The 67,145-nt window shown below is 48.1% G+C and overlaps 3 protein-coding genes across 9 annotated transcripts; 2 read left to right on the forward strand and 1 right to left on the reverse strand.

The window, feature by feature from the left end:
• The first annotated feature begins 4,929 nt into the window (after positions 1–4,929).
• On the forward strand, positions 4,930–12,840 carry SET (SET nuclear proto-oncogene). 2 transcript variants are annotated; one of them, XM_044269122.1, is made up of 8 exons: positions 4,930–5,335; positions 7,165–7,222; positions 7,517–7,659; positions 8,288–8,391; positions 8,490–8,603; positions 10,026–10,196; positions 10,282–10,441; positions 11,863–12,840. In XM_044269122.1, coding segments are annotated over exons 1-8 (825 nt in total). In that variant the 5' UTR covers positions 4,930–5,262; the 3' UTR covers positions 11,865–12,840. The 2 variants fall into 2 exon arrangements, with proteins under 2 accessions (XP_044125057.1, XP_044125056.1); XM_044269121.1 differs by having other exon boundaries at positions 10,282–10,437.
• Positions 12,841–18,502: 5,662 nt separating this feature from the next.
• Positions 18,503–38,795, forward strand: PKN3 (protein kinase N3). Of its 5 annotated transcripts, none has more exons than XM_044269120.1 (21): positions 18,503–18,592; positions 23,151–23,458; positions 23,764–23,918; positions 25,833–26,099; positions 26,288–26,498; positions 26,591–26,773; positions 27,223–27,332; positions 27,407–27,550; positions 27,712–27,787; positions 27,872–28,022; positions 28,462–28,600; positions 29,052–29,119; positions 29,442–29,508; positions 29,953–30,044; positions 30,480–30,656; positions 33,496–33,558; positions 33,788–33,864; positions 33,947–34,089; positions 34,292–34,399; positions 35,800–35,880; positions 36,817–38,795. In XM_044269120.1, the coding sequence occupies exons 2-21, from the start codon at positions 23,395–23,397 to the stop codon at positions 37,033–37,035; spliced, it is 2,595 nt and encodes an 864-aa protein (XP_044125055.1). In that variant the 5' UTR covers positions 18,503–18,592; positions 23,151–23,394; the 3' UTR covers positions 37,036–38,795. The 5 variants fall into 5 exon arrangements, with proteins under 5 accessions (XP_044125055.1, XP_044125050.1, XP_044125054.1 ...); XM_044269115.1 differs by having other exon boundaries at positions 23,151–23,433; XM_044269119.1 differs by lacking the exon at positions 18,503–18,592 and adding an exon at positions 22,599–22,643 and having other exon boundaries at positions 23,151–23,433.
• A 1,169-nt stretch (positions 38,796–39,964) lies between these two features.
• Positions 39,965–47,425, reverse strand: ZDHHC12 (zinc finger DHHC-type palmitoyltransferase 12). Of its 2 annotated transcripts, none has more exons than XM_044305983.1 (5): positions 47,221–47,425; positions 44,732–44,868; positions 44,410–44,502; positions 42,157–42,320; positions 39,965–40,771 (listed from the first exon to the last, which is right to left on the reverse strand). In XM_044305983.1, exons 1-5 carry the CDS (start codon positions 47,315–47,317, stop codon positions 40,456–40,458), a joined length of 807 nt encoding a protein of 268 aa, XP_044161918.1. In that variant the 5' UTR covers positions 47,318–47,425; the 3' UTR covers positions 39,965–40,455. The 2 variants fall into 2 exon arrangements, with proteins under 2 accessions (XP_044161918.1, XP_044161917.1); XM_044305982.1 differs by having other exon boundaries at positions 42,157–42,323; positions 47,221–47,411.
• Positions 47,426–67,145: the final 19,720 nt, after the last annotated feature.

Consider the following 67,145-nt stretch of genomic DNA (forward strand, 5'->3'; position numbering starts at 1 on the left):
TGACTAACATCGGTTAGGCTCCACCCACCTGCCAAATTTGTGACAAATTCTAGTAGGGCAGCGCCGGGGCCTGTTGCTCCAGGCCTGGAGTGCTTATGATGGAGGTGAGTGGAGCGCTCTGACGGCCCTGTTACGTGTGAGCACAGCGAGCCCCTCCCCTCGTCGGGCGCGGTCATACCCTCTGCGACCGCGATCGTTACGCTGCTGCCTATAAAAGATGGAATGGCCGCTCCGGTTAAGGGCTCATTCACACAGCCGTGTTTTTCTAGTGCAGCGTAATTTTTTGCATGCGCCCTGGATCCACTCGAACGGGTCCGCGCAGTTTCCTAGCAGCAGCCTCACCGAACGAAGCTCGCATGTGCCAGCTGTCTGCGCACTTTACTTGGTGAGGCTGCTGCCAGGACACCGCGTGGACCCGGACGAGTGGATCCAGGGCGCATGCGCGAGATTATGGCGCTCTAGAAAAAAAAAAGAGTCAGAAAGGAGTGAATAATTAACAGCGGTGCGGTGCTGGGCTCTGAGATAATACCTCTCCAAGGGACTTTCATTTTATTAGCAGTATAATAACGGTTACGTTTTTTCGGTGGCCGTTCTGTGAGAAACCACAAAGTAAGGTGCCCTGCACAGTAAGGGCTGCAAAAGATGCAGACAGCCCACCGTCAGTTGTCCGCATCCGTACTTCCCTAGAACATGTCCTAGTCTTATTACTGTCTGCAAAATAGACAAGGATAGGACACTTGTATAGAGGTCTGGCCATTCCGTTCCGCAAAATGCGGAGCGCACGTGCCCGTTATCCGTGTTTTGCAGATCCAGGGGTGCACCTCCAATGAGGCCAGGTGAGGCGATTGCTTCAGGCAGTGAGACCTAGAGACAGGTGGGGGTAGTGGGAAATCTCTCTCTATTCACCGGTATCATAATATGCCTTTAACAGTATGGCTGGAGGGGGAGCGCCGTTTCAATTTTCGCCTCAGGCAAAAAGGCTACGTGCACCCATGTGCGGATCAACAATTTACGGACTGCAAAACAACAATGGTCATGTGCATTAATAACATTAATAACAACTTTTGTGCCTACAACAAAATAAAGCCTCATGCACACGACCGTTGTTGTGTTCCGTTCCGCAAAATGGGGTTCCGTTGTTCCGTGATCCGTTTTTGTTTTCGTGTGTCGTCCTTTATTTTTGGAGGATCACCAGACATGAAGGAAAGTAAAAAAAAAGTCTAAGTCAAGTTTGCCATGCAAATGATAGGAAAAAAAACACGGACGCGGATGACAATCTTGTGTGCCTCCGCGTTTTTTTCACAGACCCATTGACTTGAATGGGTCCGCGAACCGTTTTCCGTGAAAAAAATAGGACAGGTTATATTTTTTTTGAAGGACTGGAACCACGGATCACGGACGGCAAACAGTGCATTTGCCGAGTTTTCAACGGACTCATTGAAAGTCAATGGGTCTGCAGAAAATCACGAAAAACGGACACGGAATGAAACAACAGTTGTGTGCATGAGGCCTAACCCATAACACCCAACAGTAATAGTGCCCTCTATGCTCTACTGTGCCCCAACACAGTAACATAGTATGGTCTTTTTGCCCCCCCACAAAGTAATTATGCCTTTTTGCACAACAGTATTAGTGCTCCCCCCACCGTACAAATTAACCCATGGTGTCCTTACAAAATGATACCCACTGTCACCCCATAGTAACAATCCCCTTAAAGTAATCATCCACCATTGTGACCACTGTAATAGTGCTCATTTGTGCCCCTCTAAAGTAATTATATCACCTCTGTGCCCCACAGTATTAGTACCCTGATTTATGCCCCCCGAGTAATGTTACCTACTGAGTCACCCCAGGGTAACAACCCCCATAATTGAATCACCCACCTTTGTGCTCACTGTAAAGTAATAGAGCCCCTTTGTGCCACCCTTAATAACACCCCCCAATGTGCACCACAGTAAGGCCTCATGCACACGACCGTATGTATTTTGCTTTCCGCAAAAAATACGGATGACGTGCGTGTGCATTCCGTATTTTGCGGAAGGGAACAGCTGGCCCCTAATAGAACAGTCCTATCCTTGTCCGTAATGCGGACAATAATAGGATATGTTCAATTTTTTTATGAAACGGAAATATGGACATACGGAAACGGAATGCACACGGAGTAACTTCCGTTTTTTTGCGGACACAGAAAAAAAATAAGTTTGTGTGCATGAGCCCTAATAATGCCCTTGTTTATGCCCCCACAGTAATGTTACCCACTGTGTAAAACCCATGGTAACAATCCCACCTTTGTGCTCACTGTAAAGTAAAAGTGCCCCTTTGTGCCACCCTAAATAATAATACCCCCTTGTGCCCCACTATAATAGTAACAAGTTTGGGACCCCCATATTAATGACCAAACCCAGTTAGAAAGGGGGGGGGGACCCCACATGGGACCTCCGACCCTTAGTAGTAACCCACTAACAATAGGTGAGTCTTCTGCTGTTCCACACTATACTGCCATCCGGTGTCGGACTAATGGATGCCGGATTAAAGGAATTTCTTATGATTATTGCTATTTTTTATACATGGATCTTAGTGAAATCATCGTTAAATCATTGATTGGGCTGAGGAGTTCACTGTCGACCGCAAACTATATAACACCCCCCTTATAGTAAGGGTCTCGCCTTAACAATAGGCGCACTGCTGAATGGCATGAGGTGGGGGCCGGAGCAGAATATAGGGGGGGGGGGGGGGGGACGTGTGAAGCCTTTTCAGAGGCCACCAGTGTCTTCAGAGCTGTCAAATAAATTATGCAAAAAGACCTCAGCGATGAAGAGACCTCCATAGTCTTCTCCGCAGCCGCCCCGCCATGGTGGAGCCCCTAACCCCACCCCTCCAAAACAACATCCCCCCCTAACGGCTGCCGTTACCAGGGCTCGGCCATTCAGGGTTTTTAGAAAATTTGGAAGGCAACTTGTAATGGAGGCCATGTCGGTTGTCAGAGCTCACCTAGAAACAAACAAGTGATAGAAGTTGTCAGAAGATTGTTTAACCCTTCCTTAGCTATACCCGGGCATGCGAAAGCTAGAAAACAGTCGTCGTGGGTTCCCAACTTTCAGATTGTCCCCCCTTTATCACCTGTGCCCAGGATAGGTGATGAGAAATGGGGGGTTGTGACCGTTGGTACCCCCACTGATCACAGGAACGGGTGTCCGGAGCTCCTCGTGGGCACATGGGAGACCGCCGCTCCATTCACGTCTATGGGACGGATGACCTATGGACAGTGAGAGAAGGGGTGGCGATGCACGTGCAATACCACGCTATTCACAAAGGGCCCCCCATTCTTTGGATCAGAGGGGGCCCCAGCAGTCAAGCCACCAGAATATATACAAATGCATCCTATCCCCTTGAGGGTGCCTGCACACGCAGCAGATTCCGTCGCCCAAATTTCTGCCACTCAGAATCTGTTCATCTGAATGGGGACCTCAAGACTGGTCTCTGATCGGGGCGGGGGTCCAACTCACAGCACCCCCGACTGATCAGCTCTTGCAGCTTTCCAAGCACAGCGCTGTCCATTGCGTAGTGGCTGTGCTTGGTATTGCAGCTCAGCCCCATTGGCTTCAATGGGATTGAGCCGCGCTCAGGTCACGTGACCGATGAATGTGACGTCGCGCCAGTGCCTCTTCCTAGGCCATGTGACATCACCGTATAACGCCAGCTGTTGAGAAACTACAACTCCCAGAATCCTCCTTTCACTTCTATAGGAGTTACATGAACAGCCGAGAGAATGTGCATGCTGAGAGTTGTAGTTTTACAGCGGCTGGATTTCCGGAGGTTGCTGATTCCTGTCCTAGGTGAATGGGGCTGAACTGTCACTGCAATACCAAGCACTGCCACTACACAATTGATGGCGCTGTGCTTGCGAAGCTCAGAGGAGCACCCCCGACTTCTTTGGGGGGTGCCAGGAGTCGGACCCCCACCGATCAGATATTCACGCCCTGTTCTTAGCCTAGGCCATCAGTACTGTACTCCCGGCAAAACCCCTTTAAATGTTGCACGTGGGCATTTTTGGAGGGGGGGGGGTTTAGGTGGTACAACCGATTCTACACGACTTTTCGGTCCAGGCCCGTTTCACTCCTGTGTCCTGGTCATATTTGATGGGAATTATTGCCCTAGGGGGCAGTTCTGAAGGGGAGGACAGTGGAGCGCGCGATATTACGCATCCACAGACCCCATTATAAGCCAACGTCGGTAGTGTGAACACAGCCGTACGCGTAGAGCACTTTAATGGAGCCCAATGGGGTCTGAGGGGAGTGGTCCGTCACGTGGTAAAGCATTGTGGCCCCCATTATAGAAAACCCCTCTGCCTCATGTCTAGGGGCTGTCAGACCATGTGCTCTACTACAAAAAAAAAAAAAAAAGCCACAGGTTACTTTGTTGAAATGATGACATTAAATACCTCGGAGTTTCCATGGCAACCGACAACACCGTGCGTTATACCCCCCCGAAAAAAAATAATCATATAATAAGACAACGGCTACTAGCAGCCGGCAGTGAAAGGGTTGCAGGCCACGGGTGCGGGCTCCTCACACCCCCACCCCATTAACTCCTCCCCCCCACACCCCCCTTCCTTCCTCCACAGCGTGCGGCGGGAACTTAAAGCGCATTCACAGGGCTGAGTCTCTTCCCGCCCTCCGCGCCACGTGACCCAGCGACGCGTTCTCTCCCACTCGCTCCCGACCAATGGGACCCGGGCAGTGTCCCTGACGTCCCACCCCCTCCTACCTCAGACGCGCCCAAGTTGTCGGGTCGCCCCACCCTCCGAGGAAAGCGAAGGGGGGATATGGGCGGAGCCGCCGCGTCCAGAACAGTTGTACGTCCCGCCCCTTGGTTTAGCTACCACCCCTTCGCTGGGAGGTGGTACTGTCTAGAGCGGGAGCGAGTGTTGGTGCCGAGCGCAGTTGGTCCCTCCTCCTCCTTTCTCTCTCACACACACATTGGTCGGGAGCGAGATTTACCTCACGCAGCAGCGGCCATTGCGCTCCCCTCTCTCGCTCTCCCGCTCTAGGTCGTCGCTCTTCTCCTCACAGCTGCCGCCAGAAGGAGAGGGGGACCCTACCGCGGTGTTTCGTTCCCCACCCTCCCTTTCCAGGAGCGGTCCCTGCACCGCCTGACCGAGGAGCTTCCTCCCGCCTCCTCCCAGCCTGCCAGGCCGGAGCCTGCACCCCCTCCCTTCTCCGCTCTCTTCGCCGCTCTTTATCTCGTCCCCCTCTTTCCAACATGTCGGCGCCGACGGCCAAACTTAGTAAAAAGGAGGTGAACTCCAACCACGACGGAGCGGATGAGACCTCAGGTAAGGGATGCGGCAGCTGTGTGTGTGCGGGGAGGAGGGGGCAGGGCGGCCATTTTCCGCGGCGGAAGGCGGGCTCGCCGGGGCACAGCGGAGAAGGCACTGGGGACCCCCGCGTGGCGGTCCTCGGCGTGCATGAGCGTTGGGCGCCGCGGCGGTCTTTAGGACCCGTGGCGGCTCTGCGCTGTGCAGCCCGCGTTGCGCAGGAAGGAGCCCGCGGCTTCATTGTCCTCCGCCATGATGCTTCCGTCCCGATCCGCATGGCGCAGGCCGTGGGTGGAGGAGGAGGGGTTCCCCAGGGGCCGTTACACCGTAGAACACCGTGGCTCTGTTGCTTTTATCATCTTAGCCGTCCGCGGTGGGGTTCCGCCGTGGGCCGCGGCCTAGCGCCGCCGCCTCCACGTGGTTCCCAGCGGCCTCTGGGTTTTGTCCTTCCCGCTGTATTGAGCAGGCCGCTTCCGCTCCCCCCCCTCCTCCCATGTGATGCGTTTCTTGTCCCCCATTCCTGCCTCTGGCGCCGCCATGGTTGTGATCCCACGTGTGTGAACGATGTTTACTACCGTCCCACAGCCAGGTGCTCCTAGCCCTAGTGTAATCTACAGGTGACCCCACCTGAGTTATCCCCCCACCACCACCTCAAGTCCATTGTGTTTATCAACCAACTTTTATCAGTCTTAGAAATTGATAAATGATCTTAAAGGGTAATAGTCTTGTTGGGTACGTTTTCTTCCATTTAATATCCTGGTGGGGGGCGATGGTGCCTGTTAGGCTGGTCATGTAGCCCTGTAATTAAGTTAACTTTAAAAAATGTAACCCAGGCCATTAAAACCCATTAAAAAATATAATTTTTTTGGGGGGTGTGGCTTCATTTTTTGATTTGCAGTGGGAATGAATGGACTAGCCCCCCCCCTAAATAAATAAATAAATAAAATGTATGCTTCTCACATACTTTAATCACAGGTGCTATTAAGAGGGGCCCCCACACACACACTAGTCCAGTGATGGCTAACCTCCGGCACACCAGCTGTGATGAAACTACGACTCCCAGCATGCTCCATTCATTCCTATGGAGTTCAGAGAATAGCCAAGCAAGTGTGCATCTTTGGAGCTGTAGTTATACCACAGCTGGTTAGCCATCCTAGCATTAGTGGGTCTGTTTCGGACTCTCCACCCCATCCTATAGATGATTTTTGGGGTAGAGAAGTGGTGGGTTAAGGGAATATTTTCGCCCAATCCTTTTTGTTCTCTCCTAAGATAAGCCACCAACAGAAGTGTCTGGCAGTGGCTTTCTCCCCATTGAATACATATGCAAGTTTGGCAGAGCCGAACGTGTCTATGGAGGGGTATTCTTTAGGACTGTCCTTAAGGTGCAGATGCCAAAAACCATGTGTGCGTGTGTGCAAGCCTGTAGTTTTCGTAGTAAACTGTTGGGAAAAAAAAATCAACAATCTGCAAAAACGCGTGCCCGTTATCCGTCCAGAGCTATAAGTGGAGGGAGTGGTTTTTGACCATTGTGCAGTACCATATCCCTACAAGCCCAGCCATTATCTGAGGATAGGCGCTGCAGGTGCCTTACTATGGCATTGGCAATGACAATGTGTTTGTATTCTATTAGGGAGCCGATCTTTAACTTAAGGGGGTATGTTATATATCCTGATAGGCATACAGACAATGAGTGGCTTGATGAGACGCTCGACCTAAAGTTTGCTGTCTCTTATTGACTGACAACTTGTGACTTGTTTTCTGCAGTTGGATATGGGGCAGTAAATTAGTCTGCAGCTTTAATAGACACCGGCAAGTCGCTGAAATAATGTTACCTTTTTATTTTTCAGAAAAGGAGCAGCAGGAAGCAATTGAGCATATTGATGAAGTACAGAATGAAATAGACAGGTATGTCATCGCCTTAAAAGTGGTAGCACAAGTGGAGTAAGTGTTAAACTATTTCAATGGAGCGACACACAGGCATGTCCACCGATCCTTTCAACTCTATGGGACTGCTGGAGGAGCTGAGTGCTGGACTTCACAAGACCCACAGAGTTGAATGGTGCAGCAGACGCCCATGCGTGCGAAACCATTTTTGTCAGGTCTTCTCTGATCGTGTGGTTAAGATAAACCCTTTTACCTAAACATCCGTTGCTCTGTTATGTTGGTTCATTATTAATCCAAATGTCCTTCCCTGTGTAGACTGAATGAACAAGCCAGCGAGGAAATCTTGAAAGTAGAACAGAAATACAACAAACTCCGCCAGCCATTCTTTCAGAAGAGGTCAGAGTTGATCGCCAAAATCCCCAATTTTTGGGTTACAACATTCGTCAACCACCCACAAGGTAAGTTCATATAGTGAGTGCATGCCTGTGATGTGGTAGCAATTCTCATGGGAATTCACATGGTGTTGCTGCCTGCGCATACTACAGATCCCCCTCCATAAGGGTCTCCTCTGCTTAAAGAGGAGTTGGTAATACTCCATGTATAGCAAGGTTGTTAGGGCTCATGCACGCAAACGTATTTTGTTTCCGTGTTTGTTTGTTTTTGCATCCCGTATGTGGAACCGTTCACTTCAACGGGGCCACACAAAAAAACAAAAATGACTGTGCATTCAGTTTCCGTATGTCCGTTCCTCAAAAAGCATAGAATATGTCCTATTGGCCGCATTACAGGCAAGGATAGGACTGTTCTATTGGGGGGCCAGCTGTTCCGTTCCACAATATATGAAATGCACATGGACGTCCATATTTTTTTTGCGGACCTCAAAATATATACGTTTATGCGCATGAGCCCTTAGACTTTTGGCGGGAAATGGGGACACTGTACAATGAATTGAATGACTGCTTCTGCATTTATTTTCTGTGGGACTGCCAAGGTATTGTGCAACCTCATGGCATTTGTTCCAGTCCTTATGTGCTCTGTTTGCTGGGGTCCTTAAATGTCTAATGTATATGCTGGGTTCATTTGCAGTCTCTGCGCTCTTGGGTGAAGAGGATGAAGAAGCTCTTCACTATCTGACCAGGGTGGAAGTGACAGAGTTTGAAGACATAAAATCAGGCTACAGAATAGATTTTGTAAGTCACTGGATATATATAAGATGCATATAATTTCATTATATAAAGTGTTTGCTGCTATTACCTGTTGCTATGATTGTCTGTTTTGTCTTCTGCAGAATTTTGATGAAAACCCTTACTTCGAAAACAAAGTCCTCTCTAAAGAGTTCCACTTAAACGAAAGTGGAGACCCTTCCTCAAAGTCCACAGAGATTAAATGGAAAGCTGGAAAGGTATGTGTTCTTGTCCCTGTTCATACTGTGGTAACACCACCTGGGCTTTATTAGATCTATATTGGTTCAGTAACGGAGTGTGAAACTACTGATATTCTGTTATCAGCTGTTTCAGGCTTTTAACAGGTCAACTGTAGTGTTTAAAAAGTCTGGTGGCCCACTCATCACTACCTAATGGGGTTTTCCATCATTAGGATAGGTCATCCATATCAAATTGTCAGGCGTGCTGCAATCATCTGTTTAAAGACCTTGGCACTCTGTTTCCTGCAGCCTTTTCCTAGGCACAGCTCGGTCCTGTTCAGATGAATGAGGCTGAGCTGCAATACAAAGTACAGCTGCTATCAAATAGACAGTGGTGATTTGCATAAGTAACTGCTCAAACAGCTGATTGGCAAGGGTCCCAGGTGTCATACCCCACCTATCTGATATTGATGACCTTTCCTTTTAAACAGTATTTGTTCGTATTAGCGTCAAGTCTTATTCTCCATGTTGGAGTCCGACACCCATGACCCCTGCTGATCAGCTGTTTGAGAAGGCAGCGCCGCGGCCTTCTCACTGTTTACCGCTGGCCCACTGACGTTATGACCAGTATCAACTAGCGTGGGCGGGGCTAAGCTCTGTTCACTTGAATAGAGCTTGGCCCCGCTCACACTAGTTGATACTAGTCGAGACGTTAGTGGGCCGGCAGTAAACAGTGAGAAGGTTGCGGCGCTGCTGCCTTCTCAAACAGCTGATCGGCAGGGGTCCTGAGTGTTGGACCCCTGCCGATCAGAAGCTGATTTATCCATAGGATAGATCATCAGTTAAATGAAATTGCAGAACCCCTTTAAGTAATAAGATTAGAAGGCAAATTTTGTTATTGCTGTGGATGCAAAGTGCAGTTGTATTGCCTCAACTATAGGTACAGGCCTTCTAGTCATTGTGTAGCAAATGGAGGGGACCTATGGTATTGTGGGTCTTTTTGAAAAAGTTCCCCACACCTAGAAAAGGGGTTGTATGAGCAGAATTTATTTCCCCCCCCCCTCCTATCTGGATAGTGACACTCTTCTCCACAGGCTGTCTCTTATTGCGGCAGAATCCCATTTACTTAAATGGGCAGTGGTACTAGACCAAGACCATGGAGACGTGCAAGTTTCTCTTGATACTTTATTTTTTATTTCAAATGGGATCATTGGTAACTTAGAAATTGCTCAGAATATACAACTTTGGGTGCATGGATATCCTGTTGTATGTGACTTGGGCCCTGCCCATTAACACCCAAGTAAACAGATGTTCTTTAGATACTGTGTACCACTCTTAACTGTGGGTGTTCACAGTGCAGATTGTGATTGCGGCTGGCATGTCTGGTACAAAACTTATTGTCTTGTCTGATGTTTTAGGTTTTCAAATTTCTTCTTACCTTTCTGCTGATTTTTATTTTAGGATTTGACAAAACGTTCCAGCCAAACACAGAACAAAGCCAGCAGAAAGAGGCAGCACGAAGAGCCTGAAAGCTTCTTCACTTGGTTCACAGATCATTCGGATGCTGGCGCTGATGAGCTAGGAGAGGTCATAAAGGATGACATCTGGCCTAATCCATTACAATACTACCTGGTGAGTAGCTATACATGGCCCGTATAGACGGCTCCAAGTAGGTTTAGGCTCTATCATGCTAAATGGTTTACTTTGCCTCTTGAAGGTTCCTGATATGGAGGATGAAGAAGGCGAAGGGGAGGAGGAAGATGATGACGATGAAGAGGAAGAAGGATTAGAAGATATTGATGAGGAAGGGGATGAAGATGAGGTTGAAGGAGAAGAGGATGATGATGAAGACGAAGAGGGAGAAGAAGCGGAGGTATGTACGTAAAATCTTCTCACTTATTATGCATGCAAATGAGTTGTAGCATTGCTTGATTGACTTTGTTGTAATAGTGTAAGTTGGGGGTTTGCTGTTGCAGCTGCTTTGCCATTGGAACTCAAACAGCTGGCAGGGGAGTCTGCTAAATCAGTGACTCCGCTGCTAAGACCATATTCATACAACCTTGTGATGGCTGTACCTGTGTTGCCGACCGCAAATCTGCAGAATGTGGGCACTAACAAAGTGCACCATGCATCTACTTGCAAACCTACTGACTTCAATGGGTCTGCAAGATGAAGCAAAAAATAGAACCTGTCCCATCTTTTGCAACGTGAAGGCACCTGAAAACACAAAGCTGTTCTGGGTCCATGCCTCCACCACAAAAGACGTGTCTGTGGTCTGCCGCATGGGTACAGCCATTACACGTTGGTTTAAATGTATCCTAAGGGATAGATTCACATCTTAGGGCATTGCTGTGTTCATAGGAATTGCCTCTAAATATTCAGCTGCCTTTTTAAAGGGGTTGCTCTGAACCCAGACATATCCTCCATTTTCACCCAGGTAGCCCCCTGTTGAGAATCGGTGCATTTCATGCTCAGATGCTCTCCATTGCCCTGCACTTTTAGATTTTTTTTTTATTTTATTTTTTTTACACTGCTAGGCGGAGGTTTTCTCCTAGCAGTGTTGCCAGTGGCATCACCGACTCTGATGGGCAGGATTTGGTGCTGCCATAGCCATTTTACAGGCTAGGGCAGCGCTAAAGCCTGCCTACTAGTGCTGGTGACATCACTGGGCTCACTGCTAGGCGGAAGCCTCTACCTATCTTTACCCATGGAGAGCCCGGTACGTCTCCAGAAAAAGCCTCTTCTCTGTGCAATTCATATCCTCATACACACACAGCCCCCCTGATATGTCTGGGTTAAGCTCAAACCCTGGACAACCCCTGTCACTTGCCCTTCTATTGTGTTATGTATAATTTTAGCAGGAAGTGTTGCAGCTTGTGACAAATGGCTACCGCTTAGCGCACAGCTTAAAGTTGGGGAACTGGCACATGCATCCACATCGCAGAACAGCAGTTGCCCAAGAAACAATACAATTGTATGTAGAATGTGTACAGTGCAGGCGTAGCGGAGACTTGCCATGGAGGCTGTACATTCAGTCATAAAAATTAGTTTTATGGCAGACTAGAACCAGCTCCTCTGCTGAGCCTCCTGGTGGGGACTGCTGGGTGTGTCTAGCGAGTGACTTCTGGTTCTTTTGCTTTCATGCTGCTTGCCTTTACAGTAGTCAATGCATGTCTGTCCACTAAAAAACAAAAGATATGTTAATCTCTTGAAAAATGTGGAAGCAGTAACTACTAATCCAGAGACTGTCACTGACTGGAAGCCCTTGTATTATTCACACATTTTCTTCTCTTTGCAGGAAGATGAAGGTGAAGATGATTAAGATTGCAATGTTTGGATTCCACTTTTTTTTTTTTTTTTTTTTTTTTCTTTTTTTTTTTTAATCCTGTCCCCGGGAGCAAGATGCTGTTGTCTTTTTCAATTTACCCTATATTTTGTCCCTCCCCCTTTTTTATTTTTATTTTTTTATTTTATTTGTGTGTGCTTGGTCGCCTTGTTCTTGGTCTTTTTTTCCCCTCTCCTCTTTATGCCATGGTTCATAACTTTATTTTTGGGGAGAGGTGAGAACTAAGTAAAAATACAGTGGCAATCTCTAAACCTGTTTCTGTTCCCAAGTCATTCTTCTCCATTCAATAAACAATATACATTGTACCATTCTATGGTGTATGGGGGCCTAAGTGCCCCTCAGCCGCCACCACTGGTGGAGGCCGAGGAGCATCCAGGACCTTGTGATTAGTGGTCTAGCTTTTTCACTTGATTGATTTTTATTTTTCTTCCTCCTTTCCTGTGTATCGGGCTCAGAGGTTACACTGTCTCCATGTGAATATGGACAGATAACATTTACCAACATGTATCGGTCGTTTATTATTTTTTTTCTTTAAAAAATGAAAAAGTACAAAAAAAAATTAAAGCAAACAAAACTGGGGGAGGGTTAGATGGTGGGGTGGGTTTTCAGAGACGTCAGGGAGGGGTGGGAGGGCTGGGTCGGGCATTTTGGAAACATGGCTTTTTCTCTTTGGCATGTTTGTGATGTTTTTGACGACATCCATGCAGTTTAAGACACTTCTTTTAAAACGAGCAAAAATAAATAAATCAGGTGGGTCTCTGCTCTGACAACCCTTCAGGGCCTCCCCTTAAAGGACCCTGCAGGCAAATATTCGAAACGGACATGAGTATACTTCTAATTTTTTTTTCCCTCTGGAAAGATAAATGCTCAGTTTTAAACATTAAAGTGTACAAGTTGCTTTGTTACAATAAAACTAAATGTGTACACAAAGGGACTACTGGTTTTCACTTGGATGCTGCCTCCTTCCCTGCCTGTATGTATTCACGCACCCTCATGTGTTGTCATATTTTTGTGTTCAGTTCTCATCACTTTATTTTTTTGTCCCCCCACTCTCGCTCTCTCCTGGCTTATCCCAGACTGATATTTAAATGTTTTTTGATACAGGGCATTTTGTAGTAACCTCCAAACTAACCGGCTAAGCAAAACCAGAGGCACATGGTGCTGGTTGTCAGCACCTCTCTATACTCCGTCTAGGATGGAGTTTTTGTGGTTACCCAATTTTGTAATTTGCTTGGCGGGTGTGTGTAGGCACTTAATCTGATTCCTAGTCTGTTATAAATCTACATATTGCTGTCAGATTTATGCCTGTCAATCTACACTACAAATAAAGTAATTGGTGTGATCTGTATGTCGGCTGTCACGTTTTATACCACCTGGAAAGAGGGGCATTAGGACGAGGCCGATTCACGGATGTAGGCTGCAAATGCTGGAAGATATCCTGTTACAGGGGTATTCCATCTTGGCCATTGATGGCTTATTGTAGCAATAGGCCATCAGTGTCAGAGAGGTGAGGGGCCCTACCTTTCTCCAGAACGGTCCCCAGAAACACTGCACCACCAATGAAGATAACTCATTAATTTATATACAGGAGACAGGAGCTGGCTCCCAACCTCTAAGAGCGGTAGCTGTGATCCGCTGCAGTTAACCCATCAGGTGTGGCCCTTCATTAATGGCGCAGTGGCCACAGCCCCTCCTCTCATTGATGGCAGCGGCACAGGGGGAGGGAGACACTGCTTTCTTCTCCCCTGTGCTGCTGAGGGAACACAGAGCGCTGACAGTAGCACGATCCTAATTCCTGATAGGTTATCGGAATATCAGCAAAATAGATACCGATAACGTTCAAAATCCTGACTATCAGTAAAACCGATAATTGGTTCATTCCTAGTATGCATTCAATTGTTGAGATGTGCCAACCCTCTGTCTAAATGTGACAGCACGTATTTTCCTTGTGGCCACCTGTAGCTTTAAAGTGGGCATCTCGATTCTGTATGGGATGATGGGAGTGAGTAAATACTTAGGATCACTCAGTGTGAGCCGATGGGTTACGTGGATGCAATAAATTGAACAGTATCTCCTACAGAACCAAAAAGCCCATCTAGGTACCATGATGAAGGTTGTATTTATTGCTGTATCAACGCATGTCACCACGTGTCCTTGGCCTTCTGCTAGCTTCTCCTTCCAAGCCCTGCTGGCACGTGCATGTTTGGTTTAGCTGGACAAGGGAATATGCTGCTGCTGGCAGGAAGCCTTTCAAACACAAGGATCGGGCATGTTGAAGACCAATCCCTGAATTTGTTCGTAGAGTAGGAATTGGCCTATGGAGACTGACTCACTTAAACCCCAGAATTTTTATGAATGTGGGGTTTCCTGGAAGGAATAAAGCTGGGAGTGTTAGTTGAAGAAAAAAAAAAAAAAAGTTATAGCCCGCCACGTGTCACCTTTAGAGGACCGCTGAGGTTTTGTTGCAGAATTAATTCCTGAAAACCATTTAATACTTGTGACTGGGGCTCTTTCTGCTGCATGGATCTCTGCAAACTCCGATGAATGGGACGTCGATGGGCATGTCTGCTGCTTGGGAATTCATCCTTACAACAGGAAAGTCGTCATCTGATCCAAATCGCAGGATGCCATGCCTACACCGAGGGCCCTGCTGCCAGTGGCTAATGTATGCCAACAAGCCGGAGCCTGTGTCCCCTGAACGCGCAGGCGTTGTAAACGTTACATTCTGCTGTAGAGAAAGCTGCAGACCATGTGGCTTATTAACATTCATGGGGGGTGTTAGCCTTCACTGGCCCTGAAGCATTTCTGGAATTTAAAGGGTTATTCCATTTTGCATGCTATTTTTAATTTTGGCCTAAATTTACAAAAAAAAGTCACTCCCCTGCTCCATTGCAGTCTGTCTCCTGGTCGCTGGCCTGACAGGGTCACGTTCGCTGCTTCCGCCGATCACTAGCCTTGGGACTTACATGCTGGTTGCGGACAGTGGTTGGCCACTGAGGTGCACGTGACCATGTCCAGATGTGTACACGCTAGGGACCTTTGGCGCTGGAAGGTAGCGGTGCGCAGCAGGTCAGGGCCCATGCACACAGACATAGTTTTGGACCCATTCATTTCAGTGGGGACGCAAAAGTATGTCCATTCCACGACAACCCGCAAAAAGATGGAACAGGTCCCATTCTTGTCTGTTTTGCAGACAATGATAGGACATTTCTACAGGAATGTGAAAAAAAATGGCAGCGTGCACTCGGCTGCGATCCGTTTTTTTTGTGGAGAGCAAATGCGGTCGTGTACATGAGCCCTTAGACAAAGTTTGCATCTCTATCATAGATTCCATTGCAGGTTCCATGTAAAAAGACAGAAAAAGTCTGCACCCCCCCCCCCCCATTATAGACAGTGGTATGTGTCAGTCGCCATTTGCATCCATCTCGTGAATGATCCTCTGCTGCACCATTCAAAAAAGACACACAAGCGCAGATGTGAACACAACGGTGAAGAAAATCCTAAAAATGAACATTTATTTCCCTACCTTGTGTCTGTCCAGCCCCTGACTAATAATGGGGTATCCCGTTCTGGTGGTAGCTGCGGCATCCCTTTCATGTATGAGAACACAATGAGGATAATGACCGCCTCTGGCTATGGGAATCCTCTTCCTTTGCAGCAGAGAATGTATAATGTTTGCAGACGTGTGTGCCTGACATGGCAGCCATTGTGAACCCCACCTCTAGTTACCAAGGTACTGACCGCAGCTTATCTCATGCTTCGTTCTCAAGGCCACGTTACAGCTTAGTGTGAGATACACTGAGCCGTAATAGGGCTGTGGGAGTAAAGGGTTAATCTTAGGTATGTATAGAAGATAAGGACACTATAGATTCAACAGGCCTTGTTGCCCCTAGCAACAAATCACAACGCAGCTTCTATTACTGAACCTGCTTGGGAAAGATGAAAGCAGCGATGTGATTGGTCGGCTTCGATGGAGGAGGTGGGCCTCATTTATCCAAACTGTCTAACAGCAACCAAAGCAGTCCTTGTCACCTATAGCAACCAATCAGAGCCCAGCTTTTATTCTCTCAGAGCCCTTTAGGAAATGAAAGAGGAGCTCGGATTGGTTGTTATGGATAACTAAGACATTTGTACTGTTGGTTATGATAATTGAGGCCCAATGTCTAGGGAACCTGTCATGTGGATATTTGATTATAATCTAATTATATACAATCGTTAACTACTAAAAAGTGCCTTAGATGTATTCACTTACTGGTGTGACAGATGGTTACCTCATAATATACACACAAAGATGCTGCATGCTAATGAGCTGATTTGAGTCCAGCGTGATGTCATTGAGTCCTGCGTATATATTTAATTCAGAGCTATAGCCACTCCCCTGCCCACCTGCTGCTGATTCATATGGAAAAAACCTGTCAATATGCAGCCGGTGGGCGGGGAGAGACAGGAGCTCATGAATATTAATGACTCATCATTATCAGCTGGAGCTTTTCAATACAAGATGTTGGCAGATTGACTGGGTCAATTAAAGAAAGTGACCCAGCATTTTGCTAAGAGAATCAGTCACTTATTTATGTTGCCCTCAGTTAGGACACCATAAAACTGGTGACAGGTTCCCTTTAAGAAGCACCTTGTGTATAACCTGGGTCTTAGGGTGTATTCAGCTGTAGTATTCCTTCAGTGAGTCATGTCACACGGCTGTGCAGCAAAAACGATGCGTGTTTTTATTGCTAATTGCGGCGGTTCTGCAGCTTACACGGGTAAAATAAATGAATGGTGATATTTACCACAGACGGGCCCCAACTCTGCAAAATACTCAGTGTGGACGGGCCCCAACTGTGAAATACAAAGAGTGAATGGGTCCTAAGGCTTCCATTTTTTACTGACTTGTGCTTTCTGCACATACCCATTGATTTTAATGTGTTCACATATCAGTGTTTTTTTTGCTGACCTTGGGTTGGTCGTGATTATTTTTTTTACTAAAGACATGCACTACTGTGGTCCGTGACGTGGACCAAAACACCCTTCATCGTCTATGGGGACGCAACACAGATGGCATCTGACTGCTGGAAATTAACCGCCAGCCTAGCAGTCTCCGTGGAATATGGATGACATGCGGAGGGCACGGGGACCAAACATGGATATCTTCACGGATAAAACACAGAGCCGTAACAGGGCACCCAGAGGGATGCCGGAGATCACACTATATCCTGTAAATGATAGCCTGTTTTTAGAATAGGCCTTCAATACCAGATTGGTGGGGTGCCAACTCTTCAAAACCTCACCGGTCAATTGTTTAATGGGGCTGTGGCACTGATGGTTGATGGGGCTGTGGCACTGATGGTGGCACTGCCGCCCCTGTCAGTGTCTCCTGCACACTGAACGGGATGAAGCTGCAATATCTATGGAGTGCATGCGGTAGCATCTTAAACCATCTTAGGTTAGACCATCAATATGAAGTTAGGCCTCATACACACGACCGTTGTTCTGGTCCGCATCCGAGCCGCAGTTTTTGCGGCTCGGGTGGGGACCAATTCACTTCAATAGGGCTGCAAAAGATGCGGACAGCACTCTGTGTGCTGTCCGCATCCTTTGCTCCGTTCTATGGCCCTGCAAAAAAAATATTGCATGTCCTATTCTTGTCCGTTTTACGGACAAGAATAGGCATTTCTACAATGGGCCTTCCGTTCCACAAATTGTGGAAGGCACACGGCAGCTTCAGTCTTTTGCGGACCGCAAAAAACTGTACAGTCGTGTGCATGTAGCCTTAAAGGGGTTATCTCATTTCAGCAAGTGTCATTTATCATGTAGACATGGTTAATACAAGGCACTTACTAATGTATTATGATTGTCCATATTGCCTCCTTTGCTGGCTGCATTCATTTTTCCATCACATTATACACTTGCTCGTTTCCATGGTTACGACCACACTGCAATCCAGCAGCGGTGGTCGTGCTTGCACGCTATAGGAAAAAATGTCAGCCTCTCTGGTGACCGTGACTGTGGGAGCATGCATTGGCTGGTGCTTTTTCCTATAGTGTACAAGCATGACCACCACTGCTGGATTGCAAGGTGGTCGTAAGCATGGAAACAAGCCGTGTATAATGTGACGGAAAAAAGCCAGCAAAGGAGCCAATATGGACAATCACAATACATTAGTAAGTGCCTTGTATTAACTTTCTCTACATGATAAATGCCATTTGCTGAAGTGACACTGCCCCTTTAATGATATCAGTGTGCTTTTGGAATATAAAAAGTCACGGTACTCAGGTGCAACCTATGAAAAAATGGAGATAACATACAAACTACATACAAATGGAGAACAAAAGATAAATAGTTGATTTTGCAATATCTTGGCTGTAAAATTATAATAATGCGAGGCAAAGAGAAGAGATTGGGACTCCGTCCTGCAGTTTTCCTTCTGTCCACTAGGTGTCGTCGCTGCTCTTATAAAAGCATCCAGATTAGTAATTTATATACCGTCCACTAGATGCCGCTAATGATCAGGGTTCTTCTGACCGTTACTGATTAAACACACACTAGATGGCGAATCTCTCACGTTGCAGTACCCCCTGCTCTCCACTGGGCGGAGCCGGTTTCCCGGGAAGATTGAAAGTTCAGGGAGTGTGGGCGGGGAAGGCCCGGTGTCCGGAGGCTCCGGGCTGAGGGACGGCGGCTGCAGGTGAGCGGGGTCCGGACACTGCGGTCACTAGAGGAGGTGGGGGGCGACCGTGTGTGATACCTGTGTGGTCCGTGTAACCGCCAGTGTGGGGACCTGTCACGTGACCACGCTGTATGTGCTCACGTACATGTATGCAGTCCTCCCCAGTGTCCCCCTGTTGGATCTGATGTCCAGATCTGCAGTATTACATTTACAGTATTGACCCAGAATGTGTGTGTCTGCTCCTCTCTGTATAGAGCCCACCTTTCATTATTTAATGCAGTTGGGATTTAAAAAATTTCTATATTCAGATTATTTTTGCACCTTCTCATAAGAGAAAACTATTGCAGTGTATAGATATGCAGGAAACATGGACTTTCACACAATGAACCGTTAGTGCCCCTCTCTGACCGTCCAAAAAGTTGGGAAGTGTGAGTATGTACCAGGATATTCCACTGCGGAGGGCGGCGGTGTCCGGAGGATGCGTGTCTGTGTGTAGATATAGCTTTATACATAATATGTATATTATATGCATGTCTAAATTACATATAATGTGTACATAACTCAATTTATTGTGTACTTCGTATACGAAGTGCGTATGTGCATACATATTTGTGTTGTGTATGTATGTGTATATAAGTATGTATTGATTATATATGCCTGTAGTGTGTGTATATGTATGTGGTGTGTGTGTATGTGGTGTGTGTGTGTGTGTATGTATGTGGTGTGTGTGTGTATGTATGTGGTGTGTGTATGTGGTGTGTGTATGTGGTGTGTGTATGTGGTGTATGTATGTGGTGTGTGTATGTGGTGTATGTATGTGGTGTGTGTATGTGGTGTGTGTATGTGGTGTATGTATGTGGTGTGTGTATGTGGTGTATGTATGTGGTGTGTGTATGTGGTGTGTGTATGTGGTGTGTGTGTGTGTATGTATGTGGTGTGTGTATGTGGTGTGTGTGTGTGTGTGTGTGTGTGTGTGTGTATGTATGTGGTATGTGGTGTGTGTGTATACATATTGTGTGTGGTGTGTGTGTTATTATGTACAGTTCGCCCTTTTTGTCTCTTTCATATGGATTATCTCTGAGCGGTGCAGTCGGTGCATCTAATCTATTTTTATTCTAATTTTATCTTTTTTTATTTTCTTGTGATCCTTAAAGGGGCCCTCCAGCTGAGTACATGTCGTATCCGCTGGGGAGTATTACATTAGTTGGGGCACTTGTTGGTAGAACAGGTGTGAATTACATGCACACCCACTGCCCCCTCCAGATGAGTTCTGCAGCCTTTATTTTCTCTTGACTTGCTGGGAGTTGTAGTCTCACCACAGCTGGACAGCAGTGACGCATTACTGAGCTATCGCTGTCTATCATCGTAGGCAGATTAGTGTCATCCCTCGGCCACATCCCCTGCGCTGAGTGCTTGGAAGGTGCCTGAACCTGTTCTGTCCTCCCTGCTCCTCGTCAGGTGTCTGGAGAGAACAGGAACACACACCTCCGGATGTTGGAAGAGGTAGGGGGGTGCCTCCGGTGTCGGGGGAGAATGGGAGCGCATCCCCTGGTGTCGGGGGAGAATGGGAGCGCATCCCCTGGTGTCGGGGGGAGAATGGGAGCGCATCCCCTGGTGTCGGGGGGAGAATGGGAGCGCTTTCCTCCGGTGTCGGGGGAGAATGGGAGCGCTTTCCTCCGGTGTCGGGGGAGAATGGGAGCGCTTTCCTCCGGTGTCGGGGGAGAATGGGAGCGCTTTCCTCCGGTGTCGGGGGAGAATGGGAGCGCTTTCCTCCGGTGTCGGGGGAGAATGGGAGCGCTTTCCTCCGGTGTCGGGAGAGATGACCTGGGAGGAAAAAGGACCTTAGCGCTCATCACATGGTCCATCATGTGATGAGCGCAGTGACTTCACCAAAGGTCCTTTTCCTCCCAGGTCCTCAAAGAAGAAGAATGTGGATGAGGTGAGTTTAATTAATATTATTATATATATATTTTTTTAACCCCTCCATCCCTCATTTACTAAGCATTCTGTATTAAGAATGCTATCATTTTGCCTTATAACCATCAACCATGTGTAATAAGGGAAAATAAAATTTACACAACATCGATCCCAAACCTGAACTTCTATGAAGAAGTCCGGGTTCGTGTCTGGGTACCAAACATGGCGATTTTTCTCACGCGCGTGTAAAACGCATTCAAATGCTTTGCCCTCACACTGAAAAATTGCGCATTTTCCCGTGACGCACCCGCATACTATCCGGCCCTCACAAGCAACGCCTGTGTGAAAGAGGCCATAGGGAGCGCGCCCCCCCTGGGTGTCGGGAGAGATGGGGAGCGCGCCCCCCCTGGGTGTCGGGTAGGGTTGGGCGATATACCGGTATCACGATATACCGCGGTATTAAAAAAACGGCGATATGGCGATATCGCAGTTTCCTAAATATCGCGGTATTTCGTGATGTCATAGACCGCTTCTAAATCCGCGGCCGCCCGCCCCAGCGTGAAGTACCGTACGGCACATTTACAGAGTACTTGCGGCGCTCTTATCCATTCGGCCGGCGTGAGGGAGGGAAGGAATACTGTGACTCGCATTCCCGGCACCCGACCTCTGAGAGGACTCTGTGATCCGCGCAATTAATCCCAGCGCGGTGATCACAGCGTCCTCTCAGAGGTCGGGTGCCGGGAATGTTCTTAAGTCCCTGCATTGGTGGCAGCAGTGGGCAGTTCCGATTGGAGTCCCAGCAGTGTAATGCTGGGGCTCCGATCGGTTACCATGGCAGCCAGGAAGTTACTGAAGCCCTGGCTGCTATGGTATGTTAGTAAGCGGCATTATACTCACGTGCACAGTGGCCGCCGGGCGCTCCTTTTTCTCATAGGTCTGTGCGGCGCATTGCTAATGCTATAAGCATTAGCAATGCGCCGCACAGACACTGACAGAAGAAGGAGCGCCCGGCGGCCACTGCGCACGTGAGTATAATGCCGCTTACTAACATACCATAGCAGCCAGGGCTTCAGTAACTTCCTGGCTGCCATGGTAACCGATCGGAGCCCCAGCATTACACTGCTGGGACTCCAATCGGAACTGCCCACTGCCACCAATGATGGGGGACGACCCTGTGGCCTCCAAAGATTAATATTGGGGAGGGAGGAGGGGGGGGGCCCACTGCCACCAATGATGGGGGGACGACCCTGTGGCCTCCAATGATTTAATACTGGGGAGGGAGGGGGGCCCACTGCCACCAATGATGGGAGGGGGACCCTGTGGCCACTGCCACCAATGATTAATACAATTAACGTCTCCTTGTGGCTGCCCCCATACAGTGTAACGCCTCCTTGTGGCTGCCCCCATACAGTGTAACGCCTCCTTGTGGCTGCCCCCATACAGTGTAACGCCTCCTTGTGGCTGCCCCCATACAGTGTAACGCCTCCTTGTGGCTGCCCCCATACAGTGTAACGCCTCCTTGTGGCTGCCCCCATACAGTGTAACGCCTCCTTGTGGCTGCCCCCATACAGTGTAACGCCTCCTTGTGGCTGCCCCCATACAGTGTAACGCCTCCTTGTGGCTGCCCCCATACAGTATAACGCCTCCTTGTGGCTGCCCCCATACAGTATAACGTCTCCTTGTGGCTGCCCCCATACAGTGTAACGTCTCCTTGTGGCCCCAAGTGTTTTTTTCTTCTAAATGGGCATTTATCGCGATATATATCGTTATCGCGATAAATTTCTTAATATCGTTATCGTGGGTATATTTTTGATATCGTCCAACCCTAGTGTCGGGAGAGATGGGGGAGCGCGCCCCCCCTGGGTGAATGGGTTGGGCCGCGGTTCCCTACACAGCGGGGTGGCTGGAGTGCTTCTGCCCAGGGTAGAATTAATAGTGGGTACAGCGCCGTGTCCCACTTTGTTCTCAAAATTGGTGGTGTCCCCAGAGGTCAGACCCCCAATGATCATAAAGTGACGGCGTATCCTAGTGATATATGCCATTATTTTATATGATGAGTATACCCCTTTAAGTGGCGGAGTACAGGCCGTATCTGGGGGGGGGGGGGGGGGCGATCAATGCCAAGGAGCTGGGACCCAGCGGAAAGGAGCAGGTAAGTATGCTTCCCTTTGCAAGTCTGCCCAAAAAAAAATAGAGGCCATATTTCCTGGTATGACCCCTTTAACTTTACAGGACTCCTATTCTGTTAGAAAGTCTCAGTGACCACCACGTTCAGGTAGCACAGTGTGAGGACCCCACCTAACAGCCCCTCCCAGGTATACTAGGGGGGTGCTATTTCGGGACACTGTCCCTTTGTACACAAGATGTGGCTGGACGCTGTCCTGGACTGTCTGAGTCAGCCACGTTCACTGACGGGAAGCAATTCCAGGAAATGACGGCCAGTCTGTAAACTTTTCCAAACTCCTTTAGAACTTTTTCCCTTGCAGGCAGGAGCAGGATCAGCCCAGTGCCCCCCGCCGCCCCTCTCGCCATGCCGAGGGGTCAGGTAGAGGCTTCCTGAAAACCCGAGGTGCTACAGGTGTCCGTGTGTCATCGGTCTCCGGTTACCTGTCCCAACCCCCCGGGAGACGTGTTTAACCCTTTCATCTCTTCTCCCCAGATGAGCCTCAAAATGGAGATCAGGAACGGAGGGTCACTGATTCTGGATCCCGGGTTCCAGCAGCAGCTGGAGGACTCGAGGGAGCAGCTAAAACGGGAGATCCAGAGGGAGCTGAAGATCAAGGAGGGGGCTGAGAACTTACGCAAAGTGTCAACGGACAAAAAGCATCAGGGCCACGTGGAGAGCCAGCTGAAGGCGTCCAACCGGCGCCTGCAAGAGCTGCACCGCCAACTGCAGGAGCTGAATGGCCGCATCGTCATTATGGAGAAGGACACCAAACAAGGCAACGAAAAGGGTTAAAGCGTTAGGTGGGATTAGGCAGAAAGTCGGTTTTCTACAAAACGGCGCCACCCTTGTCCACAGGCTGTGTCCGGTATTGCAGCGCAGCCCTTTTCAAGTGAATGGGGCTTAGTTGCCGTACCACACCCGGCCTTTAAACAAGAGTGGCGCTGTTTCCCAAACTCCTTGCTACCTAGTTATGTAGTAGTATAGGAGTTGGAGCTGATTTGCCATTTAGAGGAGTGGGAATGGTTGGTGACTATCTCTGGGAGCGGTCCGGGAAGCCATGTTTTGTTTTTCCGTCTTATATTTACATTACTACGTTGTTTCACAGACGGGGTGGTCTCTCCGGACCACTGTATATTCGATCAGAGCCTCGATCCAAGGCAGCGCAGAGTGGAAGCGCTGAAGAGGCAGCTGCACATAGAGAACAAGGTCCGACAAGGTGCAGAGAACATAATTCAGATGTTTTCCAGTGGAGCGTCGAAGGTGAGGATCGTCTCCGATCCAGCGCAAAAAGAGCAAATTCCTGTTGGTCAAGTTTCTAACAGAATGTATAAAATTTCAAATATTTCAGTGGAAAAGCAGTCAATTTTATGTTAAAGGTTATTTTCTCACCAGTACAAATATCCATGACATTACTTATCCTGTACTGATCCCGAGTTACATTGTGTATTATACTCCAGAGCTGCACTCACTATTCTGCTGGTGCAGTCACTGTGTACATACATTACTTATCCTGTACTGATCCTGAGTTACATCCTGTATTATACTCCAGAGCTGCACTCGCTATTCTGCTGGTGCAGTCACTGTGTACATACATTACTTATCCTGTACTGACCCTGAGTTACATCCTGTATTATACTCCAGAGCTGTACTCACTATTCTGCTGGTGGAGTCACTGTGTACATTACATTACTTATCCTGTACTGATCCTGAGTTACATCCTGTATTATACTCCAGAGCTGCACTCACTATTCTGCTGGTGCAGTCACTGTGTACATACATTACATTACTTATCCTGTACTGATCCTGAGTTACATCCTGTATTATATTCCAGAGCTGCACTCGCTATTCTGCTGGTGCAGTCACTGTGTACATACATTACTTATCCTGAGTTACATCCTGTATTATACTCCAGAGCTGCACTCACTATTCTGCTGGTGCAGTCACTGTGTACATACATTACATTACTTATCCTGTACTGATCCTGAGTTACATCCTGTATTATATTCCAGAGCTGCACTCGCTATTCTGCTGGTGCAGTCACTGTGTACATACATTACTTATCCTGAGTTACATCCTGTATTATACTCCAGAGCTGCACTCACTATTCTGCTTGTGGAGTCACTGTGTACATACATTACTTATCCTGTACTTATCCTGAGATACATCCTGTATTATACTCCAGAGCTGCACTCACTATTCTGCTGATGCAGTCACTGTGTACACAGAATGCTGGGTAATTTCATCTCTGAAGACTGCAGAAATTGGAATGCAGCTCTTGAGTATAATATTGACAAGTAGTCTTCTATTGTCTGGCAGTTCTCAACCAAGAATACATAGGGGTACCGTATATCACGACTCTGCAGTGGATGTAATGGCAGACGGTGTGAACGCCCCTTTAGGGTCACACATAGTAGGTCAGCAATGCTCCGTGTCCTAGGTGATAAACCAATAAGGGTGGGGGCGGTTTCTCAAGAGGCTCCGTCATCTGCGCCTTATCAGTAAAAGGTTGGCGTTGTGCTGGTGGGAGTAGTTGTGTCAGCAGCATCAGAACTGAGGGCTAAAGACATGCCGGGGCAGTCTCTTAAAGGGACAGTTCACCTTCAAATGGCTAAAATTCACTTGGTTTAAAATCGGTTCATGATTAAGGCAGCGACCTTAGATGAAAATGAAATGAACATATTAAAGAAATTGTCTAGTATAAGAAATACCTGGCTGCTTTCTGCCTAAAACAGCGCCACACATGTCCACAGGTTATGTCGGGTATTGCTCCCCCACCCACCCATTGAAGTGAAAGGGGATGAGCTGCAATACTGCTCACGAACAGCACAGGTGTTTCAAAATTGTAAAGGTTCACATCCAAAAAGGGGGCAAATATAATAAAATATATATATATTTTTTTTTTACGGAATTGGATCTCCCATTTTCTGAGCTCCAAGTCCCCTGCTTCCCTTCACCCGACCATGGAATGACATGATGAAATTCTGACTGCCTGCGGTCGCCAACAGATGGCGCTCACTGCCTCTGTATTTGTACAGTTCCCATTGAGCTGCATTGAAGCTGTATAACTGTATAGGCAGTGAGCGCCCCCCCCCCCCCCCCTAGTGGTGGTGACAGGTAATGCCGTGTTATGGAGTTCTGTGGTAGATACCTGACTGACTGTGTCATCTATTCCAGGACAGGAAGCTTCTGGCCACAGCTCAGCAAATGCTTCAGGACAGCCGGATAAAAACGGAGTTACTCCGCATGCAGATCGTGAAGTTAACACAGTCCCCGGGGGCGGCATCTGACCTTAACGACTCGGACACGCTGTCGCCCCTGGAGTTGCGACTGGAGGAGCTGAGGCGGCACTTGCGAGTGGAAGCGGCGGTTGCAGAGGGAGCAAAGAACGTGGTGAAGTTGCTGGGTGGACGCAAACTGCAGGATCGGAAGGCTTTGGCGGAGGTGAGAAAAAGCGCCTCCTTCACTCACAGGTTGTGTCTGGTTTTGCAGCTCGGCTCCTTTGCCAAACAATACCACATGCAGCCTGTGGGACAGGGGTGGCGCTATTTTTGCAATAAAAACCCAAGTTTTTCCTAGTCCTGTACAGCCCCTTTAAGGTGGCTGTGTCTGGTTTCCGTCCGTCTCCACAGGCCCAGTCACGACTACACGAGTCCAGCCAGAAGATCGACCTCCTCCGCCTGGCCCTGGAGCGCTGCTTGTCTGAGCTCCCCTCCGGACACCCCAAACAGCTGCTCATCAAACAGGATCTGCAGAGCTGTCCTACCGCGGGCGGCGTCTGGGGAAAGGAGCAAAGCCTGGGCCAGACCCTCACCCCTCTCATCAAGCCGACGGCCCTGACGGGTACCTGGGGGGGATGTCATTAGGGGGCAGTATTCTAGATCCTGGTGGGGTGGGGTAGGATTCCTAGTGTTCCCTGTGTTTTCTCTGCACAGGAACTCTGGAGATCCACATCTTGGGCTGTCAGGGGCTGCTGGAGTCGGTTCCTGGACGTTCTAGGGCGACGTCCGGTCACGAAAGTCCTAACGAGGCGAAGAACTTCATGCGTTACCGGGCTGGAGGAAGCAGTCATGGACGAGGCGGATCTGGAAGATACTTACGGACGGATGAGCTCTGCGGTAACATCTTGTCTTCCATGTTTAGTATGTAAGGGAGCTGAGATTTATTAAAGGGGAATTTCACCTAATTGTATCTTCTGTGGGTCATGGAGGTATCACTGCTGGGGCCCCTTCTTGCATTCTCACCAACGCCCTAAGTTGCAACCTTTAAGTCTTTCACACTCTGCACCATAATAGTACGATGTAGTTCCCACCTTACCATTACGGTAATGCCCACGCCATTGATTGAGGGTGCCATCTATAATACACAGCAGACACCCTGCTCTAATGGCCGGGATCAGAGTGAACTCCATTCCTGGCCATATAACCCCCTTGGATGCCATGGTTGGAGAGGGGGAAGGGCTCCCTCTCACTCCTGCCGGCTCCTCGTCGGGGGGCGCCACCCTGCCGGCTCCTCGTCGGGGGGCGCCACATGTTTACCGCTGCATGACCCCTTTTATCTTCCATAGGAGAGGTGATGTGCCTCCTCAAGGTCGATAACAAGCCAGTCACTCATACTAACTGGGGACCAGTTCACAACCAGTGCTGGGATCAGAGGTTCACTATCGAGCTGGAGCGGGTAAGTCCAGACATGGACACCTTTGTGCACTCTTTCCTATATCCTTTCCACCATTCTTTCTTTTCATCCCACAGTCCAGGGAGTTGCAGCTGTCCGTGCATTGGCGAGACTGGCGGGAGCTGTGCGCCATCCGCTTCATACGTCTGGAGGACTTTCTGGACAATGAGCGGCACGGGGTTTGCCTGCAGCTGGAGCCACAAGGGATGCTGTTTGCTGAGGTAAAGGGTCTAAGGCAGTGGAGAGCCCCTGGGTCACTTAATTGTAGCATCTACCTTTTAGGGACCTGTCGGCAGGTGCTCACGTCAGCCATACTGGTTAGCACCCAGCTTTCCCAGGCTGAGTGGGCAGTGTGTGTGACCGGTCCGCTCGTTTATTCCAGATCATGTTCTGTAACCCCGTGATCGAGAGGAGAGGCAAAGTCCAGAGGCAAAAACGCATATTCCCAAAGCAGAAAGGTAAGTGTCCTCTCCTGGCCTTAGGGTGCGGCTTCTTGCCAGAACGTTCCAGATAAACTTTCATCTGTTTCTTGTCTTTTTTAGGAAATGATTTCCTCAGGGCCACCCAAATGAACATAAATTTTGCAACCTGGGGACGACTGATGATGAGCATCCTACCTCCGTGCGGCACCGTGACTTCTCTTAGCCCACCGCTACCCAGTTCTAGCGATACCCAGGTTGATCCCATAGACAGGTGGGCCCTCACCATTTTGTCTCTTGCTCCTAGTATCAAGATCTCCAGCTTGGCTCTTTAGCTGTAGTGACACTACAACTCCCAGCATGCCCACGGCAGCTGGAAAGCCAGGTTGGAGATCACTACTCTAGATGGGGTGCGGCCATTGCTTCACTTAGTTGACGGGTAGGGGGTTGCTGCCTGGCCCTCACTACATGCAATAGACACCACTGATTGCAATGGGCACCCTACCATCATGATGTATGGACGGTGGTCTCCCATCGGCAAGACGTCCCCCATTAAAATTTAAAGCGCAGATTCAATTGTCATATTTTGGGTGATGATAGGGGCGGCGTAAATTGGCAACTTTTTGGTTCCCAGCCAAGTAGCCCATCCTCTTTTACATGGAGCTCTTTTTTTTTTTTTTTAACTTTCCCCTTATCGTCTGTCTTCCGTGCAGCACTTTCCCGGTAAAGAAATTGATCTTCAGCGATGACCCTTCAACTAAGCCACCACCACCCAAACCTCCCCGCGTGTTCCTCCCGCTGGAACCTGAAAAAGAAGCGTCTCCCACAGACTCTTGTAAGGCTCCCGTAAAGGTGTGTGCATGACAGAACCGATAATGACGCCATTTCTAACCCATAGACCACCAGGTTCTAGATCAGATCATCACCTGACACGTCATATAGATGGCCTCAGACTATGCACCCCCTCCAATTCCCACCCCTCCAATGCACCATTGTGAGCGTTCTGTTGGACATATCCAGACATCTCTAAGCAGCACCAAAGGGCTTCACAGGCAGTCTAAATGCCCCCTAATGGATTTTGGTGGAAGTCTATGCTCCAAATTTGTGGACCCCCCCAATGATATCTTATGACCCATCAGAAAAGGTTTTTATGTGGACACTTTGTGAAACTATAACTCCCAGCATGCCCTATTCAATACATTGGGATTTTTGAGAAGATCAGAGCAAAAGTGCATGTTGGGAGGTTGCTGACCCCTGATGTGATCACGGAATTTATGACCTTTTTGCTTTCTTCCTGTTCTAGTCCAAGAAGCGCATCCACTCAGAGGACGGAGGGACCCCGAGCTCTGCTGAACCCCAAAAGCTTCTCAGGTTATTACAGCCGCTTATAATTTTATATAATGATATTGTGTAAAGGGGCAGATAGCAAAAAGTTACCCTTTGGGGACACTATGGGGTTTATGAATAGGGTGACCCCAGCCTATCAAGTGGGTGCATCCCTTTCCTCCACCTTACACACTGTGAACCCCACAGATAGGGGTAAGAGTGAAGGTGAAGTGTTGATGATTTGGGCCTCTCGCGTCGGGAGGTGGTGGGGCATTTCGACGATTTCTGCAGAATCCTGGGTGCATCGGGCCTTTAACCAGAAAGTCATGGAAGTTGTTGCTCATTGTGTGTGCATATGTTCATACAGGAAAAGGGTGCTTCAGCTGGATGACTTCACCTGCGTATCTGTGCTGGGCAAGGGGCATTTCGGGAAGGTGAGTGCCATACTATATTACTGTGAATTCTGAGATCCGGGAATAAATGGGCTTGACAATTACAAAAGATAACATGCAGAGTAAAGTAAGTAATAGTCACCAAAGCCATGGACAAATGAGCGAGCTCCCCATCCACCAGTTCCCAGGTTCAGCCGACAAGACTAATGTGTATGGGGACCTTTAGGCTGGCCTTAAAACACATGCATGCTCAACCAAACCAAGCATTAAGTAAGAAGGAGAGCTAAGCTCCTGCCAGGACCTTTTGTGGCCGCTTATCTCCCTTGAAAACAAACGATCAGGCAAGTGGGAGATGTCCAATCCTTAGGGGAGAGTTAGGGGAGAATCCTAAGGCTGGTTCAACCAATTTTGTCATATTTAGCACTAAAATTGACGGTACCTGTAGCCACTCTGACATTAATCCGGTTTGGTTCCATGTTTTTTCAGGTACTTCTTGCCGAGTATAAGAAGACGGGAAAGCTGTATGCCATCAAAGCGCTGAAGAAGCGAGAGATCGTGAGCCGAGATGAGTTCGAAAGGTAGGAATTTTACCTTCAACGTAGAGATCTTTATATCTTCTGCCTTTTCCGGCCCTAAACCTTACTTACCTTACAAATTTTGCATTGTTCCATCGCTGCCGGTTATTGGGGGTCCCATGAAGAAAGACACCGCAGACAGCAGTTGACTATCGCAGGTGGATGACACCAGGAAGTAGTGAGGGATCCTAGACTTGGTGCCAAAGCTTAGTCCATTGATGACAGCATCTTTGCTTACTTGCTTCTACTTGTGGGGGGCTGCCGCTGGGAAACCCGACACTCGGCTGTTATTACAGCTCCTGGGGACTCCTGGGTTTTCAGTGCTCTGTACCACGACTGTCTTTATAATGGTGACCCCCAAATTTCATTCTAGCTAACACCTTACCCTGCACCTTGACCGCAGTCCCTGATCCTTCTGACCTCGCTCCTTTCTTTCAGTTTGCAGTGTGAGAAGCGGATCTTTGAGGTGGTGAATTCTTCTGATCACCCGTTCTTGGTGAACCTTTTTGGATGCTTCCAGACCTCAGCGCATGCGTGTTTTGTCATGGAGTACATGCCGGGCGGAGACCTGATGATGCACATACATGAAAATATCTTCTCGCTACCTGCAACAAGGTAAAGGCGCCCATACACCATCAATAGCTGTTGGCCGAATGGTCGATCGTCCGACTCTCCCTCCCCCATTACACATGCATGCTCGGTTTGGCTCAGCATACATGTGTTTTCAATGGCAAGAGAGGAGAAACCCACACACATATACAGTTCCAAGAAAAAGTATGTGAACCCTTTGGAATGATATGGATTTCTGCACAAATTGGTCATAAAATGTGATCTGATCTTCATCTAAGTCACAACAATAGACAATCACAGCCTGCTTAACTAATAACATAGTAACATAGTACATAAGGCCGAAAAAAGACATTTGTCCATCCAGTTCGGCCTGTTATCCTGCAAGTTGATCCAGAGGGGGAATAAAAAAAATTACTTTCCGACTCCAATCAAAAAATCTCCCTGGATCCCCGACCCCTCTCTAGTAGCTATAGCCTGTAATATTATTACCCTCCAGAAATACATCCAGGCCCCTCTTGAATTCCTTTATTGTACTCCCCATCACCCCCTCCTCAGACAGAGAGCTCCATAGTCTCACTGCTCTTACCGTAAAGAAACCTCTTCTATGTTTGTGTACAAACCTTCTTTCCTCCAGACGCAGAGGAGGTCCCCTCGTCACAGTCCTGGGGATAAATAGATGATGGGAGTGATCTCTGTACTGACCCCTGATATATTTATACATAGTTATTAGATCTCCCCTCAGTCGTCTTATTTCTAAAGTGAATAACCCTAGTTTTGATAATCTTTCAGGGTACTGTAGTTGCCCCATTCCAGTTATTACTTTAGTTGCCCTCCTCTGGACCCTCTCCAGCTCTGCTATGTCTGCCTTGTTCACAGGAGCCCAGAACTGTACACAGTCCTCCATGTGTGGTCTGACTAGTGATTTGTAAAGTGGTAGAACTATGTTCTCATCACGGGTGTCTATGCCCCTTCTGATGCAACCCATTATCTTATTGGCCTTGGCAGCAGCTGCCTGACACTGGTTTTTGCAGCTAACACACAAAGAAGTAAATGTTACCATGTTTTTATTGAACACCCCATGTAAACATTCACAGTGCAGGTGGGAAAAGTATGTGAACCCTTGGATTTAATAACTGGTTGAACCTCCTTCGGCAGCAATAACTTCAACCAAACGTTTCCTGTAGTTGCAGATCAGACGAGCACAACGGTCAGGAGTAATTCTTGACCCTTCCTCTTTACAGAACTGTTTCAGTTCAGCAATATTCTTGGGATGTCTGGTGTGAATCGCTTTCTTGAGGTCAGGCCACAGCATCTCAATCGGGTTGAGGTCAGGACTCTGACTGGGCCGCTCCAGAAGGCGTATTTTCTTCTGTTTAAGGCTTTAAGCCATTCTCTTGTTGATTTACTTCTATGCTTTGGGTCGTTGTCCTGTTGCAACATCCATCTTCTGTTGAGCTTCAGCTGGTGGACAGATGGCCTTAAGTTCTCCTGCAAAATGTCTTGATAAACTTGGGAATTCATTTTTCCTTCGATGATAGCAATCCGTCCAGGCCCTGACGCAGCAAAGCAGCCCCAAACCATGATGCCCCCACCACCATACTTCACAGTTGGGATGAGGTTTTGATGTTGGTGTGCTGTGTCTCTTTTTCTCCACACATAGTGTTGTGTGTTTGTTCCAAACAACTCAACTTTGGCTTCATCTGTCCACAGAATATTTTGCCAGTACTGCTGTGGAACATCCAGGTGATCTTGTGCAAACTGTAAACGTGCAGCAATGGTTTTTTGGGCAGCAGTGGCTTCCTCTGTGGTATCCTCCCATGAAATCCATTCTTGTTTAGTGTTTTAGGTATCGTAGATTCGCTAACAGGGATGTTAGCATATGCCAGAGACTTCTGTAAGTCTTTAGCTGACACTCTAGGATTCTTCTTCACCTCATTGAGCAGTCTGCGCTGTGCTCTTGCAGTCATCTTTACAGGACGGCCGCTCCTAGGGAGAGTAGCAGAAGTGCTGAACTTTCTCCATTTATAGACAATTTGTCTTACCGTGGACTGATGAACAGCAAGGCTTTTGGAGATACTTTTATAACCCTTTCCAGCTTTATACAAGTCAACAGTTCTTAATCGTAGGTCTTCTGAGAGCTCGTTTGTGCGAGGCATCATTCACATCAGGCAATGCTTCTTGTGAAAAGCAAACCCAGAACTGGTGTGTGTTTTTTTTATAGGGCAGCTGTAACCAACACCTCCAATCTCATCTCATTGATTGGACACCTCACTCCAATTAGCTCTTGGAGATGTCATTAGTCTAGGGGTTCACATACTTTTTCCACTTTTGCACTGTGAATGTTTACATGGTGTGTTCAATAAAAACATGGTAACATTTAATTCTTTGTGTGTTATTAGTTAAGCAGACGGTGATTGTCTATTGTTGTAACTTAGATGAAGATCAGATCACCTTTTATGACCAATTTGTCCATATCATTCCAAAGGGTTCACATACTTTTTCTTGCAACTGTAATGGCTGCTTATCTCTTGTGATAACAGAAGGATCAGGCGTTAAAATTCGTCCTACGGCAGCACAGTCACGAAAGTTGGGATGCCTGCGGACTACAGGAAAGGGAAATTTCAGGTAAATACATTTTCATTTTCCTGGACTTCCTACAGCCGTGCACCTTTCGTGACTGTGCTGCCTGTGGACTACAGTAAATGAAAACTTCCGGTAAATACATTTTTATTTTCCCTCAACATCATCGATCGGGGGGAGAGTCAAGGCCCCCATAAACATTAGATCGTTGTCCTGCCCCCTCCAAAATAAGCAATGATCTAATGTGTATGGGTGCCTTAAAACACTGCGCTCCCTTGTCACAATTGGCTGTCTTTTCTGTTAGGTTCTACTCCGCCTGCGTGGTCCTGGGACTCCAGTTCCTACACCAGAACAAAATCATTTACAGGTACGAACGGCATCACGTGCACAGCGATCCTCGGGCTGCATGACCCCACATCTCGCAGCCTGTCCTGCTGGTTCAGCTTCTGCGTAGAGCATGCTCTGCCTCCCTGCATTATGGTAGATGTAGTGCAGAATAAACCATCTCCCATAGCGCGTTGCATCAAAGCACATGACAATAGGATTTACTCCATGTTGTTCTGGTGGCAGATGTATAAAATTCTGTTTCTGCTCAGAGACTTGAAGCTGGACAACTTACTGATGGACGCCAGTGGCTTTGTGAAGATTGCAGATTTTGGGCTCTGTAAAGAAGGTGAGGATGTGGATGCCCTCATCCCATTTAAAGCTGGGATCAAGTAAGGGAAGAGGAGGCGATAATTTGTTTTCTGTCTCAGGTATGGGATATGGTGACAGGACCAGCACCTTCTGTGGTACACCCGAGTTCCTCGCGCCTGAGGTTCTGACCGACACGTCGTATACGTACGCAGTGGACTGGTGGGGACTGGGAGTGCTGATCTATGAGATGCTGGTTGGAGAGGTGAGACATGATCCGTGGTTACTGCACTGGTAAAACATGTTGGCCATTACCATCGGGGGAAGAATAGATGATTCTCCCCTTTTGGTGCCTATTGTAGATAATATGTAAGCCATTGTAATCGTCCTGGTCAAATGCCTTCTGTTTCCGCACAATCTTTGCTTATGCCGCCATCATTCCTGCCTGCTCTGTGGTTTCTGGTTAGTGTCCGTTTCCTGGTGACGATGAGGAGGAGGTGTTTGATAGTATCGTGAATGAAGAAGTGCGTTACCCACGTTTCCTGGCCAAGGAAGCCATCAACATTATACGGAAGGTATGTGAATAGTTGGTGTAAGATGGCTGCTAGTCTCTGGGTCTGCGCTCTGCATATTAAAGAGGACCTTTCACTACTCTACAAACTAAAAACTAACTATATCAGTGGGCAGAGCGGCGCCCAGGGGTCCCCCTGCACTTACTAGTAAGTCTGGGCGCCGCTCCGTTCGCCCGGTATAGGCTCCGGTGTCTGCGCTCCCTCTGACTGATTTCTTGTAGGAGGCGTGTCCCTTGCTGCACTGCTGGCCAATCGCAGCGCACAGCTCATAGCCAGGCTATGAGCTGTGCGCTGCGATTGGCCAGTAGTGCAGCAAGGGACACGCCTCCTACAAGAAATCAGTCAGAGGGAGCGCAGACACCGGAGCCTATACCGGGCGAACGGAGCGGCGCCCAGACTTACTAGTAAGTGCAGGGGGACCCCTGGGCGCCGCTCTGCCCACAGGTATAGTTAGTTTTTAGTTTGTAGAGTAGTGAAAGGTCCTCTTTAAAGGCTATGCACACCTTCAGGGGGATTTATTTTTATTTATTTAAGATTGCGTTTTACTCATTTTGGGCTAAAATCATTTTATCCATTGGTCTGCTGTTTCTGAGATACAGTGGTTAAAAAATCAGTCTGTGTTCTTTAAATCCTCTCCTCTGATGGATGACGTGTGGGGCTCTCATCTCTGATCTCCTGACCTCTTAAACACGCAGTATAGCTCAGTTCCTATCAAACTGATAAGAATATGGCTTAAGTAAGTGTTTATGAGGTCAGGAGATCAAAGCCATTAGTTGACAGGATTAAAAGAGAACAGAAACTGACAGACTGATTTTTAACCCCTGTATCTCAGAAACATCTGAACATTTTTAATACAGACCAACTGGAACAAGTGATATTTATTTTTTTTACCCAAAATGAGTAGAATGCAATCATAAAAATGTACTGAACACAAAAAGCAGAATAGGTGTGAGCAATCAAAGGAGGAGGAGAGGAGTGAGCTGGTTTTGTGGCAGACAGTGACCTATCAGCTCATATGATAGTAGGGCTGCATCTGTACTGTAAATGGGGGAATGGCAGTAAGTAGGCGTCATAGTGTAAAGAGCAGGGTCCCAAGGAGTAGTTTTTAGAAGAGGAGACTGGTGCTGTATGTGACTGGGAAAGTAAGTGCCATTAGGGCAGTAAGAAGCTTATTGTCAGAATAATCAGCAAACCCAGCGGTTCTTGTCAAATCCGTGCAAAATGCAGCATTTTACTGTTATTTCGAGACAAATGGCAGTCTCACAGCACTGTGTATATTTCCGGTGGCAAATGGCAGTAGCTAAGCCCACAGAATGGAAAACCAGTATAAAGATCCAACTTCCTTGATATGTTTTTTTTTTTTTTCAATAATACATTTTATTTTTATTTTTTTTCTAATTTAGTTACTTCGGAAAACACCTGATCGCCGCCTAGGGGCTGGTGTAGGTGACGCAGAGGAGATAAAAACACAACCTTTCTACCAGGTACGATGGACTTAAAAAAAAAAATTATAATTCGGCAATAATTGTTCTTCTGACCCAAATGAGAAGCCTTGAAATTCAGCCATAGCGCAGGATCACATTTCAACATTATTTTCTTTCCTCCCTCATAGAGGGCTGATAAAAAAAATGTTCATCCTCTTAAAGGGCCGTCAATAAATGTCCCATCTGGATGTCTTATAGCATATCCACAGGACATTCCATAAATGTCCGACGTGCTCACCCACTTGACTTAAAGGGGTATTCCAGTCGGTACACGTTATCCCCTATCAACTTTAAGACCGTGGGGGTCCTACTGCTGGGACCCCTACGGATCACGAGAACAGGGGCCCCTGCAGCTCCCATGAAATGACCGGAATGGCGCACGGCTGCTTCATTAAATTCTATGGGAGTTCCGGAGATAGTCGAGCATTTCAGAGATGCTGCAGGGGGTAGGGGGCCCCCATTCTCGTGATTAGTGGTAGGACCCCCACCGATCTTAAAGTTGTACCAACCGGAATACTCCTTTTAACTCCCATAGAAGTGAACAGAGAGCCGTGACACGTGGCCGCCTCTTTGTTCACAGCAGCGTGGGACCCACGCCCCCCAGACATTATGTGCCATAAATGTCCAGGTAGGAATACCCCTTTAAAAGGATCTTTAAACTGATCGGTGCTGCACTTCCCTGTCCAGCCGAGCGGCCGGGGACCTCAGTATGAAGGGAAAAACAGTAAAGGGGTCACAGCGCTTTAATCTGCACTGCTGCACCTTTTATTTTCACAATCCCTGTTGTCCCAAAAATCAGCCCCCACCAATCATAAAGGGATGGCACATTCTGGCTGATAACAGGACACCATGCCCCCCTTTAAGGGCTCGAGGTAGGGCAAGTGTTGAATTAAGGGTCTTGCACCACTAACCTGCCTTCTGCTTGCTGTCATACAGGAGATGGACTGGGAGGTCCTGTATGCCCGCAAGCTGCAGCCTCCCTTCGTACCCGCCTTAAACGATCCCTTTGACGTTCGGAATTTCGATGAAGAATTCACTGGGCAGAAACCCGTGCTGTCTCCATCGGACGACCCTCGCCCCTTGACCGCCGCCGACCAGATTCTCTTCCAGGACTTTGACTTTGTCTCTGATCTTCTTCTTGGAGAGAAGAAGTGACGCTGCCGATCTTAAGACAATATCTTGGCCTCCTCTCCAGCTTTACTACGTTTGGTGTGTGATATAATGCACTTACTGACGGGACCTACTGCAAACTATGGCATCTATGTCTACCTCAGCTCAGCCGCTGTTCTTCATGCACTTATTGCCATGATACCTGTGCCAAATGAGCAGCCATGATGTCTTGTACCTCTACTGCTAAGTTGTCTATAGGAGTCCTTCAATCGTCCTCCTCCTCAAGGTCTGGGGTCTGCAAACGCAATATAACAGTGGTAGCCATTGAGGGAGAAAACCGATAGTCTCGTGTCGTCCTCTTCTGTCAGCCATTTTTATTATATTTAGAAGTCCGCATTAAAGGGCATGCCCACCCATGCCACCATTCTTCATTGAACCAGTGCATCTAAAATGAAGCCACTTTGCAAATTGTTTTGTTTATGCAGATCTTTGTCTCCATGGTAACAGACTACAAGCAAAACTTGCGTAGTCTGATCCTGTAGTCGAGCGCTCTTCCATCTGTCCCCTGCTTCTTGCGCATACCCACGGTGACAGAAGGATCGGTGACACATCGCACTGCAGAGGAGCGGTCTATAATAGGTCATTTCTGATCATGACTAATTGACTACGTACAGAGTTTCTTCAGTTTATTTTAGATGTGTTTTAGCAATGGAAAAAAAATGTTGTTTAGGTAGATATTTTTGGGTCAGGCTCAGCACAATTGCTCTCCCACCACTAAAAAATACAATGCGCATTGGAAAAAAAGAAAACGTATGTGGCGAGGTAGACCTGTATATACCGTGTACATATTCTGCTTTCAACTCTCAGCCGATGGGACGGTTATAACTTCTTCATTTCTGGATTTTCTAGACCGCTGTTTGAGAAACAGCGCCACTCTTGTTAATGGGCTGTGCCTGGTATTGCAGTTTTGCTGATAAGAGGTTGAGATGCAATACCAGGGACAGTCCATTGAGAAGAGGGGTGCTGTTTCTGAATGGAGGCATCAAAGTTGTTTAAATCTCATAAAATGCATTTTTAAAGGGCTTCTAAGTCGCGTAAAACTTTTGTGCAAGCGTTCCAGAAGGGGGGGCTCTATAGATGTATACAACTGCCGCCACTGGTTTGATTGCGGCTGCAGAAGGGGATTTTGTTTTGGTTGATATTGATTGGAAGCATACATAGATTCCCAATTCTATATCCCCCCCCCCCCCCCCCCCACCTACGTGCATTTCTGGTTCCCAATACTTGCATATTCTGGGATCAGGGCGACCCCATGGTTTCCATGCATATACCGGAATGGCACAAGGACGTAGATTTTGGTCGTCTGAGGTTTACAAAATCTTTCAGTCCAATGTCGGAGCATTACATGGTCGCTACACCATGGAAGGCCAGATCTATAAGCATATTTCCTGTACAGAACTCCTTTAATATCCCTGTATTGTGTGGCGGGCCTCTCCCTATGGAGCGATGGACTGGCATAGCCCTGGTATAACCAGTGCCGCTTGTGGTTATACCATGCTGTGTGCTTCCTGCACTACAAATGAAGGAAAATAGAAGAAAGACCCTTTAAGAGCGCATCCGATGTGTCCTACAGTCAGTGTTGGACGGGTGTTACCTGTATCATAGTAATATATAGAGAACGGTGTGTTTTTAATGTTCAGATTTTTGTTATATTACAAGTCGGGCAGAGTTTCCCTTTAAAAGCCGCAGCAATGATTTATGAAGGGGAATATGTGCCGCCCTGTGTACTAATAAACCACGTTTGGCTGTGACCAGGTTCTTCTTTGCGTGTTTCTTATGTGCTGGGTGTAGTACTGCGCCTCATTCACTCGCGGCCATGTCCTTTTTTGAAGGGGTTGTCCAGGTTCAGAGCTGAACTCTGACATAAGCTTCACTCATTTAGCCTGTATGAGTGTAGCATTGAAGCATTTCTTGCTCCTATGCTCCCCCTTGCCCTGCACTGCGCAGGGTAAGGGCTTCATGGGTATGCTAGGTGGAGGCTCCCGCCTAGCAGTGAGTCCGGTGACATCACCAGCACAAATGGGTGGTCCTTAGCGCTGCCCTAGGCTGTTTTACAGGCTAGGGCAGTGATAAAAGATTGCCCATTTGTGCCGTGACATCACCGGAATCACTGCTAGGCGGGAGCCTCAGTCTAGCATACTCAGAAAAAGCCGGGTACGTCACCGGCAGCATCGGAGCAAGAAATGCTCCATTTATCCAGGCTAAATGAGTGAAGGGGAAGCTTATGTCAGAGTTCAGCTCTGAACCCGGACAACCCCTTTAAGTCTCGTGCAGATCTGAGTAGACATAAGGCGTTGATAACAGGTTCTTTATTACAACATGAACAGCGTTATAAAACGGACAGCACAAACATAGAAAAAAATTAGTGCAATTTTCAGGCTGCAGCGCGTATCCGAAGGCTGGGACCTCTCCCTTGAGAGCAATGCAGGTCAGGACTGCACTGGATGCATAGACGGGGGATGTGCTCCCATTTCTGGCGCTGAATATACGAGTCCTTGCCAGAGACACGACCTGGTGTTTATCCGGTACGAGGGAAATATCTTAGGCTTTATGGTTGGGCAGACATATCAGACGCAGATAAGCCAGCTGTACACATTCAATAGTCTTGATTGCTGGGCCGACTCCATCATACACATAAACTTGGCCGAACCCAATCGTACGGGTTGTCCATGCGAAGAGAGGAAAAAACTTCTACCGGACACTTCTGGCGCTGGATTATCTCATCGGTGAAAATATTTTGTTTGCCTCATCCTTCTGTCCCCTGACAATCTGTCAGGAGCTCCCCCCTACACGTCCGTAGAATGTGTCTGCACCCGTTCCGCAATTATCCGGAACAGGTGCGGACCCATTAGTTCTCTATGGGGCAGGAATTGATGCGCACAGTTCACATCCGCATTTCCAGAGTGCGGCCCCAGAAAAAAAAAATATATATATAGAACGTGTCCTATCCTTGTCCGCAATTGCAGACAAGAATAGGCAGTTCTATGGGCGTATTGCGGATCCGCAAAACACTACGGACGTGTGAATGGACCCTAAGACTGTCTGCAGAACAGGGTGAGGTCGGCCTACAATAGACTAACGCAGGGATTAGCAACCTTCAGCACTCCTGATGTTCTGGAACTACAACTCCCAGAATCCTACTTTCACTTCTATAGGAGTTACAAGAAAAGCAGAGTAAAAGGTGAATGCTGGGAGTTGTAGTTTCACAGCAGATGGAGTGCCGAAGGTTGTGCTGATCCCTGCAATAGTGGGTTTGGGAGCCTTTGGATTTCTAAGCACTGTCCCCATTGTCCTGAGAAACAAAAACACAACACTGGTTTTGGCGACGGCACCCACTAGCGATACCCGAGGCCAATGCCAGGCGCTGCGCTTTCTATAGGGGATTTGGTTCGTTCTGCTGCAGTCTCACACAGCATTAAGCATGTCTCTGAAATAAACCCGCTCCCAGACCACGTTCCCGCACGTACAGAAGAAGCTCCACAGGTTGCGGAGGATGCCCCTGTCAAAGGGGTTGGCGTCAGAGTCGCACTGCTTGAGGTAGGAGATGCGATGGTGGGACATGAACTCCCAGGTGGTGACATTGCAGGAGATGAGGTACAGGTGGCTTACCAGCAGCAGGCTCACCACCACCGTGAAGATCCCAATCACAATGAAGGCCGCAAGCAAGAAGATGTTGGCGTACAGCCACTCGGTCCAGGTCTCTTCGGCATGGAATCCAGACCTGTGCAGAGAACGCATACATATACATCATCCCGAACTGGGAGGTGCTGCCTATGGGTCATCCCATCTACCCGACAGACCCGTTAGTCGGTGTCTATCAATTGACTGAGCCAGCACTTCCATTATTTTTGTTCCCCTGCTCCTAAGATGGAGCAGAATCGAAGTCATTAGTGTGAATGAGGCCTAAATAGATCCAAACTTCTGTGCTGATTGACTCCTTAAAATATTACATTGCTCCAGGCCCCTGCAGAGACCTACATAAAAATAAAATAAAAATTGCATGCAGAATACCTGCAGCCGCCACCAGAGGGAGCTCTGTGGTTACTGGTTCTTTGTTGCACTCCATAATAACTTTGTATGCAGGAAGCTCCCCCTAGTGGTGGCTGCAGGTATTCAGAATGTTACCTTCTATGCCTATAAGGGGGATTTGGAGCTCATCAAAAAAAAACTAAAACTTTACCCAATATAAAGATTTATTAAGAAATTAATCGTCAAAGAATTTTGAAGATAAAAAAGGTGGAGACTTACCTAAATGGGCTTAAATTTACTAATTTTATACAAAGAAGTACTTTGCGCATACATTACTTATACTGCTTGTATTACCCATTTACCCTTTACAAGTACATGTATTCAACAGAGGGCGCCCCCTGCTGAAGACTCATCCCCCGATTATCTCAAGCAGAGAAGCACGGACACTGTAGGACAAGCTAACCAGGCGGCATGGGTTCTTCTAGCACCTAACTATGCTTTTTTTTTTTTTTTTATCGAGTATTCCATTTTTTGAGGTCCAGGATGGTGTATCAGCATAGCCGCTGCAGGATCGGTTCAGTTCCCGTCACCAGCACCATTAATTGCCGGCAACAGGGACTGAACAGACCCCATATCAGCCTGCGCTGATACACAGCAACAAACCAGCACTGACTGAACTGAATTTCCCTTTAAACAGCCGAGATCGGATATAACTCTGATCCCAGCCACTAAAATTAGATGCCGCCGTCAGCAGTGTCCGCGGCATCCTAGGCAATTACACAGAGGGAGGAGAAATGCCTCAGTCACCAATGGCCCTCTGCTAATGCAACTGTGGGTTGCCAATGCATTGCCATGGCAGTTGGGGACCTAACAAAGACCCCCCCCCCCCCCCCCCCCCCCAAAGCCTGCTCTGACTGTATGCCTAATTCACGTTAACTGGACGAACAGAACACTTACCTGGTGATCTCTTATCGCTCGGAGGATCTGATGCAGACTGCGCGTTTGGTGGTCCAAAACCCTTCCTGGAGCTGAACAAGCAGGAAGTGTCACGGACTACCAAAATCCACAGTATGCATCAGGCAGCCACGCGGCCATCTTGGATGACAGGAGAGGATCCTGTATCACGATTTCACTTACCACGCGATGTGGAAAGCCCAGAGCAGCACCATCAGCTGAAGAGCCAGGTACAAGATGAAGACGCGATGGTTCTTCTCTCCCACACAGTTACTAATCCAGGGGCAGTGGTGGTCGTACCTCCGCACACAGCGCTGGCAGGATTTGCAGTGCCGCGATCTCATCGGCTGCTATGGGATGAGAGAAGATCAAATCTTAGTGCAGTAACCTCCATGTCCCGGGCAGCAGTCCCATGTACAATCCTTTTGCGTTTCAATCCTCACCGTTTTAGCCCTGATCTAATCCTGCTCACAGCTGAGGATTTGTCACAGTGTACCAGTCTATGCAGTCCGACACTGGGCTGATATAGTGTACCAATGTAGGTAACCACTACCAAACACTCTGCTGTGCGAGGACTAGGACGGGGCCAGGTTTCCATTCCCTGACAGCAAGCAGAGTCGTATAATGTTTCATTATAGAATAGTAAGGCTTTATTTAATCCTAAGACATCCAACACATTACTCTAGAAGTGGGGGGAGGGGGGGGATCTCCAGCACTTGCTAAACCGCCACTTTCATGATACACTGACTGTTTGCGACTGTCAGAGCCTGCTGGGAGTTGTAGTCATGCAAGAACTGGAGATATGAGATGGAAATCATGGAGCTCAGATGGAGTCCTAGGTGATAAACCAGCACTGGGCTGAAACCCAAGGGCAAAGGCAGTGGAATGATAAGGTTCTGGCTGCCTGAGGCCACCACTAGGGGGAGCTCCCTGTATGCAGATTTTCACAGCTCCTATTGAACTCAGCACTAGCTGTATAAATCCATATGGAAGGAGCTCCCTCTAGTGGTGACAGGCTGGTCGCAGATCCCCACAGCAATTGGGCATTTTCCCTGCATTCGAATGACACAACCCCTTTCAAATGGATAGTCCAGAATAAGAAAAAAAATAGTATGTTTTTAAAATTTCTCCAGAAATAGTGCCACCCTTGTCCATGTCAGGTAGTACATTTACTTAACGCCTTCTTGACCTCTGCTGTACATGTACCGCGGAAGTCGGCACTTTAAAAGATGGCTCCCGCTCGTGCGGAACAGCAGAGGTCCGGGATTAATGTCTGTCATCAGCTATAAGGCTGGTCATATACATTTAACCCCTCAGATGCCGTGGTCAAATGTGACCACGCCATCTGAGCGGTGCAGACGCCAGAGCCGCGTGCTCCTGCACCCTTACGCTGGGTTCACACCTGAGCGTTTTACAGCGCGTACGATCGCGCTGTAAAACGCCCGACGCCCCAAGAAGTACATGAGCTTCTTTGGGGCGTCTTGTCGGGCATTCCCGTAAATAGACTTTAGCGGGAACGCGCAACAATGAGCGTTCGCTTGTCTCTGTATGCGCGATTGCAAACGCCCGTACAATCGCGCATACAGAGCGTACGTTCAAGTACGCTCAGGTCTGAACCCAGCGTAAACAGCGTTCCCCAGCTGAGATAGGGGAAGCTGTTATATTGCAGTGATAAGCCGGAGCCTCAAGCAGGCTCTGATAGATATCACTGGTATATACCAATACATGCCAGCAGGTGGCAGCACTGTATTGGTATATAAGTGAATGGCGTGTTCTGTGATGGATAGACAATTGGCAGTCTAATGCTTGCTAGCTACAGTCCCTAGGGTGACTTAAAAAAAGTAAAAAACAAAAACAAACAAAAAAAAAAAACATTACACACATATATATATATATATTTCAAAGCATCCCCCTTTCCCCCCCCCAAAAAAACAACGCATTATAGGCATCTCCACGTCCAAAAACAATAACAATATTTATCCCGTACGACGAATGAATAAAAAGTCACATACAATTTTTTTCAAGGTTTTTATTTTTTTCAGTATTAAAACGCACGAAAAAAAAAAAATATACATATGTGGTATTGCCGTAATCGTACTGACCTGGAGAATGAAAGTAACAGGTCAGTTTTTACTGCATAGGGAACGCCATAAAAAAATAAAAAATGTGCGTTTTTATTTCAATTCCACCCCATTTGGAATTTCTTTCCTGCTCCCCACTACATCGTATGCAATATGAAATGGAACCATTAGAAATCACAACTTGTCCCACAAAAAAAAAAAATCAGGCCCTCATAAGGCTATGTGAAGGGAAAAATAAAAAAGTTAAGGCTTTGGAAAGTGGAAAAAAAGAAAATGCAAAAACGGATAATAAGGTCCTCTAAGAGTTAAACTGGGCTCAGCTGCTATACCCATGGATAGGAACCCTGCACCGTACCTTTAACAGGCAGTATCCACAGCGCCTCATCCGCACCGCCCCGGGGTTCAGTGATGTCATCTCCTGCCCCTCATTCCCTGGACGGGGATCATGCTGAAAGGAGACAAAGATGTAAAGTCTGAGGCTCTGCTGATGAGCTCTTGTCCGCGTGCGCGCCTGGCCGAGTGTGCGCGCCTGGCCGAGTGTGCATGCTTTCTATTGGGAAATAAGCTGCTGCTAGACCCCTGGGTTACTGACTTATCTCTTGTCGAAATTCAACAGCCCAATCCTTCTTTTCCCTTTGGGACACCCCCCACATGTAAAAGATAGTCGGCCGGTTCACCTTCTCTTCATAGTCGGCAAGTACATAGCCCGGGTCCATGAGCGACACCCCATAATACAGCGCTGTGGAGCACCCGACCAATAGGACAAACATGAACGGCTTTGGGTGGATCCAGGCATTCTCCTGAGAAAACAAATCTGGAAGAGACAAAAGGGTTAACATAATGGAAAGCGGCAGATTTTCTAGTACACTGCTCAGTCATAGATAACATCTGACTGTAGCTGCCTGCAGTCACCACCAGAGGGAGCTCAGTGCATTCAGAGTTAGAGGTGAACTCCTTCACAGATCAGTGAGCTCCCCCTAGTGGCGGCTGCAGGCAGAAAGCCTATCCTCACTTCCCTCTATGGCTGTGGGGGGCGCCTCTAGTACAAATTCTTTAATCTGGCATCAATGGGACCTGACAGCAGCAAAAATTACAGATTATCAGACACAGTAGAAGAAAGCTGAATCCCACTGTCTAAAGTCCCCAGACCAGAACCCCTGTTTACACATCCTATATTCCTACTTTATAGTCCTCAGTTTACAGATTGAGGGCCCCCCACTGTTTACTGATCCTAGACACCCCCCCCCCCCCCCCCCCCCGTTATAGACCCCAGAACATTTACAGATCCCACACTGCCCCTTTAGAGACCTTAAAGGGAACCCGTCACCGGTATTTTGGGTAAAGAGCTGAGGACATGGGTTGCTGGGCGCCCGCTAGCACATCCGCAATACCCAGTCCCCATAGCTCTGTGTGCTTTTATTGTGGAAAAAAGATGATTTGATACATATGCAAATTACCCTGAGATGAGTCCTGTCCCTGACTCCTCTCACGTACAGGACTCATCTCAGGTTAATTTGCATATGTATCAAATTGTTTTTTTCCCACAATAAAAGCACACAGAGCTATGGGGACTGGGTTTTGCGGATGTGCTAGCGGCCATCTAGCAACCCATGTCCTCAGCTCTATACACAAAATCCCGGTGACAGGTTCCCTTTAATGACCTCACCTTCAGTTACTGATCCTAGGCCCCTGCTGACCAGAACCTCCGTTTACAGACCCTAGAGCCCCCCATTACAGAGCCCAGACCGGAACTCCTGTTTACAGATCCAATACCACTGCCTTTTACAGACCTGAAACCACCCAAGTATTGCATTTAGACCAGACCCAGCGGTTTACTGATCCCCTCCCTGGTTATAGACTCCAGACCAGAAGTGCTGTTCACAGATTCCATACTACCCCCTTTACAGAACTCAGAGACCACCTAATTCACAGATTCTAGGCTCCTGCTGTTTACAGATCCTAGACTCCCCACAATTATAGACCCCAGACCAGAACTCCCATTTACAGATCCCATACTACCCCTTTACAGACTGCAGACCCCCCACTCCATTTACCACCCTGATTATAGATTTCTGACCAGACTCTCCTGTTTACAGATCAAGAGTTCCCCCGATTCCTGGTTATAGAACCCAGACCAGAACTCCTGTTAACAGATCCCATACTAACCCCTTACAGACTTCAAACCTCCTTTTAGAGATCCTAGGCTCCCACTGATTAAAGACCCCAGACCAGAACCCATAAAAACCCCTTTACACACCTCCCCATTTACAGATTCTAGGCCATCGCAGTTTACAGATCCTAGACTCCACCTCTCCCAGTTATAGACCCCAGACCAGAACTGCTGTTCACAGATCCCATACTACCCCTTTACACCCAACTCCATTTACCACCCCGTTTATGGATTTCTGACCAGACTCTCCTGTTTATAGATCCTAAAATTCCCAATCTCATTGGTTATAGAACCCAGACAAGCACTCCTGTTTACAGATCCCATACTAACCCCTTACAGACTTGAATCCCCCATTTAGAGATCCTAGGCCCCCACTATTTAAAGACCCCAGAGCCAAACCCGTTTACAGATCCCATACAACCCCCCTACGCACCTCGGACCCTGCCCCAGTTACAGATCTAAGGCCCCGCTGTTTACAAATCCTAGACCCCCCCTCCGATTATAGATCCCAAGATCAAAACCCCCCATTTACTATATTTATTATTCCCGTACCACTTTACAGAGCTTCAAGACCACCCGATTTACAGCTCTTATGCCCCTGTTTACAGATCCTACACCAGAACTGCTGTTCACAGATCCCATCCTACACAAACCCCACTCCATTTAGCTTTCTAATAGATTTCAAGCCAGACCCTCCTGTTTATGGATCCTAGAATCCCCCCACCTTGGGTATAGACTCCAGACTACCCCCTTGATGCCGCGAAAGACGACATCCTGGCAGAACATGACATCCACCCAGGAACAGTGAGATGGGACTATCGGGGGCACCGGGGGTCTCCCCTTTTTCTAGGATACATTCCTGCAGTATAGAATACTTCAGTCACCCAGCTTTCCCAGAATCCTGCTCAGCAGAGGGCAGTATACTGCAGAGCTGCACACATATAATCATGAAATGTCTGACAACCCTGGAGGAGCTGTCATGGCGCAGATACTTGCCAGTGTCATGCAGGAACAGCACCAGCAGCACCCCGCACGTCAGCCCGGTGTGCACCGCCCTAATCCCGCACCCGGGGCCCCACGTGCTGTGGAACATGACGGCTCTAAGACCCCGCGCCCTACATCACAGCCAGGCGGTAAGGCAAACCGGAAGCCACGAGCAGGCTGCGGAACGAGGAAGCGTGTTACCATGGTTACCGTGGCGGATCGGTTTGAAAGCTCGGATTGTGATTGGTTGGTTGCTGCCGGAAGTTGTAGACCACTTGTAGCGCCGACCAATAGCTGCAGACTAAGGCTTCACATAGAGATCAGTGCTGAATACCGTGTGTTTAGTCACAGGAATTCCACATGCCCCCATAACAGAGACAGCCACAGTGCCCCCATAACAGAGACAGCCACAGTGCCCCCATAACAGAGACAGCCACAGTGCCCCCATAACAGAGACAGCCACAGTGCCCCCATAACAGAGACAGCCACAGTGCCCCCATAACAGAGACAGCCACAGTGCCCCCATAACAGAGACAGCCACAGTGCCCCCATAACAGAGACAGCCACAGTGCCCCCATAACAGAGACAGCCACAGTGCCCCCATAACAGAGACAGCCACAGTGCCCCCATAACAGAGACAGCCACAGTGCCCCCATAACAGAGACAGCCACAGTGCCCCCATAACAGAGTCAGCCACAGTGCCCCCATAACAGAGTCAGCCACAGTGCCCCCCATAACAGAGTCAGCCACAGTGCCCCCATAACAGAGACAGCCACAGTGCCCCCATAACAGAGACAGCCACAGTGCCCCCCATAACAGAGTCAGCCACAGTGCCCCCCATAACAGAGTCAGCCACAGTGCCCCCCATAACAGAGTCAGCCACAGTGCCCCCATAACAGAGTCAGCCACAGTGCCCCCATAACAGAGTCAGCCACAGTGCCCCCATAACAGAGTCAGCCACAGTGCCCCCATAACAGAGTCAGCCACAGTGCCCCCATAACAGAGTCAGCCACAGTGCCCCCCCATAACAGTCAGCCACAGTGCCCCCATAACAGTCAGCCACAGTGCCCCCCTATAACAGTCAGCCACAGTGCCCCCTATAACAGTCAGCCACAGTGCCCCCCATAACAGTCAGCCACAGTGCCCCCCCAACAGTCAGCCACAGTGCCCCCCATAACAGTCAGCCACAGTGCCCCCCATAACAGTCAGCCACAGTGCCCCCCCAAACAGTCAGCCACAGTGCCCCCCCTATAACAGTCAGCCACAGTGCCCCCCTATAACAGTCAGCCACAGTGCCCCCCTATAACAGTCAGCCACAGTGCCCCCCATAACAGTCAGGCCACAGTGCCCCCCATAACAGTCAGGCACAGTGCCCCCCATAACAGTCAGGCACAGTGCCCCCCATAACAGTCAGGCACAGTGCCCCCCATAACAGTCAGCCACAGTGCCCCCCATAACAGTCAGCCACAGTGCCCCCCATAACAGAGTCAGCCACAGTGCCCCCCCAGTCAGCCACAGTGCCCCCATAACAGAGTCAGCCACAGTGCCCCCCATAACAGAGATAGCCACAGTGCCCCCCCCCCCCATAACAGAGATAGCCACAGTGCCCCCCCCCCCCCGATAACAGAGTCAGCCACAGTGCCCCCCAAGTCAGCCACAGTGCCCCCCATAACAGAGACAGCCACAGTGCCCCCCATAACAGTGTCAGCCACAGTGCCCCCATAACAGAGACAACCACAGTGCCCCCCCCCCCCCATAACAGAGACAGCCACAGTGCCCCCATAACAGAGACAGCCACAGTGCCCCCATAACAGAGACAGCCACAGTGCCCCCATAACAGAGACAGCCACAGTGCCCCCATAACAGTCTCTCCCTTTGACGCTTTTCACTGAATGGAGGTGCTGTTTATAGAGGCCACAGCAGCCTTTACAGACTACAGGCTGCCATAACCAGCAGAATGGGTGTTCCCACAGCCCTGGCAGGGAGTTATCAGATCACTGGTGACGCCCATAGCTCCTGTATTGACTGTTCCTCCCACAGTCTTCAATCGATAGCCGGCACCCCAATATTCATCATCTGTGGGGTGCCTGGGTCCCAGGGGTCACACCAGACATATGGTATACTGCTGCCTTAAAGGGGTTGTCCCACATATAGTATACCGTTTTCAAACCGGCACCTGGATCTGGATTCTTTTGTAATTGCATGTAATTAAAAATGTATTATAGATTAATTCTATAAAATGTATCTGTATAGCGCCACCTGCTGTTTGCTCTTTTTCTCATTTCTCTGTCCTGCTCACCGAGACGGAAGCACATGCTCAGTTCCATCCTTCAACTGCCACCAGATGCAGCAGAAAGCACACGCCCACTGAGAAGGGACACGCCCCCGAGCTGCCAGCTCGAAATCAATCTAGCAGGACAATTGCCATGTACTGTATGAGGTCTGATTATTATTTTTATGTTAATCATGGGATAACCCTTTAAAGAAGTGGTCCAGGATCAGAAACACATGGCTGCTTCTTTCCAAAAACAGCGCGGCGCCTGTCCACAGGCTGTATGTGGTATTGCAGCTTATGCCCATTCATTTCAATGGAGAGCAATACCGGGCACAACCTACGGACAGGTGCTGTTTCTGGAGATAGGCAGCCATGTTTCTCATAGTCAGGGGACGTGAAATGATGGTTCTAGAGTCTATATATATATTCAGTCGTTTTATTACAGCCGTTGCGATATTTCGATGTTACTGCAGGTGGTCACCAAGCACAAGACATCTCGGAAGCAGTGTCGCTATTTCCACGCTGCCAGACAGGGCACCATCCTAGTTCAGACTGGGTATCTTCAAGGGGAGGAGGATACGAGTGGTAGGGTCTTGATGCCCGCCTGCTGCTGCCGCCCCATCTCCTAGATTTCGTACGTGCCTGCAAGGAGAACGTCATGGTCACCTGTTAGTATACCAAGGATCATACACTGGTAGAGAGGGCTTCAGAGTGAAAATCATAATGCATCCTTCCCCAGAGCTGGAAGGAGAACAGTATCGGTGTCACTTTATAATATTCACTAATGCTGCAAGAATTTTAATTTAACCTAAACATGCCCTTTAAGTGGCCAGTAGGCGGAGCTTCACTGTAAAGTGCTCTAAGAGCAGCTTCACAGCTCCTCTGCGTGAGAGATGTAGCATCCAATCACTCAGAGAAGGAAGGGGGGGGGGGGGTGAAGCAGCTCAGTGCAGAGAGCAACTCACAGTGAAGCTCTTGCAAGAACGAGACCTGGCAGAATAAAAGTTCATATTCTCACTGCTCCTGATAATAAAAGCTCCACAACAGATATGTCTGTCCTGCTCTCCTGCATTCCTACCTAGTGCTGTCAGCAGCTTAGCATACTGTCAAAACTGCTGACAGATTCCCTTTAAATTAAAGGGGTTTTCTGGGATTTTCATATTGATGGCCTATCCCGAGGACAGATTATCAATATGAAATCGGTGGGGAGTCTGACTCCTGGCACCTCAGCCGATCAGCTATTTGAGGAGGACGTGGTGCTCACCGGAGCTTCTTTGAGCGCCGCAGCTTCCTCACAGATCACCAAGCACAGCGCCACCCATTTAATAGAGGCCGTGCTTGGTATTGCAGCTCAGCCCTAATTACTTGAATAGGATTGAGCAGCATCTAGGCCATGTGACCGATGAAAGTTAAATCACATGGCCTAGGAAGAGGCCTAAGCACCAGGAGTCAGACACCCGCCGATCTCATGTTGATGTCCTATCTTGAGGATAGGCTATCAATGAGAAAATCCTGGAAAAATGTAAAAAATAAAATAAAATTGCTCTGCCTGCAGGTGCCACCAGGGGGAGCACACTGCATACAGATCTGTACAGCAAAGGGAGATATAAAGTATAGCAGAAAATGCTGCAAACTCCCCCTAGTGGTGGCCATCAGCAATAGCCTGCTTTTCCTATAGGTGGGTCGCCTGCTATACAACCTGGGGAGATGCCAAGCACTAGTGGGCTGGAGGGTCACATGGCAAGGCCCACTGTAACTTGCTTTGACCAAAAAGCTGGCCCTGGGTGCCCTCACCTAAAACAACAGGACCCCCTTCTCCTTTGTATATGGGGCTCATAGGCTTTAATGTAAGATCTGGGATGGGGCCCCCATGTGCTTCAATACGTCTCTTACCCAATATCCATGTATGTAGGGCGTGCCCTCTCATATATACCTGTGTCAGGAGGGTGGTACCCATCTCTAATGATTTCATGCGTTCATTAAGATGACAAAGAAAGCCGGCATATTCTGCCAAACCCGTCTTCAAGTCCACGCTGGCACGTTCCATGAGGCCAAAGCCGGTACTGCTGACATTACAAACGAGTGCCTGAAGAAGACAGTGTAGATGTGGGATAGTGGAATCTGGAGTGTTCACCGTGCTTTATACTGCAGCTCTTCTCACTACCATTGGCTGCCAGTTACACACAGAAGTCTACCAGGAAACTAATGCGGATATTAAATGCAGCAAGTAAAAGGCCCAATCAGGTTGCATGGTTCAGTGCTTGGAGGATGGCACATGGTAGGTATGCCCCCATCCCATTGTGACTTATCGGAGTACCTACCTCAGCCACGCGTAGCTTCAGGCGCTCCGTTTTATCGATCTGACCCCTCAGACGTCGCTCCAGGTCTTCTATTAGGGTCATGGTTTCCTTGGATCCCAGAGAAATCTTCATGGATGGATTTATATCCATACTGCGAGAAACGCAAGAAGAGCGGTGAGGAAGAGGAGAGGCGGCGGCAGCTCCGGACATGTAAAAGTCCTATGTCTGACAACAGTGCAGAGATAAGCGTTGCTTCATAGAGGCGCTGCTTATCTCTCCCCGCAGAAGCTGTCAGTCACCGATAGGTCAAGCATAAAAATTAGTTTCTTCAGCAGCTGCAGTGCGTATTATACATTTGTGTGTGGCTGCAGAACATCATAACACACCTCAGCTGCTGCAGAACATCATAACACACCTCAGCTGCTGCAGAACATCATAACACACCTCAGCTGCTGCAGAACATCATAACACACCTCAGCTGCTGCAGAACATCATAATACACACCTCAGCTGCTGCAGAACATCATAATACACACCTCAGCTGCTGCAGAACATCATAATACACACCTCAGCTGCTGCAGAACCTCATAATACACACCTCAGCTGCTGGAGAACATCATAATACACACCTCAGCTGCTGCAGAACATCATAATACACAGCTCAGCTGCTGCAGAACATCATAACACACCTCAGCTGCTGCAGAACCTCATAATACACACCTCAGCTGCTGGAGAACATCATAATACACACCTCAGCTGCTGCAGAACATCATAATACACACCTCAGCTGCTGCAGAACATCATAATACACAGCTCAGCTGCTGCAGAACATCATAATATGTATACATGTCAGCAGCCTATGGCCTTGTACTTTGATATAATCTCAGAATTCCTTGGTATAATTGATGGGGGGGGGGGGGGGGCTATCCTATGAGAAATGCCCGGCAGTGACCCCCTACGCGAGTGCCGGGTAGAGAATTAGCAGTGCACTTCATCTATAAGACGTCCCGTTGACGTTGTGCAGTAAGTCTCAGGGGGACACTCACCTCTGTGCTGCAGGTGTGTGGGGGGCGAGGAGGTACCAGGCCGGCTGAGCTCCACACTGGCAGAGGAATGCCTGGAATCCCTGCACCGACTGTGAGGAGGGATGGAGGAGGAGGAGGAGGAGGTGGAGGAGTCTTGTCTCCTCCCAAGTGGAAAAAGTCAAATTATTAACTACTTTCCTTCCCTGTGCAAAGCAATGGAAGTCCTGCATCCCCTCCCCGTGGACAAAATAAGAACTGAGCACCTACAGGTCCATGGGAACATATCTGAAATAAAAGGGGGGCCGGCAACCGTGCGGAATAGTAACTGTGGATCACCCCTAGAATATAACACCTAATCTATCCACTGCAATCAGATTCATAAAGATCGCTAAATACATTCAAAATTTCAGTGTGGATTCATCTCTTTTTATATCTTTAGGTATTTACACTTGTTTTTTTCTGATACAAAGCACCAAATCCCCTGCATAGCTATAAATTGAGGCTGCCTTCATCCACCACTAGGGGGAGCTGGTCGCATACTGTTGATACATTAAAGTCAGTAATAACACAGTATGCTGTGAGCTCCCTCTAGTGTTCACTTCAGGCAGCTAGATTGCTGTTTTGTGTCTGTGCAGGAGTTTTGGAGCTGTGTATCAGAAAAGGAGAGATCGAGCTGCTATAAGGATATGTAAAGAAGTGAAATAGCACAAAAAGTAAACAGAGTTAAAAGGTGGAGAATCCCTTAAATTCCAATATGGTGTAAAACACAGCTAAAGCGTTACCTGCAGGGTTTAAAATCGCAGTGCCCTCCTTCTACCAGTGCGTCATCCTGCCCAACATCTCTCTCCTGCAGGGTTCTAGTGGGCACATTCGCTTACTGCTCTTAAAGGGCCAGCGCTCATCACTGCAATTCTTCCACCGCTGTTCCCCTTCTGGCCCAGGCTATACGGCATACATATTAGGACATCGTCAGACATCATCCACAACTCCATCCTCCGTCAGGCAAAACTCCATCAGCCCTCAGACATCAGACAAAACTCCGTCCTCCGTCAGGCAAAACTCCATCAGACATCAGACAAAACTCCGTCCTCCGTCAGACAAAACTCCATCAGCCCTCAGACATCAGACAAAACTCCGTCCTCCGTCACCCAAAACTCCATCAGACCTCAGACATCAGAAAAAACTCCGTCCTCCATCAGGCAAAACTCCATCAGACCTCAGACATCAGACAAAACTCCGTCCTCCGTCACCCAAAACTCCATCAGACCTCAGACATCAGACAAAACTCCGTCCTCCGTCACCCAAAACTCCATCAGACCTCAGACATCAGACAAAACTCCGTCCTCCATCAGGCAAAACTCCATCAGACCTCAGACATCAGACAAAACTCCGTCCTCCGTCACCCAAAACTCCATCAGACCTCAGACATCACACAAAACTCCGTCCTCCGTCACCCAAAACTCCATCAGACCTCAGACATCAGACAAAACTCCGTCCTCCATCAGGCAAAACTCCATCAGACCTCAGACATCAGACAAAACTCCGTCCTCCGTCACCCAAAACTCCATCAGACCTCAGACATCAGACAAAACTCCGTCCTCCGTCACCCAAAACTCCATCAGACCTCAGACATCAGACAAAACTCCGTCCTCCGTCACCCAAAACTCCATCAGACCTCAGACATCAGCTAAAACTCTGTCCTCCCTCAGACATCAGCCAAAACTCCGTCCTCCCTAACTCAAAATACGCCCTACTACACACACTCTTCACCTGACAGAGCTGCTAGCTGCTGGAGAAGCAAAGGACCTGTGATGACGTCATGACCATGTGACGAGTCACGTGTGTGGGAGGGGTCAGATGTGCACAGCAGCTGGTAGAGTGTACAGAACAGTAGCCATCAAATAGAGCTCTGCACTAGAGATGTGTGTGTAACCTGCATGTAGCAGAGCTGTGTACTGTGTTACAGAAATGTATGTGTAACCTGCATGTAGCAGAGCTGTGTACTGTGTTACAGAGATGTATGTGTAACCTGCAGGTAGCAGATCTGTATGTGTAACCTGCAGGTAGCAGAGCTGTGTACTGTGTAGCAGATCTGTATGTGTAACCTGCATGTAGCAGAGCTGTGTACTGTGTAGCAGAGCTGTATGTGTAACCTGCATGTAGCAGAGCTGTGAACTGTGTAGTAGAGCTGTATGTGTAACCTGCATGTAGCAGAGCTGTGTACTGTGTTACAGGGATGTATGTGCAACCTGCAGGTAGCAGTGCTGTGTACTGTGTAGCAGAGATGTGTACTGTGTTACAGATATGTGTGTGTAACCTGCATGTAGCAGAGCTGTGTACTGTGTATATAGAGCAGTGTGTAACAGCATGTAGCAGAGCTGTGTACTGTGTTACAGAGATGTGTGTGTAACCTGCATGTAGAAGTGCTGTGTACTGTGTAGCAGAGCTGTATGTGTAACCTGCATGTAGCAGAGCTGTGTACTGTGTTACAGGGATGTATGTGCAACCTGCAGGTAGCAGAGCTGTGTACTGTGTTACAGAGATGTGTGTGTAACCTGGGAACTATAAAAAAGTGTAAAAAAAACCCATAAATATTCAGATCACCCCCCTTTTCCCAAAATTAAAATAAAAGACACATCATGGGTTTCGCAATGTGTAAAAACGCCCATTGTATAAAAATATATTCCCCATACGGCAAACAGCAAAACAGAAAAAAAAAAAGAGTCCAAATGTCCGATTCGCCGTTTTTGGTCACTTCATTTGCTACAAAAATGTAAATAAAAAGTGATCAAAAAGTCTTAAACACCCCAGAATGGTATCAGTAAAAAGTTTAGATTGCCCCGCAAAAAATGAGCCCCGACCCAGCTCCGTACACATAATTTACAAAAAAGTTATGGGGCTCAAAATATGGCGACAAAAAAAATCGGATATTTTAAATTTTTTATCACTATTAAAACGCAAGAAAAACTATACATATAAGGTATTGCCGGATTCGATCTGACCTGTAGAATAAAAGTAACCAGTCAGCTTTATCGCACATCGAATGTCGTAAATAAAAATCACGTAAAACTGTGGTGGATTGCTTTTTTTTTTTCAACAGGAAGAATGGGCAGTTTTACCATCTGAGAAAATAAAGAGCCTCATCCACAACTACCACAAAAGACTTCAAGCCGTCATTGATGTTAAAGGGGGCAATACATGGTATTAATAACTGGGGTGTGTAAACTTCTGATCCAGGGTCATTTGGGGAGTTTGTGTTGTGATTATGATTTATAAAGAGTAAACACCATAAATGGCTTCAGCCGACCACTAACCATGAGCGAGAGAAAAGTGTCCGTGTTATCATTCATAGTCTCTGAACAATGGTTAAAGGGGTATTCCTCATCTTAATGATCACTGTTACATCTGTTAATGATTTGACAGTGATAATTTTTCTAAATACATTTTATTACCCAATTCCCATCCTTTTTTAGAAAATAAGTCCCCTCTTACCTGATGTTGTCTTTGGTCTCCCCTGGTCACGGCCACCTCTCCTGTCGAATCCAGCCAGGCCACTGCTTGCGCAGAAGACGGAAAATTCTCTCCCGGCTGGGCCGCGCAATGTCCTGAACGGGCATGCAGCCGCGCATGCGCCATGATGACTTCTTCCTGGCCAGTATAGTACAGAGCCGCGAATGCGCACGCCGACTCTGTACTATACAGTCCAGGAATAAGTCACCATGGCACATGCGCGGCGCTGTGCACGTTCAGGACATTGCGCGGCCCGGCCGGGAGAGAATCTTCAGTCTTCTGCGCAAGCGCGGCCCGGCCGGGAGAAGAATACAGGAAGTGAACGTCACGCTCAAGGAAGGCAAGTATGAAAAAGGGAAGATGAAAATACCCCTTTAAGAAATCATAAATCCTGCAAGGGTATGTAAACTTATCAGCACAACTGTAAGTAGCTCTGTGATATAAATCTGTGGAATATGGGAAGCACAAGAGGATGTGCACCTTAAATCCCATCTTTGTAAGGCCTCTTGCACATGGCCGCTGTGTGACTGTGGTCGTATTGTGGACCACATACTGCGGTTCCGCAATACACAGGGCACCAGCCGTGTGCATCCCGCATCCGTGATGTCGACCCATTCACTTGAACGGAACAGAAACACGGATCGGATCCCCACAGAAGCACTACAGAGTGATTCCGTGGTGTTTCTGGCCATGCCTCCGCACAGCAAAAAAGTAGAACATATTCACGGACCCATTCAAGTTGAATGGGTCTGGATCTGTCCCGGCCGCTGCACGCACGTTGCCCGTGCATTGGGGACTGCAAATTGCTGTCCCCAATGCACGGAATGGACCAACAACGTTCATGTGCAAGAGGCCTAACACTTGTGATCTGTGTGAAGCGGCATATATGCATTCATGTTGCATGTATTTATTAATTAGGGCGACCAATTCTGAGTAACTCGGAGTGACAGGAGATTTACAGAATCAGATTTTTTTTTTTGTCGTCATATTTTGAGCTCTATAACTTTTGGGGAATTATGTGTACAGAGCTGGATGGGGGCTCATTTTTTGCAGGGCAATCTAAACTTTTTACTGATACCATTCTGGGGTGTTTAAGACTTTTTGATCACTTTTTATTTACATTTTTGAAGCAAATGAAGCGACCAAAAACGGCAAATCGGACATTTGGACTCTTTTTTTTCTTCTGTTTTGCCGTTTGCCGTATGGGGAATATATTTTTATACAATGGGTGTTTTTACACATTGCGACACCCATGATGTGTATTTTTTTAGTTCTTTTATTTTCATTTTGGGAAAAGGGGGGTGATCTGAATTTTTATGTTTTATTTTACACTTTTTTATAGTTCCCAGGTTACACACACATCTCTGTTACACAGTAAAAAGCTCTGCTACATGCGGTTACACACACATCTCTGTAACACAGTACACAGCACTGCTACATGCAGGTTGCACATACATCCCTGTAACACAGTACACAGCCTGCTACATGCAGGTTACACATACAGCTCCGCTACACAGCACACAGCTCTGATACATGCAGATTACACATACAGCTCTGCTACACAGTACACAGCTCTGCTACATTCAGGTTACAAATACAGCTCTGCTACACAGTACACAGCACTGCTACATGCAGGTTACACATACAGCTCTGCAACACAGTACACAGCTCTGCTACATGCAGGTTACACATACAGCTCTGCTACACAGTACACAGCTCTTCTACATGCAGGTTACACATACAGCACTGCTACACAGTACACAGCTCTGCTACATGCAGGTTACACATACAGCTCTGCAACACAGTACACAGCTCTGCTACATGCAGGTTACACATACAGCTCTGCTACACAGTACACAGCTCTTCTACATGCAGGTTACACATACAGCACTGCTACACAGTACACAGCTCTGCTACATGCAGGTTACACATACAGATCTGCTACACAGTACACAGCTCTGCTACCTGCAGGTTACACATACATCTCTGTAACACAGTACACAGCTCTGCTACATGCAGGTTACACATACAGCTCTGCTACACAGTACACAGCACTGCTACATGCAGGTTACACATACAGCTCTGCGACACAGTACACAGCTCTGCTACATGCAGGTTACACATACAGCTCTGCGACACAGTACACAGCTCTGCTACATGCAGGTTACACATACAGATCTGCTACACAGTACACAGCTCTGCTACCTGCAGGTTACACATACAGATCTGCTACACAGTACACAGCTCTGCTACCTGCAGGTTACACATACAGATCTGCTACCTGCAGGTTACACATACATCTCTGTAACACAGTACACAGCTCTGCTACATGCAGGTTACACATACATCTCTGTAACACAGTACACAGCTCTGCTACATGCAGGTTACACATACAGCTCTGTAACACAGTACACAGCTCTGCTACCTGCAGGTTACACATACAGATCTGCTACACAGTACACAGCTCTGCTACCTGCAGGTTACACATACAGATCTGCTACCTGCAGGTTACACATACATCTCTGTAACACAGTACACAGCTCTGCTACATTCAGGTTACACATACATCTCTGTAACACAGTACACAGCTCTGCTACATGCAGGTTACACATACATCTCTGTAACACAGTACACAGCTCTGCTACATGCAGGTTACACACACATCTCTAGTACAGAGCTCTATTTGATGGCTACTGTTCTGTACACTCTACCAGCTGCTGTGCACATCTGACCCCTCCCACACACGTGACTCGTCACATGGTCATGACGTCATCACATGTCCTTTGCCTCTCCAGCAGCTAGCAGCTTCGTCAGGTGAAGAGTGTGTGTAGTAGGGCGTATTTTGAGTTAGGGAGGACGGAGTTTTGGCTGATGTCTGAGGTCTGATGGAGTTTTGGGTGACGGAGGACGGAGTTTTGTCTGATGTCTGAGGTCTGATGGAGTTTTGGGTGACGGAGGACGGAGTTTTGTCTGATGTCTGAGGTCTGATGGAGTTTTGGGTGACGGAGGACGGAGTTTTGTCTGATGTCTGATGGAGTTTTGCCTGATGGAGGACGGAGTTTTGTCTGATGTCTGAGGTCTGATGGAGTTTTGGGTGACGGAGGACGGAGTTTTGTCTGATGTCTGAGGTCTGATGGAGTTTTGCCTGACGGAGGACGGAGTTTTGTCTGATGTCTGAGGTCTGATGGAGTTCTGCCTGACGGAGGACGGAGTTTTGTCTGATGTCTGAGGTCTGATGGAGTTTTGCCTGACGGAGGACGGAGTTGTGTCTGATGTCTGAGGTCTGATGGAGTTTTGCCTGACGGAGGACGGAGTTTTGTCTGATGTCTGAGGTCTGATGGAGTTTTGCCTGATGGTGGACGGAGTTTTGTCTGATGTCTGAGGTCTGATGGAGTTTTGGGTGACGGAGGACGGAGTTTTGTCTGATGTCTGATGGAGTTTTGCCTGACGGAGGACGGAGTTTTGTCTGATGTCTGAGGGCTGATTAAGTTTTGCCTGACGGAGGATGGAGTTGTGGATGATGTCTGACGATGTCCTAATATGTATGCCGTACACTGCAAATCCCCCCCAAAAAAATATATTTCGCTGAAAATTCAGTGCAACATTTATTGTAAAGTGCCAGTTTACACAAACAACTGCAAAATTAACATGAAATAAACAAATATATATAGGGACCCGCACCTATCAGACAATGGGGGCATATCCTAGCGATATGCCCCCATTGTCTGAGATGGGAAAACCCCTTTAAAATACAATACATGTGAATGGGCTTTTGAAAGCTACGTGTAGCGGAAAAAAAAAAAAAGCACAGAAAATCTAGCATGCTGTAATTTGTGTCGCTGCGGACTGAGCCAAATGTACACATTGTGATCAAAACAAAACAAAAACTCCCCTTGTATATAATTTACATACAGTTCTGAAGACTCGGGGGTGCTGAGAGGCTTGGCCTCAGGGGTGCTGACAGGCTTGGCCTCAGGGGTGCTGAGAGGCTTGGCCTCAGGGGTGCTGACAGGCTTGGCCTCAGGGGTGCTGACAGGCTTGGCCTCAGGGGTGCTGACAGGCTTGGCCTCAGGGGTGCTGACAGGCTTGGCCTCAGGGGTGCTGAGAGGCTTGGCCGGGCAGAAGGAGTGTGGGACTGTGAGGCCTTTTTTTCTCCAAGCTGCTCCGGATCAGGGCTCCGGGCTGGAAGTGGGCACAATAAGAAAAAAATATTTTTCATTACACCTCAGGTCAGACCACCAATCAGACCCCAATGTTAATAAGACCTCAGCTAACAGCCCCAATAAGATCCCCAATGTTAATAAGACCTCAGATCACACCTCAGCTCAGACCCCAATATGAATGACCCCCAATCAGACCTCAGATAAGAGCCCCAGCGCCTCTCATCAGCCAGTAATAACAGCCCCCGCAATCATGTGCCAGTAATACCAGACCCCCCCAATCATGTGCCAGTAATACCAGACCCCCCCAATCATGTGCCAGTAATACCAGACCCCCCCAATCATGTGCCAGTATAATACCAGACCCCCCAATCACGTGCCAGTATAATACCAGACCCCCCAATCACGTGCCAGTAATACCAGACCCCCCAATCACGTGCCAGTAATTCCAGACCCCCCCCCCAATCATGTGCCAGTATAATACCAGACTCCCCAAATCATGTGCCAGTATAATACCAGACCCCCCAATCACGTGCCAGTAATTTCAGACCCGCCAATCACGTGCCAGTAATTCCAGACCCCCCCCCCCCAATCATGTGCCAGTATAATACCAGACCCCCCCAATCATGTGCCAGTAATACCAGACCCCCCCAATCATGTGCCAGTATAATACCAGACCCCCCAATCACGTGCCAGTAATACCAGACCCCCCAATCATGTGCCAGTATAATACCAGACTCCCCAAATCATGTGCCAGTAATACCAGACCCCCCAATCATGTGCCAGTAATACCAGACCCCCCAATCATGTCACAGTAATACCAGACCCCCCAATCATGTCACAGTAATACCAGACGGTCCAGACCCCCCCCCCCCCCAATCATGTGCCAGTAATACCAGACCCACCCAATCATGTGGCAGTATTGTAATACCAGACCAGACCCCCCAATCATGTGCCACTATACCAGACCCCCCCCCCCCCCCCAATCATGTGGCAGTAATACCAGACAGACCCCCCAATCATGTGGCAGTAATACCAGACACCCCCCCCCCCAATCTGTGCCAGTAATTCCAGGGCCCCCCCAAATTCCCCAATCATGTGCCAGCCCAGTATAATACCAGGGTCCCCCCAAATTCCCCAATCATGGGCCAGTATAATATAGTTAAAAAAAAAAAAAAAATGAACACTTATACTTACCTCTTTGGAGCGATGCAGGCCTCTTCCAGCCTGTGTCCTGACTCCAGCGCTGTACGGCTCAGGCCGGCAAGGCGATAAGGCCGCCTACACCGGCCTCTGATAGGCTGCCGGCCTAGTAGTGCCGGCAGCCTATCAGAGGAACAGAAAAGGGACACACCTCCCTGCCCTGCCCTGCTCCTCCGCAGCCTTCTGTTTGTATCGCTGTCCTGAGGACAGCGATATAAACAGAAACAGATCACCATGGAGATGAGCGCTTCGCTTCCACAATGGAAGCGCTCATCTCAGTGCCTGCCGCCGCCGCCGCCGCACACTGCCTGCCCCACCGCACACAGACCATGATGAAAGGGAACGGCGTTCCTGCCATGAAAAAAGTGCAGGAACGCTGTTCCCACGCGTTCCCCCTCGACTCGACCCCTGCTTCTGCTAGTCTCCGATGATCCTGTCCTCCACCTGTCATGACCTTCTGCTAGTCTCCGATGATCCTGTCCTTTACCTGCTAGGACCTTCTGCTAGTTTCTCATGATCCTGTCCTCCACCTGACCTGACCTTCTGCTAGTCTCCGATGATCCTGTCCTCCACCTGACCTTCTGCTAGTCTCCGATTATCCTGTCCTCCACCTGTCATGACCTTCTGCTAGTCTCCGATGATCCTATCCTCCACCTGTCATGACCTTCTGCTAGTCTCCGATGATCCTGTCCTCCACCTGTCATGACCTTCTGCTAGTCTCCGATGATCCTGTCCTCCACCTGTCATGACCTTCTGCTAGTCTCCGATGATCCTGTCCTCCACCTGACCTTCTGCTAGTCTCCGATGATCCTGTCCTCCACCTGTCATGACCTTCTGCTAGTCTCCGATGATCCTGTCCTTTACCTGCTAGGACCTTCTGCTAGTTTCTCATGATCCTGTCCTCCACCTGACCTGACCTTCTGCTAGTCTCCGATGATCCTGTCCTCCACCTGACCTTCTGCTAGTCTCCGATTATCCTGTCCTCCACCTGTCATGACCTTCTGCTAGTCTCTGATGATCCTATCCTCCACCTGTCATGACCTTCTGCTAGTCTCCGATGAGCCTGTCCTCCACCTGTCATGACCTTCTACTAGTCTCCGATGATCCTGTCCTCCACCTGACCTTCTGCTAGTCTCCGATGATCCTGTCCTCCACCTGTCATGACCTTCTGCTAGTCTCCGATGATCCTGTCCTTTACCTGCTAGGACCTTCTGCTAGTTTCTCATGATCCTGTCCTCCACCTGACCTTCTGCTAGTCTCCGATGATCCTGTCCTCCACCTGTCATGACATTCTGCTAGTCTCCGATTATCCTGTCCTCCACCTGTCATGACCTTCTTCTAGTCTCCGATGATCCTGTCCTCCACCTGTTATGACCTTCTACTATATTCTCATGTTCTTGTTCGAAGTCTGCTCTGACCTTCTGCTAGTCTCTCATGTTCTTGTTCTCCACCTGTTCTGACCTTCTGCTAGTGTCTCATGATCCTGTCCTCTGCATGCCCTGACCATTTGGTAGTCTTTCATGATCCTGTCCTGACCTTCTGCTAGTCTCTCAAGTACCTATTCTTCACCTACACTGATCTTCTGCTAGTCTCTCATGTAATTATCCTTTCTCTGCTAAACTCTCATGTCCCTGTCCACTGCCTGCATTAACCTTCGGCTAGCCTCTCATGATCCTGTCCACCGCCTGCTCTAACCTTCTGCTAACCTCTCATAATCCTGTCCACTGCCTGCTCTGACCTTCCGATGGCCAATATTTGGGGCTAGTCAGCCCTCTAGTATCAGAGACATAAATCCCAACACGATCCATTTTAAGGGGTCGTGGACAGAAATTCATGGACGCTTTCTCCCCAAAACAGCGCCACACCTGTCCATAGGTGGTATTGCACCTCTGCTCCATTTATGTCACTGAACCCGAGCTGCAATACTACACAAAACCCATGGGTAGATGTGTTATCTCTGGCATAAAGCAGCCCCTGTAACCCAATGCCAAGGAAATCCAACACACCGACTGCTCTTTTTATGGGAATTTTATTGTTTTGGGTCATCAATTGAGGCTTTTACAAAACACGATGCACAGATAACTTACACCGAGCCTTCCTCTATCCCATGGTTCACCGCGCCCCCTGCAGGAGGTAACAAGACCTTATCTAGGTAGAGCTCCCCTATAAATCAACAACTCAAAAAGATGATGAAGTTAAAGGAGTGGACATGGCGCAAAAAATAATAAAAAAGCGGACCGATTTCCCAAACTTTAGTATGGCGAGTGTATGGGGGTTCAGGAGGCCTGTAGGTGTCCATGTTGAAATAAGCACCCGAATATTTATGGCTATATAAAGTCCATAAGGGATCAGTAATACAAAAAGAGAAGGGGGGGGGGGGGGTCCTGCTCCTCTGCCGCGCTTCAGCCTCAGGTGCAAGGTAAATGTTTCCACCAGTCCCTGGTTACTTCGCTTTGCTATTGCCAGTCCTCGTAGGGGGAAGACACAGAGGTGGACTCTGTAAGGAACACTTGAGAAGAAAAGGAATTGGGGGGGGGGGGGTGAAGTGTTTGAAAGAGGAGACATAAAAATCGCATACAAAATGACAAGACAAAGTAAAATCAATGATATTGCTCAAGACGGCACATCACACCATATTAGCCTTTTTTTTTTTTACATAACTTTTGTAAATAAAGGAAGGAAAATGTCAAAATTCCACCCATTGACTGTGCATGATAAGGTGGAGCATCCCTTTAAAGGGTACTCTTGTCTTACATCATTTATTAACTTCCCCTACAATAATACGGTAATGTATTTGAATTTATTTTTTTCTACATTTTCATAAAGGGATTGCATGACATATCATAAACGGCGCCGTTCTCGTCCGCAGGCTGCGTCTGGTACTGCATCATTCAAGGGAATGGGGCTGAACTGCAATATCCTCCATAGGTTGTGGCTGGGATTGTAGCTCAGACCCATTACTCTGAATGCCGCAGTACCAGACACAGCCTGCGGAGAGAAGTGGCGCTGTTTCTGGGAGGGGATCAGATTATATTTTATCTGACGCGACCCCCCCCCCCCTTTCTGGAGATAATATTCTCTCAGTTGAGAAGGATAGCCAAATGCACCATGGACATCTGTGAGAACTGAAAGACCAAGGCAGGTTTGGCACAGAAACCTTGGATCATTATAAAAAATAAAATCCTAGCAAAACTGAATACAAATCTCCAAATTTCTGTACGTCCAGGGAGCTGAGATTCAGGAACCGCGTGCAAACGCCGCCTGCATGGGGACCCTGTGGTCACTTCCGATTTTCTTTTCCTTGGCTCTGCAGATTTAAAGGGGTTTTCTAGAAGAAAAAAAATTATAAAAATGGAGCACCACCAGTCAGAATGGACAGTGGCGTACGTGCGGCGCCACAGCGAAGATAGTGTATATACGGATGAGCTGCACCGAGGCCCCATTTTCTGCTGATGGTAGAGCCTCCGGGATCAGACGAGACATTAATGGCCCATAGACAACATACAATCACTTCTGTGGGTCCGTGCATGCAACGGCGAGCACATGGACAAAAAAATACGGGCATCTCAATCAGGTTGTGCCATTACCACAACTTATGCCGTATACGACAGGATAGGAGATGTGTCTGATCGATGCTGGGGCCACCGCTGATCACGGAAATGGAGACCCACGTGCTCCCATTTGAATGGAGCATGAGTAACGCCTGTGCGCTGCTGCTCCATGGGGCTGCCGGAGATAGCCGAGCGCTTGTACTATAGAGTTGAATGGCGTGGCGGACGCACATGTGGGAGCAGGGCCTCTGTTCCCATGATCGGTGTGGGCCATCATAGTGCCGATACGCTGCACGAGACCGCCGGTGTGAGTATTAGATAGACTACCGCCCATCAGACCCTAAAGCCTAGCTCCTGATGAAGTGTCCGAACAAAAGGGCACAGAAACGCGTTGAGCGGGCCGAGAGAATTGAATATAGGCAGCCCCATGGCGGTGGTGAAATGGCGGTGTGCTGCGCTCCAATCTACTATGAATAGGGAGTCCTGCTAAACACAGGTCTTCAACGCTGGTGCCCCCCATATAGCGATCCCGGATGGATGTTTAGTGGGACACTGGTGTGTGGAGCGCCAGTATAGACCTGTACATGATCAGCCAGAAAATGACCCCAATTCAAAGTGGGTGACGCAAATGTATGGGGCTATACAGTACAGTGCGACAATGAATGACTAATCTACGTACCATCTTGTCGACACCCGAATCTGTGAACTACAAAGTATAACACTCATTTCCCGCTCGGCCCTAAAGTGTTGAAAGAGACGGGGTACAGGCACATATATATATATATATATATATATATATATATATATATATATATATATATATATATATATATATGTGTACCTTCCCTCTAAGGAGTGTGGGAATTAGCGGACCACATACGCTTTATTCCGCTATCCATATATCCCCACAATCCGCCTGTCTCTGTATGTGAGGAAAAAAGATAAATTCGCCCATTTTTAATTCATATTTATTAATAAAGTTCATATTTTTTGTTTTATCTTAACCGTCCTTCGGCAGTGAGGCCCCACCGGTCAGACACTAATCCCCTATCCTGTAGGCATGGCGTAAATTGTCGTAATGGCCTAACCTCTAAAGGGCATCTGTCAGCAGTTTTGTACCTATGACACTGGCTGACCTGTTACATGTGCACTTGGCAGCTGAAGGCGTCTGTGTTGGTCCCATGTTCATATGTGCCCGTAATGCTGAGAAAAATGATGTTTTAATATATGCAAATGAGCCTCTAGGAGCAACGAGGGCGTTACCATTACACCGAGAGGCTCTGCCCCCTCTGCATTTGCTGCACCCTCTGCCTTTTGATTGACAGGACCAGGCAGTGTAAACTTAAATCACGTCTGGCCCTGACTTCTCCTAAAGTTATAGTGCAGAGTGCTCAGCAGTTGCAGAGAGAGCTGAGACTCTAGGTGCAATGGTAACGCCTCCGTTGCTCCTAGAGGCTAATTTTTTCTCAGCATGCGGGCACATATGAACATGGGACCAACACAGATGACTTCAGCTGCCAACAGGTCAGTCAGTTTCATAGGTACAAAACTGCTGACAGATGCCCTTTAAGGAGTCATAAAGTTTTCTTACATTGGTGACCACAGTGCTCGCGTTTTTGGGCGGATCCGTCATGGTTCTGCAAAAACGGATCCGTTACAATAATACAACCGCATGCATCAGTCATGAACGGATCCGTTAGTATTATCTGTAACATAGCCAAGATGGATCCGTCGTGAACTCCATCGAAAGTCAATGGGAGACGGATCCGTTTTCTATTGTGCCAGATTGTGTCAGAAAACTGAGCCAAACGGATCCGTCCTGGCACACAATGTAAGTCAATGGGGACGGATCCGTTTTGGCACAGTTTCGTCAAGCGGACAGCAAAACGCTGCAGGCGGCCTCCAGAGCGGAAT

This window comes from Bufo gargarizans, chromosome 9 (genome assembly GCF_014858855.1).
Source record: "Bufo gargarizans isolate SCDJY-AF-19 chromosome 9, ASM1485885v1, whole genome shotgun sequence".
NCBI classification, from domain to species: domain Eukaryota; kingdom Metazoa; phylum Chordata; class Amphibia; order Anura; family Bufonidae; genus Bufo; species Bufo gargarizans.

What these genes read in the sequence shown, in the direction of transcription:
- SET (XM_044269121.1), top strand. Translation starts at nt 5,263, where the DNA reads ATGTCGGCGCCGACGGCCAAACTTAGTAAAAAGGAGGTGAACTCCAAC. An exon ending in CGGAGCGGATGAGACCTCAG is followed by an intron (nt 5,336 to 7,164) that starts GTAAGGGATGCG and finishes TTTATTTTTCAG; the next exon opens with AAAAGGAGCAGCAGGAAGCA. An exon ending in GTACAGAATGAAATAGACAG is followed by an intron (nt 7,223 to 7,516) that starts GTATGTCATCGC and finishes TTCCCTGTGTAG; the next exon opens with ACTGAATGAACAAGCCAGCG.
- PKN3 (XM_044269115.1), top strand. Translation starts at nt 23,151, where the DNA reads ATGAGCCTCAAAATGGAGATCAGGAACGGAGGGTCACTGATTCTGGAT. An exon ending in GGAGAAGGACACCAAACAAG is followed by an intron (nt 23,434 to 23,763) that starts GCAACGAAAAGG and finishes GTTGTTTCACAG; the next exon opens with ACGGGGTGGTCTCTCCGGAC. An exon ending in CTTGTAAGGCTCCCGTAAAG is followed by an intron (nt 28,601 to 29,051) that starts GTGTGTGCATGA and finishes TTCCTGTTCTAG; the next exon opens with TCCAAGAAGCGCATCCACTC.
- ZDHHC12 (XM_044305982.1), bottom strand. Translation starts at nt 47,317, where the DNA reads ATGTTCCACAGCACGTGGGGCCCCGGGTGCGGGATTAGGGCGGTGCAC. An exon ending in GCTGTTCCTGCATGACACTG is followed by an intron (nt 44,869 to 47,220) that starts GCAAGTATCTGC and finishes TGTCTCTTCCAG; the next exon opens with ATTTGTTTTCTCAGGAGAAT. An exon ending in GTGGATACTGCCTGTTAAAG is followed by an intron (nt 42,324 to 44,409) that starts GTACGGTGCAGG and finishes CTCATCCCATAG; the next exon opens with CAGCCGATGAGATCGCGGCA.